The sequence below is a fragment of the Eretmochelys imbricata genome, chromosome 25 (assembly GCF_965152235.1).
Source record: "Eretmochelys imbricata isolate rEreImb1 chromosome 25, rEreImb1.hap1, whole genome shotgun sequence".
Classification (NCBI taxonomy): Eukaryota; Metazoa; Chordata; order Testudines; family Cheloniidae; genus Eretmochelys; species Eretmochelys imbricata.
The window spans coordinates 15,003,587-15,072,149 of record NC_135596.1 but is presented as its reverse complement, the minus strand read 5'-3'; the positions used below and the strand labels follow the sequence as shown (position 1 = coordinate 15,072,149).

At 54.2% G+C, this 68,563-nt stretch overlaps 3 protein-coding genes across 17 annotated transcripts in view; 1 reads left to right on the top strand and 2 right to left on the bottom strand.

Annotated features, from left to right (window-relative positions):
• BORCS8 (BLOC-1 related complex subunit 8) overlaps window positions 1-11,405 on the bottom strand; it is a 14,838-nt gene extending 3,433 nt beyond the window's left edge. The window contains exons 1-5 of one of the 2 annotated variants that reach the window (XM_077842117.1): window positions 11,296-11,405; window positions 7,866-7,978; window positions 3,120-3,184; window positions 1,945-2,052; window positions 763-840 (exon numbers count right to left, since the gene is read on the bottom strand). In XM_077842117.1, the coding sequence (XP_077698243.1) occupies window positions 798-840; window positions 1,945-2,052; window positions 3,120-3,184; window positions 7,866-7,978; window positions 11,296-11,332 (366 nt within the window). In that variant the 5' untranslated portion in view covers window positions 11,333-11,405 and the 3' untranslated portion in view covers window positions 763-797. The remainder of the gene's footprint in view (window positions 1-762; window positions 841-1,944; window positions 2,053-3,119; window positions 3,185-7,865; window positions 7,979-11,295) is intronic. The other variant, XM_077842116.1, reaches the window with a different exon arrangement.
• Window positions 11,406-14,000: 2,595 nt separating this feature from the next.
• Window positions 14,001-29,041, top strand: RFXANK (regulatory factor X associated ankyrin containing protein). Of its 10 annotated transcripts, none has more exons than XM_077842173.1 (11): window positions 14,001-14,161; window positions 14,893-14,937; window positions 15,760-16,027; window positions 17,009-17,092; window positions 18,957-19,037; window positions 20,503-20,568; window positions 21,714-21,814; window positions 24,218-24,343; window positions 25,161-25,227; window positions 25,702-25,782; window positions 26,194-26,905. In XM_077842173.1, exons 3-11 carry the CDS (start codon window positions 15,886-15,888, stop codon window positions 26,250-26,252), a joined length of 807 nt encoding a protein of 268 aa, XP_077698299.1. In that variant the 5' UTR covers window positions 14,001-14,161; window positions 14,893-14,937; window positions 15,760-15,885; the 3' UTR covers window positions 26,253-26,905. The 10 variants fall into 10 exon arrangements, 8 of the variants coding, with proteins under 8 accessions (XP_077698299.1, XP_077698294.1, XP_077698296.1 ...); XM_077842168.1 differs by having other exon boundaries at window positions 14,893-14,984; XM_077842170.1 differs by having other exon boundaries at window positions 14,879-14,984.
• A 650-nt stretch (window positions 29,042-29,691) lies between these two features.
• Window positions 29,692-35,377, bottom strand: NR2C2AP (nuclear receptor 2C2 associated protein). Of its 5 annotated transcripts, none has more exons than XM_077842239.1 (6): window positions 35,275-35,377; window positions 33,077-33,313; window positions 32,225-32,315; window positions 31,690-31,795; window positions 30,871-30,938; window positions 29,692-30,282 (listed from the first exon to the last, which is right to left on the bottom strand). In XM_077842239.1, exons 2-6 carry the CDS (start codon window positions 33,115-33,117, stop codon window positions 30,166-30,168), a joined length of 423 nt encoding a protein of 140 aa, XP_077698365.1. In that variant the 5' UTR covers window positions 33,118-33,313; window positions 35,275-35,377; the 3' UTR covers window positions 29,692-30,165. The 5 variants fall into 5 exon arrangements, with proteins under 5 accessions (XP_077698365.1, XP_077698362.1, XP_077698363.1 ...); XM_077842236.1 differs by having other exon boundaries at window positions 33,077-33,494; window positions 35,275-35,361; XM_077842237.1 differs by having other exon boundaries at window positions 33,077-33,549; window positions 35,275-35,333.
• Window positions 35,378-68,563: the final 33,186 nt, after the last annotated feature.

Below are 68,563 nucleotides of genomic sequence, written 5' to 3'. Positions count from 1 at the left end.
CGGGTTTTTTTAAAGCCATGTTTCCTGCCCTGCCAACTGCAAGGTTCATTCCAGGTTGCCCAAAGCAGCAGCGCAATTTATTTATTCTGATTCCTGGTCTCATTATTCGGGTGCTAGCTTTAGGACAGCAATGAGTGCAGCCTTGCAAGGAGCGAGTGGAGACAGAGGCCACATTTCTGGATTAACAAACCTTGTGCATCACGCTATTAAAACACAGCTGTGTTCCTGAGCACACAGCAATGGCTAAAATACAGAGTTTATCTCTTTGAAGTGGGGTGTGATTGTTTGGGGTCATTCACCACTCTCAGGAAATGCCAGGCTAAAACCTTTTTTCTGATCTCAAACCCCCTTATGCCCCTTTCTTCCCAGCCCTGGAAAAATGACCTGCTTGTTAAATTCCTTTCCACTGAAAAGAAACATGGAGTTGTCGGCGCCAACGAAAAAACAAAACTTAAGCAACACCCCTTTCCAACTGCCAAGCTGTGTGCAGGCCTTTTTCCCATCCCACTTCTTTATGGTGTCTAAAGAAGATCTTTGGGGTGCCTAACTACCTTTGAGGATCTGGGATGTGTGCATTCCAAAATTAACCACCACTTCCCACTGACGTAGGAAGGACTACATCTAGCCAATATCACTGCCCTTTGCTGCAGTGCCTTTCAGTTTGAAGGGGAATAGTCTTCTAAGAAACCTCACACAGACCGGCCAGAAAGTTTAAGGGTGGAAGATTTTTCACCCTTCCAGCTGGCCAAAGAGATCACTGACCTGGGCTGGATGAAAAAGGCCAGTCTGGTCTGAAATCAGGAACTGGCTGGCGGATTCGGGGCTTGCAGGGCAGCAGCGCTGTAAGAAAACAATCACATCCACCAGGAGATAAGGACAGCAGTATACATGGGAGCGTGCAGCACCAGGGCTTCCTCATCTACAGCCTCTAAGCCTGGAGCCCTCCATCTGCAGCGTAGGGGCAAGTGTGGCTCATGGAATTCTAACTGTAGCCATTGGACATGCCCATCTTTAATACAGGGGGGTAGCCAATGGAGGCTACATGGCCCCCATACCTGTCTCCTGGGATGTCAAGACCCACAGTCTCTGTGGCCTCACTTCTAACTGCTGTTGGAATTTGCTCCACTGTGTGTAAATTAGGCATGGCCCCAGGAAAGTTGGAAACATGGCAAAATACGAGAGGTCGTAGCCACAAACATCTAGCACAGAAAGTCACTTGGCACAGAACCGGGCATTCTGCATGCTTTAGCCATGTGCTTGCAACAGAAAATTCAAAGCTGTTAGGTATATGGAGCAGCATTTGTGAGTTTCACTTCCACAAAGCCCCTGACACTCATGCCATTAAGGCTCTTGGGGCGATGGACTGAACATACTAGACTCAGCCCATCTACTGGCAGATGCTGGAGTAGCTTTCCTTTTGCTGCAAACAGCAAAATGCATCCTCCAGCTACACTGACCAGTGGCAAATCCCATCCACAGACAGAGCCCCGCAAACGACCTAATGAACAGTATCCCATCCGGGTGGGGACCCTGCTTCGCCATACACTCCTTTCTTCAGCGCTAAAACATTCATTTATTATTATGGCCCTCACCATGCTACAAATATATTTAACACTGCACAAAAATGCTACATATTAGCCAAAGAGCCATCCCCCCCTCCCCCGACTCCCTTCTTTAAATGTATGGAAATAAGTTATTTTGCAGGAAACATGTTGTAAACAAGAGGGTTTTCTTCCTAAAGTAAAGTGAACCAGAGTTTCACTGCAAGGCAAGGAGCTTATTCTTTTAAATAATAGCACAGAGTCACATTACGGGTGTAACTGCTTGGCTTGTCTGTAGTTTGCAGAGTTACAGCTAGTGAAGCCTTCAGCAGTCACAGAACAGTCATTCCTATAAAGCGGTAGGGCAGTTATCAGAATTCAGGGTGTCAGACTCCCGAGCTACCTGCGGCCCTGAGCAGAATTCAGCTGATCCTTCACAGTGATGGCATGCTTGAGCAGCCTGTCGATGCTCTCGAAATACACGCTGCTGTCCATCATGTTCTTTATGGCGCTGAAACAGACCAGGTGGAACAGGGGATGCAGTTAATACCTTCGAGAGCTTCACGGGTTTAGAATATACATGCACGCCGGTGAGAGGATGGCTAAGAAGGAGTTACAGCTACATATGGAATTTTGCATCTTCAAACACTAGCTAAGGGGTGGATTTCTTGGGAGAGACCGGCAGGTTTGTATTGCCCTCAACAAAGGGTGCATCAGACTCAATGGAAAGAACGAGAGCTAACAGTAACATTTCAGAGAGCTGTGCCTGCTGTCAGCGTGCCTCAGGCCTGACTCTCTGCTGAGATGGGGCCACTTAGTGCCAGCTGTGGGCTCAGTTCATCACTGCCCTGCACCTACACCAGTGCCAAGCGAGTGCAAACTGCCACCATTCTGATTTCTGCTGCTTGACACTTACTTTGCAGTGGTGTGAATGGCTCGGCTGGGAAGGATGAACTGGGTCTTGTGCTGGTGGAATGGGCGGGCAGGAAGCTCTTACAGAATCTTGTGTGTGAGAGCAGCCAAGCAACACCCATAAATGGAAGGGTTTGGGATTGATTGGGTTTTAAATCAGAGGCCAAAATGTCCAAGTCAAAGTGCCTAGAGTGAATCCATAATAAGGCTCCTAAACACAAGTGGCTGGATTACTCCCATTACACCAGGAAGAGTTGAGGGAGCTCAGCCTTTCTGGAAGGCAGGCCCCCTTTATTGAAGGACCCATGTGTGCAGGTGCCTGGCTTTGACCTGCCGGGTTTGAAAATAGGAGTTACGTTTAGTTCTTAAAATATTTCCCCTTCCCCCAAAGCAACTGACCCCCAAAATAACCAACACAGCTTCTCATCACTAGCCATCAGGAGCAGGGAAAACCTTGGGCACGACACAGTGAGCTGAACGGTGCTTTCAATGGGAGTGAAAATACACCTGTACTGTGAAATCACCAGGATGGGAGTGGAGAGGGGGAGGGGGAGAACAAACTGAGCCTCCTCACCAGCTCCTTTGATTTACCATAGGTTTGAAAAAGGAAGGGCTGCTGCCCCAGAGAAGTGCAAACTTCAAAGCTCTCCCAGCACCCTGCTGTACCTGCAGGCATACTCCACGGTATAGATGGCTCCTTGACTCTGCTCCTCCCAGCTCTGCATGTCAGCCTGAAAGGCAGATCACAGGGAACGCAGAATGAAACTTCTTGTCAGGAAAAGTGAAGGCGCCCCTATGTACTAGACAGACATACCACCCACATCACACACACAACTAGCACCAATGCAGCCCATTCACCGACACACTACATAAGCATAGGGAACACCTGAAGAAAAGGCCACCTGTGGTCTAGCAGGGAGACATTGCAGTTCAGTGGTTAGAGTAGCAGGTTGGCAGTTCTGCTCCTGGCTGTCTTACTGACACGCTGAGTGATCTTGGGCAAGTCATTTTACCTCTCTAGGCCTCAGTTTCCCTATATGTAAAATGCTGTTTTCCTTCCTTTGTAAAGCGCTATAGCGCTGGTAAGATCACATATCATGGCTTGACTGGAAATGCACTACTCAGCCAATGATAAATACCACACATAGGTCTTAAATTCTGTGTAACATTTAATTCACTGCCATCCACTGCAACATCCGACAGCCAGATGTCGCCTTCCTTGTAGGTTCCCATGTCCCCCTGTCTCACACAGCCTTGAGGTCTCATTGTTTATAGCTGGGAACTGACAGGAGGCAGGCCGAATTCAAAGCTGAGGTTACGGTACACGTTGTGCACATTAAGAAAATGAATCCCACATCACTTCAACCTTTGCCTTCTGCTGCTTTTTGCTGGGAATCACATTCTGAGTCCCTCTCCCATTTTACAGGTTAGCATCGCTGCTGGGGCTTTTTCCGAGAGCTATACTCAGACTAAGAGTGCACTGGTTTTGTTTTTAAAAGGAGCTGCTGCCTGGAGCTAAATACTTTGCACAATCTGGCAAAATTTCTCTTGGCTGTGAATGCGTCCATGACACAGCTGAGAGCCAAGGTGAGGCAGATGAACCAACGAGCTGCTAAAGCGAATGCTACCGATCATCTGGAAGTTCCAAAGCATTCCACGCAGGTAGCACGTCCATTCCAGCTGGTGCGGCTACCATCCGAGCTGACCCAGTCCCCATCAATTCCAACCCAGAGCCCCAAGAGAAAAGCAGACAATCAGCGTCTTTCACAATTCAGGAATCTCACAGGAACTGCTCTGGTGAACATTTTTACAGCCTGCTTGCAAACAGACTTTTCCATCCTCCAGTCTGCTAAGAAATCCCAGTGCGCTCGGAGCCAGAGCATAAGTAAAGACTTATACTATTAATAATAATAATGCACATTCCTATAGTTCCTTTCATCTCAAGGGCTCAGTAAGTGCTACACAAACTATGCATAGGATCACTTCATGCAAATCTGATAAGCAGCAACTCTGGTGTGGGACATAACAGCACACAGCAACACTATGGTACAGCTAAGAACAGAAAGTGAAAAAAGCAAAGCACAATGAAAAGACAGATGAATTTAGTGAGGGGGGAAGATAGGAATTATCCATGCTTAAATTTGGCCAGAACTTGTAGGCTTAATAGGTAAAATTTACAGAACTAGCTAAGTCATTTAGACACCATTGAAAATTTTACCCAGCAACCTCTTGTCTTTGCAAAAAGTGCCAGGGGATCGTTAATGATCACTAGTGGTCACAATGGCTCTTACCCCAAACCGGCAGCACCGTGTTGCTTAGCACCACTCTGGTACACAGGCTCACTATGGACTCTAAGGGAAAAGTACCCCAGTATATGAATCCCCAACACGGGGAGAAGGCAAAGCTCCAAACCCCTTTGACACTTCTAGCCTATCAGCAGATACATTAAAGCAAAATCAAGCTAAGCACTTATTTCTGTTCAGAACCTTTCCCCCCAGACTCACAGCACAGCAGGAGGGTTTACCATACCCTCTGGGGCTCTGGAATCTGCTGGCTAAAATGCCCCAGAGTCTGTTCAAAGATGTTACTGATTCCAGAAAAGCCAGTGGTCTTACAGGACTGCAGGTGACCTCCCTGAATGATCTATGGCTAGCAAACCTGGAAGATTTTCAGTGCAAGTACTAACCAGGCTCCACACTGCTCTGCTTAGCTCTGCTCTAGTTACTTGTGAAGCCAACAGAGTAAGAGTAAAAGGTGACAGAGCTGGGCTGGGCTGACACAGTGGCTGAGGTAGAGGGTTAGGGGGATGAACAGAGGAAATTACAAAGCTACAACCCTCCAGAGAGCGGCTTTGCTTTGGCCCCAACATCCCCTAGCACTAGTAGGTTTCCAAGGTTGCCTTGTATCTGAGGCCAGGCCACGTCTGTTCCTAGCATTCTCACTACTTCCTGGGGCTTTCATGTTCTTAATTAGGAAAAAGAGCCTTTCCGACGTGCTCCTGTCTTTTTAATCTTTTCACAACGTCCTCTCTCAGAATTCCCAGGACATCTCCTTGCATGGGGTTTAACAGCTAAAGCCAGCTAATGATATGCGATAGCACTAATGATGAATTGTGGTCGCTCAGCAGTAAATTAACGAGGAGTTCTACACCCCTGAAAGATCAGGGGAAATCCAAAAAGGCGGCTTTGTGCAGCACAAGAGCAGAGCTTAGCAATGCAGCTCAGACACAGCGAGGCACCCTGGGCCCTGCATCTTGCTGTATCTTATCAGCGAGGTGTTAAGTCTGCCTGGAGAGCTTGAGATGGATGAAGGTTTAAGCTTATTTTTAATCAAATCACTGAAAGTCACAGAGGTGACCTTCTCCCTGCACCAACCTTTCCTCCTAAATCACCCCCAACAGTTTATTCCTATTTAAACTCTCTGGGAATCTCTAAGGCCGTATCTCCAGAGAACCATATGACCTGGAACTAGACGAGACCTATTAAATCCCATCTATACTGGCCAGCAGAGGACAAGGAAGAGCAATCTGACATTCATCTGCTGCCTTCACAGAGGTACTAGGTAAATTATTTTCCTCCCTTTTCAGGCAAAAGTCACTCCTGAGTCAGGACTGGTGGCCAACACAGGAGAGGGATCAAGCAGAGCATCAAGGCCTCAATTCCTGCTTGTGAATACTTATAGCTGTGACACTAGCATGGGCAGAAATAGGGACAAGGCCCTCTGGGTCACTGAAATCTGGCTAGATGACAGTCTTCTTTCTGTGGGAGGAAAGTGAAAAAAGACAGCTATCTTGGCTAAAAATAGGAGGGACGGCAAGTAGCTACAAACGTGAACTCAAGCAACCTCCAGAAAGGTCACTCAGTTTTGAGGATAATCATGAAGATGACCCCAGCTAGCTGAGGAAGTCAGTAAATTAAAGATTGAGAAGGCTCCCCTCAACGCCCCCCGCTCCCACTGCCTAACAACATTCTGTGTGTCTCGAGCATTCACCCTGCTGTCTTTTCCAGTAGGGTTTCAGTGCCCCCCTACCTTTTTTGGCACAAACTGTTCAATGCTGGCACCCAAGCTCTTCCCTCTGCATAGCTTGTCATACAATCTGCTCAGTTTTCTTTTGTTCAGGACACACTCCCTGAAATTGGGCCTATTCTGATTAAATCAAGGTGAGTGACAACTCGGGAATTGTATTACAAACGTGTCCCGCACACCCTGGTGATGTGACCAGATCAATGTTGCACTACACATATGTACATATCTCTATATACCTCTGCACACAGAAACATACATAAATAGTTAATAAATAAGTGAATAATAAAGTGCCACAATCCGGGTTAATTTGGAAACTAAGATTGTAAAGCAAAGGTGAGAAATGAGGACTGACAGTGCATTAGCATACACATGGAGCAGTAATCTATTCACGAGGCATCACTCCTAATGAATCATGACTGGCAGAAAAGGGAGAAGGACACCAGGGCTAGCATTAAAGTGTCAGCACTCCGTGCTTTGGAGGAAAGGGGAAGCGCAGCTGTGGGCTGCGATTCATTAGTGTCCTTTGCCTCTGGTGGGCTCTTTTTACTTGTTTCTCTCCCCATATTTTATGCAGGAAATAAAAACACCTTGCAGCACAGCCAGGGGAAATGAGATTTAAGATCTCCCCTCTCTCCAAACAAGGCAGGTAGCTCATTTTATTTTGTCTCCATGTATGGAATGGAGGGGCTGTCACCCAGTGGTTAGAGCCAAGGGATGGCAGTCAGATTCCTGGGTTCTTCTCTTGGCTCTGCTACTGTCTCAGGGCGTGAACTTGGAAAGGCATGTCACCTCTCCTAGATTCAAGCTGACGCGGGGGAAACACATCGCTCCTAGACAACCCCCAGCCTTCACTGGTCCAGGAAGTAAGGAATCGAAACCCAACACAGTACTCTAGGCTCCCCCCTGGCAGTGCAAAATGCAGTCACTAGAGGGCCAAGGGGTTCTGGTCACTTTGGGTCTACTACTGCCAGCAACTATCTGAAGCAGCTTATTATGTTACACGACTTTGCCCTTCTGAGGATCCTTTCATCCGAAGTTCTCAAAGTGCTGTACAAACATTAATTAGATAAGTCTCACAGCAGCCCTGGAAGTCCAGTCATACCATTTCAATTTTACAGATGTGGAAACTGAGGCACGGAGCAGCAAAGCGACTCTCCCAAGCCACAGAACAATTCAGTAGCAGATCTGATAGAACCCAGGAGCTCTGGCTCCCAACCCCTTTCCTCTAACCATTACACCGTACTCCCATCTTGACTTGATTATCCTGTTCTCTCCCACCTCACAGAGTCAGGAAAAAATGGCCAGGGGTGCTAGTGTCATGGGAAGAAAGGCAGCTTGCACCCTGTTCCTGCCAGCCCTGGACTCCTGACCCAGACTGGCTCTCACCTTGTGCTGGGCGAGTTCCGGAAGTGAGCGCCTGACATGCTCCTGCAGCCGGTACAGTGCCACAGACGGCTCGTTGGCCAGGATGTACATGCTTTCCGTGAATTTGTCTGTAACTAAAATAAGCAAAACAGCCGCATTATTTAAAATGGGAATAAAACGGGGAGAAGGCAGAGCTCCAAACCCCTTTGACACTTCTAGCCTATCAGCAGGTACGCTAAAGCAAAATCAAACTAAGCACTTATTTCTGTTCAGAACCTTTCCCCCCAGACTCACAGCACAGCAGCAGGGTTTACCATACCCTCTGGGGCTCTGGAATCTGCTGGCTCTTCCAGGTTTGCTAGCCACAGATCATTCAGGGAGGTCACCGGCAGTCCTGTAAGACCACTGGCTTTTCTGGGATCAGTAACATCTTTGAACAGACTCTGGGGCATTTTAGCCAAACCAGCAGATTAGCAGAGCCTTAAATTAATCTTAAAGGGGAAAGTTAGCTCTGGTTCCTGTGTGGAGTGCCCAAGCAGCCTGGGAGCAAATCGGGGTACTGACATCACAGAAATCTAGACTGACCTCGGGTTTGAGGTTCCCTTCCGGCTGCTCACCCAGTTCCATGCATCATGCTTCTTACATCTCAACAGCCCCCATGGGGATCCTAACGGAGTATGCCATGAACACACAGTAGCATGCAGTCAGTGTGACAAACCCATTGTATGGACATGGCTCTGGACCACAGACTGCCCTGCCAGAAAAAGCCCTAGACAGCTAGGGCACAATGGCTTTAAAACCCAGCAAACTGCTTTGAGGCAGGAGGTAAACAAATTCCCTTCCAGCCCAGCTGATGTCTCCATGACCAGCTTTTAAAGCCACTAAATGCTGTTTCTTGAAAGTGCTGCATCACTTTCAAGCTCTCAATCCTGAAGGCTGTGCGTCACACTGTCCCACCACCTCTGAGATCTCCCCCATCCTTCTCCCAATCCTCCTCTCCTTCCATTCCTAGCATTGCACCATCTTTCTCACCACCCCCTGTGCTTGGGGCAAACTGACACCACCCTCTTCCTCATAATAGCAATACCTTTAGGAAACCTTCCCCTATGGATATCCCCACAATGTTCTTTAGAGAGGCAGTATGGTCTAGTGAGTAGAGCACTGGACCAGGGCTCAGGAGACCTGAAGTCTATTCCCAGCTCTTGACCTACTGTGGGACCCTGGGAAAGTCACATCCCCTCTCTGCATCCACCCCTTTCCCTTCTCACCCTGAATCTGTCTCTTTCTGGAGCACGCTCTCACTATGTGTTTGTACAGCATCTGGCACAATGGGGCCCTGGTCTTGGCGCTAAACACGACCGCAATACAAATAATTGACAACACCTTTCTTGTGATTTAAAAGGTTTTATTTATGAGCACAGACAGTGTGCCTGACTCCATACAGAAAGGGGAGACGTGAACCCTGCCTTCTGGCTCACAAGCTCCATATCCTGTGAATTAGATTGCAAGCTTTTGCGGGGAAGAGAGTGCCTCCTCTTTGTGGGTTTGCAATGCCCTGTATCCACCTACAGCCCCTTATAAATCATAGTTATCTGAAACAGAAAGATCAGAGAGGGTTTTCAGGAGTAACCTTTCAATAGTGGATGTAGATTTTTTATTTTATTTTTTTTTAATCACAGCAAAAGTAAGTAGTGGGTATTTTTTGCCATATTTAAATACACTGGTTTATGGCTCAACTAGTCCTGAGCCCACGCATAGCGTGAGCTGGCTGATCTTTTGGAACTGAATACATTTTTTAAAAAGAAAAACAAGTTCCTTTTAAGGCAAATAGCTTTGCTTCCCCTGCTCTCAGCTTTTGTTTCATTTGTAAGTGTTCAGTTATTGCAGTGTTTTCTGTTAGCCAACTTTCCAAACTGCTTGAATACAGATGTAGATAAATTCTAAGCTTTGCAAAACACGTTGTAGCCACGTGCCAACTACACGTTCCAAAAAGGACACAGACACCCACTACTCATCTGACGTGCAGATGTGAGGCCATGTTTGTGTTGGGACTCTCACAATGTGCTGTGGCAAGGAGGGGAGAGAAAGAGGAAGTAGCATCTATGTGACTGTTATTAAGCACAGATGAACAGACCCTTGGATGGTAGGGCACTGGAATGTGAGATTCAAAAGGGGATTGGACAGTTGTCTGGACAGCAAGAATATCCACGGTTATAATAGTTAATGCTAATAAAAATTTTGGAAGAGATATTAAACCTCAAGCCTCCGATTTAAGCCAATTTCTAATTATTAGAAATCAAGATAAGATATAAGGCAGGCCCGCATCTGCTACTGGGAGGTTCTTATATCTTTCTCTGAAGCATCAGACACTGGCCACTGTCACAGACAGGATACCGAACTAGATGGATGCTGGGTCTGATCCAGTCTGGCATTTCCTATGAAATCCCTTTTACTTCCAGACTCACACGTTTGGGGATCTCTGTGGCAAGATGCTTTTACAGACACATTCAATCTCTGGCCTAGAGCTTTTGTTGCACATCCTGCCGCTTCATTTCAGCTGCCTTTGTATATTTCCAAATGCACACAAAACACCAAAGCCCAGAAGTGTTACTTTTTCAGGCCTTGTCAACACTGGGGTTTTAGTCACCAGTGCAAACCAACAACATAGACATGGTTTATACCAGTGCAAAAAAAGTTGCACTAGTGCATCTTATCCCAATTTCCAGGTGTCTGCTTCAAACTGGGCTGCAGCAACATAAGTCATATCTGCACTGGTGCAGCTAAATCAGTAGCCAAAAAACCCCAGGGAGATTCTTTTAACCAAATCCTTCCTCTTGTTTTAATTCACATGCGAAGGCTCTGCCTGCTAACCACAGCCCTGCAGCAAGTCAGACAGCCATGGATTTAATACACTGCAAGAGGTCAAGGCAGTCTACTGAAATAAAAAGTCAAAAACATTTTAAAATGTATCTTTTAAAAAAAAAAAAGCTCTTTAAATGAGCCACAGGAGCAGTCTGTGGAACTCCTCGCTGCAGGAAGGTCAGCTTAGGACGGGTCAAAAAAAATAATCAAGATTTATCTGGAGAAGAGACACAAAGTAGCCGTGGTCGGGGGGCAGTTAGGCGATAACTGTCAGCCCCGCACCACCCACCCACGGGGGCCACACAGAAACCCTACAAGTGCACGAACCACGGGGCTGACCTGGAGCTCCATAACTGCCCTGCCCCATTACGGAGAAGGCCCTATGGCCACCCAGGAGGGCAAGCTGGGGCCCTATACCCCCCAGGGGGCTGCCCTGGGGCTCTGGAAATACCCTCCCCCATCCCACCTATGGGAGGCCCTACAAGGGCCTTATCCCCCCCCATCGCCGGGCATTTCCTGGGGCCCTCTGACCCGCCCCGTGCCCCGCCCATCACGGCCCCCGCCCGGAAGCCGTGGCGCCGCCATTTACCTTTTTTCACCTTGAGCTGCATCTCGGTCTCCTCCATCGCGGGCGGGGGGTAGCAGACGCCGAAGCCAGCCCGGAACCCCAGCCAGGGGCAACTTCCGGCTCCGCGGTGCAGCGCTCTAAACGGCCCCTCCGGAACCCGCGCGACGCCGCGGAGGTTCCGCCTCTTCTCTTGCTCCCTCGCCCGCCCCTGTGTATTGCACATTCCCTAGGCCGCTACCATCTGGGGCCAGTGAGCGACCCCTTCCTTGTGGGACCCTCCCCTCCCAGCTGTGTGGCCCCATAGGGTGTGACTTCCCCACCCCAGCAACCCCCAGCTGCCAGCCCTGCTTCTGTCTGCCAGCCCCAAGAGGTAGGGGTTTTCTGTGGCAGGCATAATGGGACAGTGTCTCTGCCCCCGAATGCGCTAGAATTAAATGTGCAGGGTTATCACGACGGCTGTTGTAAATTCCGCCCCTGCTTACCCCTTGGGGGCCCCCACCTGGAAGGAACGCAGATGCTGGGGCAAGCCTACAGCGTTTCCAGGTCCCCTGATTTCATCCGGAGCCTCCTAGTGCTGCTAATGCCAAGTGGTCAGAACTCATGAGTCACGTTCCAAAAAATCATGAGATTGGTGCAACGGTGCCCTCAGAGCGTGACCCCCTTCCCCATTGCCATGGACCAGGGCCAAGTGGAAAGGCCCAGGCTGCTACCCCTGGCGATAATAGTATGGGGGTGGAGGGGTTCTTCCCATCGCCCCTGCCCCTACCACTGTCCCCCTTATATGCGGGGACTTAGTGACTCCCCTGTGCACTGAGGCAGGAGGGGGCAACTGGCGTCACCAGCATTGTACAGAGGGGCGAGTAGGCACCAGTGCTCCACATGACCTTGCTTGTTTGACGGCACTTTACACTGCTGTGACCTGGCTGGCCTGACAAGGTCAAGACTCTTTCAGTCTAAGGAGAGCAGCTGATATGTCTTGCCTCAAGGTGCTTCAATGGCAGACATATGCCCAGGGGCACCATAGGTCACTCGCTGTATATGCACTAAGCAATTCTGCATGGCCCCGGCCTCTAGGGAGCATTGCATTGTGATCCTGCACCTTGTACAGAGTGCGCCAAACTATCTCAGCCTCATAAAGGATTTCTTTGGCCTGTGTTATTTGGTCAGTTGGCTGTACATATGATCCACGGGTGAGAATCCGGACCAGATGGAGTCTTTACAGAGGGGGAAATTGCTTACGAGTAGTTCTGTTTCTCTGGAGATACTGTCTGGCAGGATTCTCATCCCCCCCCAGCATTCCCCCCACCTCTGCCATTTGGATTTTCTTTGAGGAGGGGGTGATGTGTGTGGGGTTCACAGTCTAGGCAATCACGTAATAGCTACTCATTGCCTGATCTGCAGTGCTGGTCGCTAGAGAGAGAAAGGGGGTTGTTTATATTCTTGTGGAGTGAGATGCTTGCATGTCTCACACTGGAGGCACGAGACCCAGCAGTGAGAATCCGATGAGATGATCCAAGAAGCAGAATAGCAGAGAAGTAATCTGCCATTACCCACCTTCATTCAATAAGTACATAAAGCGCTGAGATCCCAGGACAGAAAGAAGGGCAACATACCATTATTCCGATTCCCCAGACAGAACGCACATGGATTATGACGTGGGGGAGAGGAGGGATTTTCAGTGGAGATTTTAATTAGCAATTGGTAAAGAGATTTTTAACTCAAATGTAGTTTCAGTGCTAACATACAGCTGCAAGAGCAGAACATCTACCAAAACGTTAGACAGAAAACTATACACCTTTGAAAATAAGTGCCTATGAAATATACTGGGCATTGTATGGGAAGATTTCATCACCCACAGAGAGAGCCAAGGAATCACCAATCAGCAGCTCGTCTCCACTAGAATCAGAAGGAAGTGCTCGACATACGTAGGGCATGTACTCTGGAGACCAACACAGACTCCCCAGGAAGCTGTTCACCAACTGGTGTGAGGAAAGGAGGGTGCCCAAAAGAAAGCTTAAGAAGACCCCCTAGCAGGGAGGGCAGAACAGTTGTTCTTAACATCACAGAGCAGCTGGAAGCAGCAGCAAATGACAGAGAGGACTGCCAGGGAGTGGGACTAGTTTTCGCCCTGTGCAGGATGCAATACTAATAAACAAGATCTGGAATCCAGGCACCTTGGCATCTAAACTAGAACCACACCCGCCCTGTCTCCTGCCCATGCCGCCCTCCCATGCTAGCTGAAGGCCTGGCTTCCTCCAGCACCTGCCGCAATGGGAACCAACAACTGGCACCTCCGGGCAAGAGTGTGTTACAAACAGCAATAATCCAGGTGACAGATTTTAGTGGATCCAGGGAGCCCAGAGAGCGAGGGTTTCAAAGCTAAATTCTGGGTTTGTATCAATCTGGTTTGAGCTCTCCGGGCAGTTTGCACAGACCGCACCAGTTCGAGCATTAATAAGGGCCCATCATCAGTCCAGATTTAGTACTATTTCTACCCCAGGGAGTCCACAGACCTATCCTGCAAGAACGGGGAAAGCGAGTCTGGCTACTGTCAGTATAAACACCACACACACACACACACCCTTGACATCTGTGCATCTCCAGCCGGATGGCAACCCCGCTGTCACCCCTTGCTACGGGGCTGCACGACAAGGTCCGAAAGAGAGGGACTGGCCCTTTAAAGCCAGGCTGCGTGCGAAGCCCTTCCCACACCGGGTCAGCTGATAGGGGTGCCAAGCCGGTGCAGAGCAGCCTTCTCCCCCGCACCCCGGTTTGGCAATGCACGCGCCCCGCTCAGAGCTGCTCTCCCCATTGCAGCCCCAGCGGAACTCTTAAAGGGCCAGGCGGGCTCCGGCTCTGCACCAGCAGCCGCCGCCGCGGGGCTCAGGTGCATTGTGGGACAACAAAAGTTACTTTCAGTTCGGAGTGAGGAAGGGGAAAGAGGGGGGCCCGGGGGAGCTGCGCTGCGCTGGCCCGGCCGGGTGCAAGGAGGCGGTGGGTGCCCTCCAGCCGAGGGGGCAGCGCGGGGCTCGGTCTGGGCGCGAGAAGCGGGTAGACAGTGCAGCAGGCGGGGAAGGGTCGCTGGGGGGCGTGGGAAGCGGATGCAAAAAGAGAAGTTGGTGCAGCTCGCCAGGTTGTGGCTTGGGGGCAGGAAGGGGGCGATGCCCATGCTGCCTTCAGCCCCGCTAGGCCCTGCCTTCCCCCTTGCAGTGGGAGGTGCCAACAGGTGCCCACATGCCCAAGGGGACCATACCCATTAGCGGAGTCCTCGCCCTCTGGCAGATGGATTGGCTGCGTGGCCAGGCTTTGCAAGTTACTGCAATGGAGGGTCTGGAGCCAGCAGCTCCCCATGGCCCCAGCCAGCAAGCACTGAGCCAATCTGGGCTGGGAGTCGCCTCCCCAAGGGGCTGGGACCCGCTGACTAGTGTCCTCTGCATGCCTGATGTGGGCCTAAGATGCAGCCTGGGGCTGGCCCAGGGGAGGGGTTAGGATTGGGGTCCAGGCTTTGCACAACTTGGGCGCTTTGCTAGTGAAGTGCCGTTAAACTCAACTGTTGCCACTGGAAGGTTTTTCCTTCCCTTGGCGATTTCTTGTGTTGACCTAGAAGCATTTCTACAGGGGCCTGGGGACGTTAACGTAAACTCTTCCGTGCAAGAGGCCAAAGTGAGTCTGATGGTTGGAGCTGGAAATCCTGAGAGTCCAATTTTTGGGTACTAACTCCTGGGACTTGGGAGCCCCAGGTTCAATTCCTAGTTCTGTCAAAGACTTCCTGCGTGGCAATGGGCAAGTCACTTGGCTTCTCTGTGCCTCAGTTTTCCCATCTGTATAATGGGATGAATTGCATGCCTTTACAGAAGGGGGAGGGCGGACAAACTGCATTTAAAGATGGTGAGGTGCTCACATACTGTAGTAATGGGCGCCATATAAGTATCTCGGAGAGTAACTAGAGAGCCAGGGTGGGTGAGGTCATATCTTTAATTGGACCAACTATAAGATAAGATATGGCCTCCCCCACCTTGTCTCTCTAATATCCTGGGAGCCACACAGCTACCACTACGTGTAGTTAGTAATTGGCATAATAGGACTTCACAGATGAACTCCTGAGTTTCTGAACTACACTGACTTGCTCAAGACTCAGCGCTGAGAGCAAGTGATTTGGCCTGGAGAAGGGCACCAGCGGGTGTGCGGACACAAATCTCTGATTTTTCCCAACCCTAATCCCCTTTAACCCAGTGCCAGAACTCCTCTTGGTTTCAACTGGCTCCGGATTATGCCCACAGACAGGCTCTGCAGAACAGATCCACTTTTAACTGTATTTGCAGCACATACCCTGCAATCTCCAGCTGGGCTCCTGCTTTAATAAGTTATTAGTTACACGGGGAGTTTCACTCTGGTCAAGCTCTTCGGAAGCCCGTTCCCTGGTAGGAGTGTGCATACATAGGCCTACGTCCATCTCTGTAAAAGATATTTTGTCTGTTACATAAGGAAATATTAAGGACTGGAAAGTAACAGCAGCTGTATCTGGGGAAGGCGAAAAAACCGTCACCAACCCCTCTGTGGAGGGCTCTGTAAGCAGCAGAAGCACTGCTAAGTGCCTGAAGGAACATAACGATGGAAGATATCCCACCAAGAGATCTGGACAAGGCTGCTGGTGTGGATGAGAACAGCTCAGCGACAGTGCATCTACATTTGTATCCAGGCACTCAGGATGATTCCAATCCAGATCTTGACCAAGGCCTTGCTGCACAAACTGGTTAGTTCCTTGGGGTTGGTAGGGTGGGAATTGGCTGGGAGGAATGAATCCAGAAGCTGGTAGTCACTGGGCACCATGAGTGGGAGATAAACCCAGCAGCGGAGGAAAATCCCTCACTGTGTTCTTAGGAGAGAAGAAGAGGGAGTGAAGGAAGAATTTTGTCTGGAAATCTCCATGCCACTTTATTAACCCATCCCTTTACATACTTCCTGGGCTTATAAAGCCCACCCCAGGGGGACTCTGGCCAGCAGCTGTGAACTAAACCCACTTCTAGAATTCAAATAACAGAGGAACAAATTGATAGTAAGTGGTGCCTTCGTACAAGCAGTGCACAAATAACACCCAAAGGACCCTCCGCCTCTGGGACAGCTGTTCCACAAAGGTACAAGTGAGAAGCGGCAGCAAAGTCTACCATGGTTGGAGCAGGAGTGTGGGGGTCAGGACATCTGGGTTATGTTATTAGAGGAGTGAACATAGGACTGGGAACTCGAAGCTTCTGAATTCTAATCGTAGCTCTGTGCAGCCTTGACCAAGTCACTCAGGTCAAAGGTAGCAAAAGTGGTCATGGATTTGTGAATGTCACAGTTTGTGGGTTTTTGTTTGAGACCCCTCAGGCCTGGCATTTACCGGTGCAGCCTTCATTGACTTCTAAGGGAGTGGCACTGATGGAAAACACAGGCCCCAGTATCTCAAGCTGGACACCCAAAAGCCAACAGCTACTTTTGAAGATTTGGGCCTTAAACTCCAGTCTGGTTCCTCTCTGTAAAACAGGGAGGAAGATGTGTTTATTCCCTAAGGGCTAGCTAGTAAACATGTAGTGCTTGGAAGATGGGTGCTGTGTAATCTTGGTCATTGCATTATGTTATATACTATCAGTCCCTTTTTGGGAAACATCACTAGCCCAGATTCTGTTCTTCAACAAGAAAACTCTCCCTCCCATTCTCAACCAGTGTTTAACTTTTTTTTTTCTTTTAAACAAAGCAGGTGTTTCCCTGAAGCACTCGACCACCCTGACAAACAGACAGAGAGGCAACGAGGTCTCTGCCCTCCCAGCAACCCTCGACAGTGAGTATTGCAGGTCTTCAAGATCTCAAACTCAGAGGCACAACGTCTGCTGTGAAAGGCAGTGATCCAAGACTCCGTAGTCTTGGCATTTCTTTGGTGTTCAGCAAATAACTGTGAATCCCACTAGCAAAAGGTGTGTCTTGTCCTCCTCTAGGGGCAGGGCCACATAGAAGATAATAGCTTTCTAGTGCTGCCAGTTACTCCATTAGCTCACAGAGTAGAGGACAGTGCTGTGAATCCAAAGATCATGGATTTTTTTGGGTGGTATGTTTATTTTTCCAAGTTTTCCTTTTTTAAAGACCTTAGGAAATTGCATTAAAATATGGTAAATAAACATTCAGGTTAGAAATTCAAGCTTTCAGAAGTTAGGAAGGGCCTGCTGTGTGCATGTGCATTATGACACAGTATTTAATTACGTGATCACGTGCTATTTTTAACATAGAAACCCTGCCTCATGCAGTGCTCAGGATGGCTGTTGCTAAGCAAATGAGCAGCTATTCAATATTCTGCTTTCTTCTCGCTGTTCGGTGTGTGGCCCCAGGCCTTATTTACTGCACACTATTCTAACCTGCTCTGAGTACAGAATAATAATTTCCTCATGGGCTTTTCTGCAATATTACCTGCAGTTCTGTTCACTATGGTATCGGAGTGTTTTACAAACCTTAATGAATTGGGCTTCATAACACCCCTGTGAGCTGAGGGGTTTGTTGTTACCGTATTACAGGCGGGGAACTGAAGCAGAGAGAGAATAAGATCCAATAATTGTGGGTGCCCAATCTGAAATGGCTAGGGCTGATTTTTCAGAGTCCTTAGCATTAAAGAACATTTCAGACATTCAAAGAACTGCACCCATTGACTTCAATTGCAGCTGTGAGGGTTCCGCTCTTCGGTGTGACAGACCCCAGGGGCTCAGAGTGCGCTCCCAGGAAACGAGGCGGGCATAATCAGTGGCCACCTGTGTAAAGTCTGATGTAAGTGACTTATCCAGCATCACACGGGAACTCTGTGGCAGAGGCGGTGGTAGAATCCAGTTCTCCAGGGCTGCATTCAACCGCCTGAACCATGAGACCCTGCACGCTCTTCCTGCAGTCCCCTGCCTCCTTCACTGCCCATTGCCAGCTTCTGCAACAAATGAGACAGGGGCCTTGCAGACAACAGCCTCCTCTGCACAACCCAAGTACATCCAGCCTATGCAGTGAATAAGGCCGGGGGCCTGTGGAAAAAATACCCCGGGAATCACAGCTGTTTGCTAACAGCAAAGGAACATTGAGAGCCAGGGAACTTCCACGGTCTAGAGGGAATGTGCTGTAATGGACACAAAGCCTTCTGCCTCTGTCCCGTCCAGCTTGTCCTGTCCCCTCTTCGCCCACCCCTGCAGTCCAGTCTCCTCGTCTAGCCAGTGTAGTCTTCCCCCTTGGACTCCTCGTGCCTCCCTGCCCTCTCAACACCTGCATCCATCTCTCAGGCTAGGTGGCTGCCTCACAAAATGGTTACCTCTGATATCACAATGGTCTAGGACTCCTGCTTTGGCATGGACACATGCTTTACTGTGGCTGAACACCCGTGCTGCCCCCAGTGTCTTCTGTAAAGTCAGAATGGCTGAGAACTTCCTGGGTGATAACAAACCGCGAGCCCCACGGACGATTGACCCTGCGATATTCCGAACACAGAGTCCTCCGTCACGCTTGTAGCTGCTTCCCTCGCTTCACGCTGAGTAGGCCTCACAGTGACCATCCCAGAATCCTGCGGGATAGATTTTTGTGCTATCTGCCCCTTGTTGGTGAAATCTCCCCCAGGTGGAGCTAACCCCGGTTCTGCTCTGCAACATGTCACCACTTCAACTCTTTTTTTTGAAATGAGGCAGGTACATCGCTGAAGCACTCGACCACCCTGACAAACAGACAGAGAGGCAACGAGATTTCTGCCCTCCCAGCAACCCTCGACAGTGAGTATCCCAGGGCTGCAAGATCACACACTCAGAGGTGCCGCTTCCAACGGGAAAGACGCTTGTGTGCTAGGGCCACTGTCTCTCAACCTTTTTTGATACCAGGGACCAGCTTGCTGCCTTCCTAAACTGTGTCAGGGAGATCTCGGGGACCGGCACCGGTCCAAAGACCGGTCACTGAGAAGCACCGCGCTAGGCTGTCCCCTCAGCCCTGTGTGGGAGCTTTGAGTTTTTCAGCCAGGGCAGAGGAGAGAGAAGCTTTGGCGGCTAAGATACCAGTAGATGTCCACTCTTCCTCCTTGTTCTCCTGCAAGTCACATGGGGAACTACCAGTGTTTCCACAATGGGGTATTAATCAGGGCATCCAGCAGAACACTGTCCTTGCATTTCCTTCTTACAGTGAAATTGTTCCCAGAGCATTTTTACTGTGTCCCATTTGTTTTAATTATATGTCAGCGCTCCTCGCCTGCACTAGTTAACAATTAGCAAGGTAGTTTGTTTTAAAACAACTAGCCTGGTAAGTGATGGTAGGAAAAAAGAGCCATTTCCCCATGTTTTTATAGCTCCCCAGTAGCTGTGAACGTCGTTGTAAATCTTTCAGACAAGATCGGGTCTGATATTTTATTGTATTTGTGTTGTTTGTATTTGCCTCTTATTAATGGGCCACTCCGCTAGTTAAAGATTAGGTTGAACAGATAAATTTTTAAAAACAACATGTTTATAAAACTGAAATGTCAACATAGAAATGTTTGTATGAAACTAAAAAACAAAAATCCATGATTGTTTTTGTTCAGAGGTGAACATCCCTACGGTTTCTGCACCCCAGCCATTGCAGGGTAGAGCTAGTACAGAGGGACGTGAATGCAAAACTAGCTAAAGACAATCAGTTTGGGGCAAATTGTGCAAATTGATGCCAAGCAGCAGCACTGGTGGTAAAAGGCCAGGCCTCAGTCCTGCGGACATTTAGACACGTGTGTAACTAATATGCATGAATAGTTGCAGTGACTCAGTGGGAAGTTACACATGGGGGCATTGGCATCTGCAGCACGTGGCCCTACAATGGGATCTCAGAATTATTTTTGTTGTGATGGCCGGGAGTACAGCTATTAATAAGTAAAGGGTTTTTTGTTGTTGTTGTTGTTTGTTTGTTTGTTTTGAAAGATGTGATCTTTATCCCAATAATGTTTATTATAAGATCCCCTGTTTCAGTGAGAGCAAGTTTTCTGAGCAGGATTAGTGAGGAGAAAAAAAACCCCAACTCCTAATTCATCCATTTTGGCTCAGTTGATTCTACCTCACACTCCCACCAGAGCACAGAATGTGAAGCCATAATGCAACATCCTGCTTAGGACAGCTATGATCTTGCATAGGCTGTACCACGTACTTACCTGTATCTCCAGACAGCAAATACTAAGCAGTCAGGGGAACATGTAATTCTAAGATTTTGTTTCCTTTCCAACACTAGCTTTGTCCATCCACCAGTTGGCGGCTCAGGGTGAACTCAGTCAGCTGAAAGAGTATCTCAGAAAAGGTGTGTGCATCGAACTGCAAGTCTGTCTCTCAGTCTCCTTCCCCCACTTTATCCTGGTTTTTAGGGACAATTTAAGTTTTTGATGTAGAACTTTAATGGCTGCACAGAGTCCTAAGCACGTACCTGGCTGGCTCTCCCCCATTGCTTCAAGAGGCCTCTCCTGGAGTAGTGAAGCGTGAGACACGCTATAGCACATCAATCACAAGGGAGCTGCCTTGTGAAGTTTGACTCTGAGTGAGAGGCTAGAGACATGGCAAATGGTCAGACTGTCAAAGGAGGCCACAGCGGGAGCTGCAAGGTCAGAGCCTCTCCCCAGCTCCAGCCCTCCCTTTGCGTTTATTGCACTGAATATCTGGTGTGAGAATTTAGCAGGAACAAACCCCAGGTGCCATCACAGGTTTTCCTCAAGGGAGGCTCGTTCTAACTGGAAGCCAAGCCCAGTTCACAGAACCCCGGACTCCTCTGGTTGGAGCATCAGCGGGGTAGTATTCTTCTCCCCCACTGATAACAACCCATCTTCCAAGTAGCCAGTAGATAGCCTTGCACAGAGGCAGGCTAAGGGAAGGCTGAGATTAACCCCTTCTTCCCCAGGGATCAGGTAGTGCTCCCATACTTTGTAGCACCAATTCTTCTCTAAAATTCATTTTGTATTTTCCCTTCATTATCTTCTTGCTTCTCAATTTGTTTTCCTTCCCCCATATCCCTCCTGGAGCCTTGTTGTTCTCTTCCTTCCTGGGGCCAGGCTCTGAGCCAGTGTTCCAGGCCCAAGAGAGCAATAGACAGAGTGGTACATGATCGAACTGGGAAACGCCTCTCTCTTTGGAAGCACTGAATTTTTTTAAGGACACAAATGCTTCCCGGGGAGCAGTGGGGGACAGGTGACATGTGGCCTGAGCATAGGAGTGGCAGCCAGGAACCCCTCTGACCTCTTCTCCTGCTCTGTGACCTTGAGCAAGTCACTCTGCTGGTCCGTGCCTCAGTTTCCCCATGTGCGAAATGCAGCTAATGCTACTGAACCACATCCAGGGGGTGGAGAGGAATATTCTTATGACTGCAAAGCCCTCTGGAAGGCCGAGTTCTTGTAACCACGGGAGCAAACGGTGGATGGTACATATGTACAAGGCTCTGTGTTCTTGTCTGTTCAGGGGAGAACTTGGTGAACAAGCCTGACGAGAGAGGCTTCACTCCTCTGATCTGGGCCTCTGCCTTCGGGGAGATTGAAACAGTCCGTCATCTGCTAGACCGGGTAAGAGCCCAGTGCCAGCCTGGGGGGTTGTATTGGCCGGTGGTTGGGCGAAGATACCCCTCTGGATTTCTCCCAAAATTGAGTGCCCTGCGCTGACGTCTCCTGGCCACAAAGCACAGCGTGTAGATGCTCCTGGCAACCGCTGGGCGTAGTCAGCCATGTTTTGATGGAACAAAGCAAAGTGCTTTCCCTTGCTCTCCCCCACCCGCTCTGGGTGGAAGGGGCCACCTCTGTTGTACTTAACCCTGGAAAGCTGGTAACAAAACTTGCTCCTACACTTTGAGCACCCATCTCTTCCCCCCCGCCCCCAACACCTCTTCCCGTTGCGCTAGTTATGGTATCAATCTGACAGCAAGATCATTGTAGCTGAAAAGCCTCTGCCGACCCCAGGGCAATTCAGACAGACAGACGGCCGGCCAGCCAGCCGGCCATGCCATCTCCCTCTCAGGTCTTCACAGAAGAGTGGTTTTTACTGATGGATTTATCAGCTGATTTTTTTCCAGGGGAACAAAACGGATAGAAAAACAATTTTGCCAGGTTAACGTAACCTCTGTTATCTGAGAGTTCTGCTCAGGCCATCTGTGGGCTAAGTCAGGAGCGTAAAGAGCCTTATCTTGTGACTCGCAATAGCTGTTTGTAATTAAAGATCTGCATATTGGTAATTTGAGATCCGCCTTATCACTGGGCTGCATAATCCACCAGTATTTTTACGTTTAATAAACTCCGTGCTGTATTGTCCTTGGGCTGCACCCCCATGTGATTGGGGCGTTTAGAAATTTGTCAGTTACGTTTCTGAAGCAGTGGAGGGTTTATTGTTAGCTTTTGGATAAAGCAAAATTCCTTGCTGCATGGGGTATTTAATCCAGGGGGAAACTGCCACCCCAGAAGTTGGTTGATAAATTGGAGAGGGTTCAGAGAAGAACCACAAGAATGGTTAAAGGATTAGAAAACCTGCCTGATAGTGACAGACTCCAGGAGCTCAATGTATTTATTTTAACAAAAAGAAGGTTAAGAAGTGACTTGATCACAGTCTAAGTATCAACCCCGGATACAAATACAGTAAAAGCTGTTTTATTCAGCATGTTGGGGGAATGGGCGGTGCTGATAAGTGAAAAGTCCCGGTTAACTAAGAGGGAGGGAGTTTGGGTGTGGGGCAGTGGGTTGGGGCATGGGAGGGGGTGGGAATTTGGGTGAGGGATAGGGCTTGGGGTAGGGGGTTGGGGCACAGGAGGGGTCTCAGGGTGCTGGATCCACGGGGCACTCACCTTGGGCGGCTCCCTGCAAGCGGCGACCTGTCCCGGCTGCTCCTAGGCGGAGGTGCGGCAGGCAGGTCTGCACACTGCCTCCACCCGCAGGCGCCACCCCCGCAGCTCCCATTGGCCGCAGTTCCTGGCCAATGGGAGCTGCTGAGCCAGCACTTGGGGCAGAGCCGCCTGCCACACCTCCGCCTAGCGGCAGCCGGGACACATCACTACTTGCGGGGAGCTGCCCAAGGTAAGCGCACCCCGGATCCAACACCCCAACCCCGCGCCTCCTCCTGCACTCCAAACCCCTCATGGCCGTTCCTCTGCCTAGGAGCAGCAGGGACATGTCGCTGTTTCCAGGGAGTCATGTGGAGCCAGGCAGGGAGCCTGTCGGCTCCGCACCAACCGGGACTATAAACCAGACTTTCTATGGAGATTAGAAATGCCGGTTTATAGAGCTTTCCGGTTGGTACAGGGCTGGATAACACCGCTTTTATTGTATTTCATAATGGGCTCTTTAATGGAGCAGAGAAAGGTCAAACACCATCCAGTGGCTGGAAGTAGAAGCTAGACAAATTCAGACTGGAAATCAGGCATACATTTTTGACAGGGAGGGTAATTAACCATTGGAACAACTTACTGAGGTCGTGATGGGTTCTCTGGTACGGACATGTTTTCAGTCAAGATTGGGTGTTTTTCTAAAAGATCTGCTCTCAGAATTATTTTGGAGACATTCTCTGACCCATGCTGTCCAGGAGCTCAGACTAGGTGATCATGGTGGTCCTTCGGGCCTTGGAATTTATGAATCTACGAATGACCTATACTATAGGGAGAAGGTCTCGGTAGCTGCGTGGGGCTTTTCCAATATCCAGTTTCTTTAAGTGGGATGGGAAGCCCTCGTCGTTTCTGCCCTACAGAAAAGAATCCGGCATGCTGGGAAGCAATGCCCAGACGGTTCAGTCTGATCTCAGAGTTCAGACAACACACCTGTGAATTGGAGCCGCCCAGGTGAGCGGATAAGCCTGGGCATGCGCGTGCTGGCGAAGTGGCACATCACGCAGTGGAAACCATGAGCAAACAGAGTGTTGACCATCCCAGTGCCCTTGTGTGTGACCTGCTTTCTTCTGCATTGCTGGTTTACCCCTTGTCCTGTTCCCAGGGCGCTGACCCCCATGTACTGGCAAAGGAGCGGGAGAGCGCTTTGTCGCTGGCCAGCACCGGAGGATACACTGACATCGTGATCATGCTGCTGGAAAGAGACGTAGATATCAATATATATGACTGGGTAAATGCACTGTTGCTTATTGCCAGTATCACTCTCTGTAACAGCCATCCTGGGCTTTTGCTGTTGCTAAAGGTTGGCTTTAAAAAAATATCTATATACTGCTTATGACTGAGGTTAAAGAAATTAATTTTAAAAAGAAACACCATTGCCAAGCTGGGGAGAAATTCTTTGGCCCCTATCAAGCCTGTTGGTCTGTTTTCAGTTAAGATTCCACACAGGACAGTAGTGTCTTGAATGCCCCCTGCAGGGACCAGCCAAAATCATTTGTCTGGTGGAGAGAGTTCTTTAAAGACATGAACTGCCCGTCCTGGGGAACTTAGGGAGACTTTAAAGTGGCCTCTTCAGACAGGCAATTGCTCATTCTCTGGGGAGGTTTTACAAACTACAAGCCAAAGCATTTAGAAATAAAATGACTTTTAAAGTAAACTTCTAATCCACCTAAAGCTCCAGAGAATGCAGAGCCTTGAAAAATCAAAACCAAAGCTCCAGCCAGCCCAGCGAGTCACAACCAAGAGACGTGGCCCAATGGCAGGCCTGGTATGCCTCTGAGATCTCACCCCCTCAGACAGAGCTCCCCGCTCAGCCTGAAGAGCAGCAGAATCGAGTGCTTCGTTTACACAGTTCTTCTGGTGCGACTTGCTCGGGGCGCTGGTATGGTGGGTGGGTGGTGGGAGCTGGCTGGCCAGCTGAGCCCACCCCACAGCTGCTGCCGCATGACACCCTGTGAAACTTCGTGTTCTGAAGGTATCTGAGTGTTTGGCGTCCAGGTGAAATTCGGGGCGCGCGCTCAGGGCTGCCTTCTCCTGTCTCCCTGCAGAACGGAGGCACCCCGTTGCTGTATGCTGTGCGTGGCAACCATGTGAAGTGTGTCGAGGCTTTACTAGGTAATGAGACAGACTTTCACGTGCTGGTTTTTAAGTAACTGTTCACTGTTAACTCTGCCTGGAAGTGCTAACCTGGGGCAGCTGACGTGGGGAGAGGCATGGAGTTATCTGGGTATCAGAAGGTGATGTGGATCCCTGGACAAATAGTAACACATGACAGATGGGCCAAAGCCAGAGCTCCTGAGATCCAAAGCTGCAGCAGCTTTCCATTGCTTGCTCCTTGTCCTGGGTCTCTGCATGGAATGGCCAAGATAGGCAAAGCCTGGGTGTCACTCGCCAAGTCATTCAGCCCTGGCATCTAAACTCCAAGCATATACAATGGTCCTGCTGTTTCCCCGGAGTGGTCGCCCAGCCCCATCCGGGGCAGATCAAAGCATCCAGGCCAGCCCTAGAGCCCGTTGCCCACTAGAGTTAGTTGAGTTGTCTGTGTAGAGAGGGATCAACCCCTGAGCACGTGCTCCTGTCTGCTTTCAGCTCGCGGTGCTGATCTGACAACGGAAGCGGACTCTGGCTACACCCCCATGGATCTGGCTGTGGCATTGGGACACAAGAAAGGCAAGTGTCCTGCCCTTCGGACTGTCTAGAATGGGGGGGTTGGAACCGAACCCCGCTCTGCTCCAGTGCGGTTCCTCAGTGCTGAGTGCCACCCGGGTCGTGATGGCGTTCCCTAATCTGCACGGACACAGGCTCGTCCCACTTTGCTGCTTGCTGAATTCGGCCCAGAAAATCAGATTCTCTAGAGAGGGCGTTAACGGGACACAGCTCACACCCAGCTGCTCACAGGGGCCAAGCCAGGGAGGGGTTGGGTGCTGTAAGTGGTCAGCCAAACAGAAACAAGTCTAAATTGCCAACTTCCAAGGGGATACTGGAAACCGAACCCCAGTGGTTGCTGCCATATAAGCTGGCCGCACTCCAGCCGTGCCTGTTTGAAACTTTACTGGTGTCTCTTCTCTTTGTGCCCATTAGTTCAACAGGTTATTGAGAACCACATCCTCAAGCTGTTTCAGACCAAGAAACCGGAGTGACGCTGGCTAGCGCTCCCTGGCTGAAGGAACCAGGGCTTTGCTCTCTCAGTCAGCTCTCCGGATGCTGCATGGGAACAAGGTGGCCAGACGCGCTGTCTCTTTCCAAGGGCTGACGCTCCTGCAGCAGATCTGGCCGAGCCGGCGTGGAGGGAGCTTTAGAAGCCGGGCTGGGAGGAAATCCCTGATGAGGAGCTATTTACTCTCCAGGCCGGGCGTAAAGGAGAAGCATCCCACACACAGTGAGACACTGAATTGTCCAGGTAGCTGCATTTCTGCTGCAAACAAGACTGCAAGCCGCCTCCCTCTGCCCCCTCTGTGTGTGTAGTAAATGTTGCCTAAAGCAGCCCTGCCTGAATGCGGTAGCCGCGGGGTGGGGGTTGTGCTGGGAACTGGGGCTTGCCCAGCGAAATGCTCTCGGGGATGCTGCCTGTTCCTCAGATGGGGCGAGGATGAACCATGCCGCCTTCGAAAGGGAGGCCACAAAGTCTGCCCTGCTGGAGCAGCCCTCTTCCCCTGGCCCACGCCCCAGCCAGTGACCATGCTTCTTGCAGTGACTTAGGGAGAGTTCAGGTCAGGGCACAGCATGCTGATCACACTGCATCCAGCTCTGGTGGAAGCAGGTTGTGGGGGAGACTGCTCAACAATTCCCTACCTCCCTGGGCGAAACTCTGTTAGCTGCTCTAACCAGAGCCCCCCTCCCCTCCCACCTTGCTGTTCATACCAGCCTTGTAGGGCTCGAAAACAACTCCCTGCTGCACTTACCATCACGCCCAGCGTGGACAGAACAGGCAGCAGCCCTGGGAGTCCTGTCCCACTAGCAGCCCCGGTGGGCTAGGGACTTCCCTCTCCCACGGTGCTTGGGGAGAAATACAGCCACACCCAGCAACTGTTCTTCACGCAGGTTCCTCCCTGGCAGCTGTTGTATCTTTGGAGGAGAGAAACATGCTGCTTGTATCTTCAGACCTTGCAGCATCAGCTGGGAGGCAGCTAATTAGTTACAAGTGGGGCTGCAAATCCCCTTAAAGGGCCAGTCCCCCCCCCCCCATGACACTGATTGAGGTTTATGCCCTTGACATGTTAGTAGATGGTTAGATCACACACACACCCCCAGCCCTCGCCAAGGCTGCATGTGTGTCAAATCTCACCTCTTTGAAGGGCCAGTTATCCGCTCTAGTTCAACTGTGATTAAAACAAGGCGTCCCTGTGTGATCCCAGGGAAGCCCTGAGCCGCTGTTCTGTCCTGGCCTGCATGGCAGCCCCGGTGAGCAAGCCACCATCTCTCCTTCCGGCAGCTGCTGCGTCGGACCGCTGGGACCAGTGCACGCGCTGCTGGACCGTTGGCCACCCCATGCACGTTGCAGGAAGCGTTAGCCGCGGTTTCGGCCTGCCCCCTCCAGCGACCAAGCTGCATCTTCGCAGCGTTGTTCAGAGCTTCCCCAGGGAGCAGACTTCCTTCCCCCCGCAGCTTCTTCCCGGACACGATCAACACATGCTCCCAGCCCCCCACACTGAGGGTCCTTTCCTGTTCATCACCTACAACCCCCCCACCTGTCCCTGCCACCACCACCCCCCAGTTCCACCCCTTTCTGCATTCCTGTTTTAGCTTCCCCCATCAAACACCATCCTCTTGACTCTTCCCCACTAGCTGTCTCCCTTTTTCCATTCGTCCCTTTCAGTGCTGGGGTCAGAGGTACCTCCCTCTTTAGTTCTCAGTGCAGGCCCTCTAGGGCTCCCTCTGCAGACAGCTCCATGCCGCCTCCATCCGTCCAGTTGGCTCATCTCTGCGCACAGCTCTGTCTGCTCATCGACAGCATCCGGCCACCAGCGTTGAAGTCCACATGGTCCAAGCTGAGCTCCCGCATTTTCTCCTTCAGTGTCCATTGCTGCGAGGAAACCTCCCCCAGCCCATCTGCCTTCTCCCAGGCCCAGAACCAGGGCACCATCTGCACCAGCCCCTGCATCACATAAGTGGCATGAGACCGTTGAAGGTGCTGTAGACGCGTCAATAGGTAGCCATGGCCTGGTCCATGCTTGTGTGCAATGCCACCCTCTGCCAGCTGCAGTCGAAGCCAGGACTTCAGTTAGAAGAAAAACCACCTGACTTATATGCAAAGCCATTAGCTTTGAACCCAAAGAAACCTAACTTGTATTAGACAGGAAAGCTTCTTGCACATAACTAGCACGCTGCCTCACTTAACCAAGGGACTACAGTGTTGAATAACGGCAAAACCAAACGAACCAGAACCCGGCTAATCTACCTGGTTGTGGTGGCTTGTTTATCGCTTTTCCTGCGAGTGCTGAAGTTACACGATGAGGCTTTGGGGAGAGCAGCTTTAGAGAAATGGGATTGTCGTCGTGTTTAAAAACAAAAAACAGAAACGACCCATTTCAGAGAGAGAACCGGAGAGTGTCCTAAGTGGGAATGGGTTGGCTTAGGGTGATTGGTATAAATGGGTTTCGATTAGAAACGAGCTCTAAGGGAATCTGGCCTCTGTGATGGGGGCTGGGCTCAGTACCAGAATCAGGACCCTCCCCCCCGCCCAAAAGAAAAAAAAAACCCAACGGGGGAATCTTCTGCTACTTACACTCATTGTTGCTCGGGCCCTTTACCAAACAGCACAGAGGCTGCATGCAGATGAGCTGGGGTACTGCAGGCATTCAGCAGATCGTGCATTGCCCCAATGCTGACACAGGACGCTCTGGGGCAGGCAGCCTTGATCGTTGGGCTCAGTGGCATTGTTTCCCCCATATGCCATTCCCCACGAGTAAAAGGCCTGGAGAGAGTTGAATGGTGGCTGATTGTGTTTTTATGGAGGTACTCATGATATTTTGGACAACTGGGCACAGGCCCTCTGGTAAATTTACTGCTAGTCTTATCTCGCCCCCTGCAGAGACGAGGGCAGCTAGCCCCATTCTCCATCACAGCTGAGTGTTAGAGGCTTGAGGCGAGCCATGACAGGTGCCATTAGTCCTACCATGTAGGAAGCAGCCCCGTGATATTTCTTAGTTCTCTTTCCTATAGGAGCAGGATTATCCCCACTCTCTCTGAAAGCCCTTGAGTACATGATCCCAGCTGTCCCCTGGCACCTGCCACCCTCCCCACCTGGGCCGAAGGCTGATCAGTTTGCTGGAGCAGCTGAGCCCTCACCCTACCGGGAAAGAGCAGAGTGGAATTCTCACGCCTGACGAGGGTCTGAAACTCACCAGGCTGCATGGGCTGCACCCTGAGAGCAGGAACCCTGAGGAAGCAGGTGTTCCTGGGGGAACATCCACTTCCCAGCTCTTCAACACCACTTCCTGAGCAAAGCCTGGAGCTGCCACCTCTGTGACCCCACTGGACGGGCAGAGTGGGCCCGAGCTGGGGGGAAGGAGGCAGTTTCCAAATTCAGTATGTGATTAGTTTAATCTCTACAGAACAGAACCACTCACTTGCCCCAAATCCAGTGTGGTCCGGGAGGCGGGAAGCATTTATTCAGCCATTAAACATGAGCTTCATCACGTGATAAGCCACTAGATTACAGCATGTGGATTGTCATGCACTGGTCTGCACTATTCTGGCAGCCCATGAGCACCACGATGTGCGCCCAAGGGCTTTAGATCCCGCTGAGAGGCCGCAGCTGGGTGGGGAGGGGGCAGAATCTCAGCCTTGTTCTGTTAATGCCCAGCGCTGTTTTCTGTCTGAGCGTTCCCTGGTTTACTTCCAAGTGGCTACATTTCAATTGCAGAACAAGTCTGGCATCTCTCCTCCCTCATAAGAGGCGCTGTCTGCCAAGGCAAATATGCCACCTCGTGCCAGTTCATGCCACTGGGCCCTATTGGACGGGGTGGGAAGGCAGAGTGCCGGTTGATCAAACACCAGGGGAACAAATCCATTCGGGGTGATGGGCTGCAGTTCTGCCATTCCTGTCCCAAGTTAGAGCTTTTCCCCGAGGACGCTGAGGTGGTACACTATGATTCTCCCAAAGAAATCCGTGCTGTTCTCAAAGGTGATTTTCAATTTATCCAGCATTGTTTCTTCTGTCCTGAAGCTGTGGATGGAGCAGTAAAGGAAGAAACAAGGGCAATGGGGTACATCACACACACACAACTTCCAGTACAGCAAGAGAGTCACTCACCCAGCACAACCCAAACAATGCAGGTAGGGAGCTAGGGCAGGTGCTATATTCTCACCAAAACTGAGGTTCACTTCACATCCCCCAGCTTCCCTGCTACCCTCCCGCACACTGCACAGAGTGCAAGGATTCCATCCAGCAACTGCTCCAACAGATTTAAGGCCACCTGCCTCTCGCCAGGCCCATGTTAGACAGACCCTGCCCTATTGACGTTGTGCAGCATTGAAATAACTCCCGCAGGGCTGCGGTGGATTCTCCAAGTCTTGTGGCCTGTGCCACACAGGAAGTCAGACCAAGTGATGAGAGTGGTGCTTTATTCTATGGAAGAGCCATTCTAACCTAGCCCCCAGGGGTTCCCAGGGATCAGGATTCACATTGCCCTAGCCAGGGACGCTAACGATCCGACTAACAGACCAAATCTGGTGACGAATCCTGGTCACATGCCACCTGTGACACGTGGTGCATACGCTTAGAAGACCTAGCCCCCAGTGAGAATGAAAGGATATCTGCAGGGCATTGATGTCTTCAGGGTAGAAGTCTGATATCTTCACAAGTTCTTCACCTTTTCTGCCACCTAAGAAGCAAGAGGAGAGGATGGAAATGTCTGTGCTGGTTGCAGAGTTAGATTAGCATGATCACTGGATCTACGCTGGGAACTGGATGTCCAAGTGTCTTTGGTGCTTCTGAAAAATCCCACCCCTATAGCTTTAGTTCAGGACTGGGGGTCAGGCCAAGAACTGGGTTTCAGTCCTCGTTCTGCCACTTAATCTCTCCAGTGCTATCTGTCCAGGTACCCGTATAGCCCTCATTACTCTTGCCTAGACAAGTTGCTTCTGTTTTCCTGGTTATAAAATGCGACCAGCCTAGGCCCTGTGAATTCAAAAATTGGACCAAAGTTCTCCCACACACCAGCACTGGGGAAAGACATTCCACACAGAGATGTACGCTGAATTAAATACAGTCGATACTGTAACATCTAGTTCAATGCAATCCTCTGCATCTGGATATACTGCCAGGAACTGAGCTGCAGAAGTGAACACGCCGTGCTGTGGATTTGCGATCCAGTGTGTCGCAGACTCTTTGGGAAGGTGCTTTCACAACTGAAAATAATTACAGTGCATCGGCCACAGATCTTTCTCTGGATTAGTTGTTGTTCAGTTCATCTGGCATGACCGCAGCATCAGTAGAACATTGTCTGAGCCCCAGTCTGCCTCTATCCCGTAATTAGAGCCCTTCCAATTCCTGAAAGATGAGTGACCCTGCAATCGACATGATGAATGGCACAGAATGCCACACGTTGTTCCCCAGCGGGGGAGGCTCTTTACCTTCCAGTGTACACAGCTGGCTCGCAAATCCACCCTGGAACTGAATCTGGAGTTGGGACACCTTGACAGTCTGTGGAAATTCCAGCATCACCCACTGGGAGGAGCCCTGGAGCCAGGAATGAAATGGGAGCACAGGTTACAGTCAGCTTCCATAGGGGCCACCCCGTTACACCCAGCGCGGGCGGATTCCGCAGGGAGCCCTGTAAGGCCCATAAAGGTGGGAGTGAGCACCGGTTAAAGTGCCCCCCGCCATGGTTAGCCCCCGGGGCAGAGCTAGGGCACAGCAGAGCACAGTACAGCATGTACCCAGCGCAGTGGAGTGCTTAACACAGCAATGCCACAGCGGCAAGGCCCAGGGAGGCAAGCCTGGCAGCCATTCCGTGCTCAGCAATAGCCCCCACGTAAGCTGGGCCGGTAGAACTCCCTTCCCTGATTCTCAGACGGGACGTCTGCTCCAGCGGGGGGACGTGCCGTCACTCCATTTCCCATGGTTGCCCCGACAGAGCAAGCACAGGGGGTCATCCGTGCAGCTCACCTGGTCCGAGTTCCAGCAGGTCTCCTCGCTCGCGTCGAACATGTGCTTCTTCCCGAACTGCTTGGCGTCCCGGTTGAGCACGGAGCTCACTCTGCAGGGACAGAAACCAGACTCGCGAGGGGTGATGCTAGGGGCCGGGGCTCTGATGCCCAGTACAGAGAGCGCCCCACTCCCACGGTGAGCCCTGGTATCCGCAGACACAAGGCCAGGCTTCTCAGGAGACCGTCTATAACAACGGGCTCTGCACCAACGAGACCAGGCAGAACAAACCCCTCTGGGATGGAGCCAGGTGTTTGGGAAAGGTGCCAACTACGCAGCCCCAGAGCCTGAATCCCACAGAGCAGGTGCAACGCTGACAGCAGAACAAGCTGCCCCGGACCCCCGTCCCCCACAACACGGACCCTTCAGAGCCCCTCCGAGGGCGGGAAGGGGAGTTCAGGAGCCACCCATCTCTGCCGACCCCGATAACAAGCGGCTTCGGGAGCATTCGCTGAGCAGGAACGAGGCTGAGAGCCATCAAGCTTGGTTCACTCAGAGCAGCAGAGAGCCACCAGGTGGTAACAACAAGAGCCTCTCCAAGTCCTTTAGCTCCTCTGGGCTTCAGATCTGCGTGTGGAGAGCGTAGCCAGCTGCTGGCATTAACAAATAAGCCATAATCCGTGAGTGGTCTGACCCAGGGCTGACAGGTACACCAGGGGAAACCAGCCCCCGAGAGTTCACTTTCTCAGAGGCTGGCGGGATTTACCTTCCCGCGCCCCACCCCACTCTGACTCGTCCACCAAGGACAAGCTCACTACAGCATGGAAAAATTCAGGGCAGCGGGTTCTTCGGGCGGCAGAGAGGAAAACTCACCTGCTCACAGTCTCACTGCAGATCAAGGGTGCCGTGGGCATGGCGCTGCTGGAAGTATTGCTCCTCTCCAGCGCACGCCACTGATGAGGTTCGGTGCCAAAGCACCTAGGTGCAGCCTGCGATGGAGGGGCGCCTGGTAATGGGGCCGCAGCAGAGTTGCGGAGTTCAGAGGGGCAAGAGAATCCGTTCTCTGCCCTGCTCTGTTTGCTGCTCCGTTAACGTCACAGAACCCGGGTCCTGAAATGAAGGAACACTCCCCAGAAGCAGCTGCAGAGTCTCCAGGAGACAGGTAGCACTATGCACACAGTAGCCTTAGCCAGCCAGCCGTGCCTTGGCTGGGGGGTCGGGAATGATGTGCGGTACCGTGCGGGTCACTGCAGAGGCTGCCCCACCCTGGGTCAGTACCACGACCCCAGTCCTGCACAGGGCAGAAGCTGAAGTCAGTGGGGCTGCAAGCAGGTACAGGAGCCCACCTGCAGAGATTGGGGCCCACGTGAAGCACTTGCCTAGATCCTATTTTGATCCAACCCACCATCTGCAACCCCCAAACAGAAACAAGATTAAAACATCACCCAAACAAAACAGTTAATCACGGACTGCGTGCAAACAAGAGGAGGCAGCACGAAAACAAACAGAGGCTGAAAACCCGGCACCTCTCGGGCAAAGAAATCACCCCGAGAACGTTAACACTCCATGCACAAAACACCGCCCAGCTATTTCCGCCAAGCAGAGAACTGGAGGATTTCCATCCAGGTGTTCATTTAACTCAATGAACTCAATAAAATGCTGGAACGATCTTTTCCATACCTACCTCCCCCCACCCCCACGCTCTCTCTTAGTTGGCACCTCTGGGCACCAATGTAATGTACCCTAATAATCCCCCCCCCCCCCCAAAAAAATCCACTTTCAGGCTCAGACCAAAACTGGAAAATACCAGCTCCTAGCGCAGTCATGCTGAGAGCGTCCCCAGGGGTTTAGCATCACGGACTTGGGTTTTATCCACCGCAGCCTCTGAGCCCTTCTGCGTAAAATCAATAACAAGCCTAAGGGGGAGGGTGGGGGGAGTCTATCCCAGGAAGCAAGGATGCTGAAAAAGATCTGAGGGTCATGGTGAATAATCAGCTGAACACGGATTCCTGCCCTGCCACTGTGGGTATAAGAGCGAATGCGATCCTGGGATACACAAACAGGGGACTCTGGAGTAGGAGGAGAGAGGATATTTTTGTCTCTGTATTTGGTGCTGGTGCAACCACGGCTGGAATCCTGTGTCCCGTTCCGGTGCCCACAAATTCAGGAAGGATGGTGACACATTGGAGAGGGCTCAGAGAAGAGTCACAAGAGAGATTAAAGGGTTAGAAAACCTGCCTTAGAGCGCTAGACTCCACTGGAGCTCAGTCTATTTAGCTTAACAGAGAAGGTGAAGGGGGGTGTTGGTCCCAGTGTGTCATTATTTACCTGAGGAACAAACATTTAATAACGGGCTCTTCAGTCTAGCAGGGAAAGATCTAACACAGGAAAAAACGGCTGGAAGTTGAAGCAAGATATGTCTCCACTACAGACCTTACAGCTCCATCGCTGTGAGATCTCCCATGTAGCCGCTCCCTGGCGGTGGGAGAGGGCTCTATTTACATTAAACCACCCCAATGAGCGGCCCCGGCTACATCCACAGGAGAGCGTCTCCCGCCTACATTGCGCTGTCCACTCGAAACGTACGTCCCTCGGGGGTGTTTATTCACACCCCGATTGACAAAAGTGATAGTGTAGACATAGCCGCAGGCGGCTAAGGGGGCGGGCAGTAAATTAACCAGTGGAATTTACCAAGGGCGGGGGGCTGCATTCTCCATCACAGCCAATGCTTAAATCGCACTGGATGTTTTCCTAAAAGATCAGCTCGGGGTAGGGTGACCAGATGTCCCGATTTTACAGGGACAGTCCCGATTTTAGAGTCTTTTTCTTATATAGGCTTCTATTACCCCCCACCCCCTGTCCCGATTTTTCACATTTGCTGTCTCCTCAGCCTAGCTCTGGGGGAAAGGCTAGGGCCCCAGGAGGAGCTGACCCCAGTGGTCTCTGGCCTCAGACGCTGTGCGCCCCCGTCCCAGCTCAGCGCTCAGGGGGTCACCAAAGCCCCCCGCCCAGCTCCGAGGCAGAACCCGGGATTAGGGAAGGAAGCGCCCCCTGGCCTCCCGCGGACCTACCCCGGCTCCCGAGCGCGCTGCAGGCTGCGCCCTCGCCGTGCGCCCCGGGGAGATGGGCCGGCTACCGGAGGGAGGCGCACGCCGGCCGGGGCGGGGCTGCTCAGGAAGCCCTGAACTGCTTCCTGGGGCTGCCGGGGACTCTTAAAGAGACACAGCCCCGTGGGGAGCGCTGCGCCGGTTCGGGCCCCTCTGTCCCCGCCTCCGGATGGGGGGCTCCAACCCTGCCTTCCCGCTGGGAGGGGCGGACGGTGACTCCGCCACGGTCACGCAGCTAGTTTGGAGCACACAGGACTCCAAGCCCCCTCCGGGCCGTCCCAGTGCCCACTCCCCTGTCAAAGCTAGCAAAGGAACCCAGGCGTCCTGGCTCTCAGTCCTCCTACCCCTGCCAAAAGGGCCACGCTGTCAGAGGTGGGACGAGAACCCGAGACTCCCGGGTCACCGCCCCCGCTTTAGGCATTAGACCACTCACAGCTCACCTAGTACCAGTCTGTCCCTAGCACAGCCGGAGCAAGCCGGGACCCAGCTGACTTTGTAACGAAAGAGGTGCTGGGCCACGGAATTTTTTTGCTTTCATAACATGCAACAAACCCAGAGGTGCCGGGGGGCCCCGAACCGCCAAGCCCAAAGGTGCCGGGGCTCAGCCCTGGCAGGCCCTGGCACAAACTAAGCCCTGCAGGGGACCCTCAATGTCATACGCGAATCCTCCAGGACCATTTCATTGCCTCCAGGACGCCACTGTGAGAAAGCTATTAAAGGGCGTGGGGGGGGGGGGGGGGGGGCTTGGTGCCAGGACTCCTGGGTTCTGTGCCTGCCTTTGGGATGGAGTGTGGACTAGTGCTTAGAGCAGCAAAGGATGGTCTTCCGCAGTCCCGACTTCCCACTCCTGGCTTGAACCAGCCTGTGTCCCTGACTTAAATGGGGATAATGCTGCTACCCCGGCACGCAGAAGAAGGTGACAAGACGCTGCCAAATAGAGCCACGCCTGGAAAGCTTACAGAACTGGACCAGGGCCAGAGCAGACTGGATGCAACAGGAGGACGCGAGTGTCGTGAGAAAGCGCCCTCAGCAGTCTCTGGGTAAAGGCTGCAAACGTTGCCCTGGAAGTGTTTCACCATCAGCCCCAAGCTGCGCAACTCCCTGCCCACCAGAAAGCGCCTTGCAAAATGCAGATACCAAAAAGCCTCTCCGCCTGTGAGTGGAGGGGCCCTGGTGCACGTGCCCGCCACGCGCTGGAAAGTGTCTGAGCACAGCTCGCTGCGTGTGCATGACTGAGACTCCAGGCGTGCGGTGTGTGCGGGTGGATGCAAACCTACAGAAGGTGAACAAGAAGGGAGAAATCCCGGGGAAGCCGGTGCATTTCTTCCTGTGCCCTGAGCAGCCAATCCCAACCTGGCTGACCAGACACATGGGACATTTTGGAGGAACAAAGTGGGGAAAAATGGAAACATTTTTGCTCAGCATTAAACAGGCACCGGGGCAGTTTTTCCTAAACATGTTTGTGATCATGACGGCAGGTGTCAGACAGAGCCAGGGCGGGTGGTACATGAGCAGCTAGATTGTCTTTCCAGTGCTTTGGCCCATCACTTTAAGTCGAAGTCAAATTTAATTTTACAACCCCTTAATGGTCTCTAGTGCTTACAGCTGCAAAGAAAGGGCTCCAAATGTGGCTCATGGCAGAGCCCTCTTCCTCTATCTGCAGAGCTCAGGAAAGTTTATGATTACTATTGCACAGCTTTGGGGGTTCCTGGTGCTGCGCCGGGTGAGAATGCACACAGGGCTCATCTCACTGGCTGCTTTCTGACTTCTGGGGCCAGCTCCCGCAGTGTAATCCTGTTCCACGCAGCCACCCAGTGATTGTGGAAGTGTACACCAGCCTCCTGGGGAAGGCTCTGTAATGGCCCATTACATGCAGCATGATGGCAGGGGAATTACTCAGAGCAGAACAATCAGGGAAGGAATTAAACAAATTGAAATGATGATCTGGAAATTGCTTGAACATAATGACCCCAGCCAATCAAGGAATGTCCCAGTTCCTTCAGTTCCCAGGTTAGACATTTGTCGGGTGTCACTTAATGTTGCAAATACAACCTGTTATTTTGCAGCATCCCTCATCCTGCCACTCTAAGCACTGTCACTGTCTAAGCACTCCCACCCTCCACACCAGGGTCCCCCTCACCACTCCAGGACGGTTGGAGTGAGGAGAACAGGAGGGGAGGGGAGGAAATATCCTTCCTAGAGCTGATCAAAAGGGGTCTGTGCGGCCAGCATTCCCGACAGATCCCTCAGGCACTGAGGACTCGGTTGCACGGGAATGAATGACCAGAGAGCCAAAGACAGAAGCAGAACTGAGAGGCAGAGATTGATCCTGGAGGATGTTTCCATTCCAGCGCTCCCCAAACTCTGTCCCACCAGATCGTCCTGCAGGGGACAGATTTAATTTATGCCACGGATAAAGGGTTCCCCCCCCCGCCACACCCCCCCTCCTCCCTATGGGGGTTCCAGCAGAGCCACTTCTACCAGAATTTCCCAATGGCAACTGCCAGCCAGTGCAGGTTCACTCAGCAGACTGGGGAACCCAGCCCCTGATGTCTGGGACGAAGGAAGGATTATTATCCCGTTTCACACCTGGAGCAAGGCCGAGTGACTTGACCAAGGGTTCTGTGGCAGAGCCAGAAACCGACCCCAGCTCTCCTGATTCCCAGCCCAACCACAGGGGAATTCCTCTTCCTCAGCAGAAGGTTCCCAAGTGGTGCTGCCAGCGAGGGACAATGTGGAGTTCTACCAACACCTGCCACTTGCACGCGAGGGCTGGCCAACGAGATGAGGCCGGAGTGGTCTCCACTGGGGGAGGCGCTGCCAGGGCCTGGGCCAGCTGGTCAAATTGCCTGTTAGCCAATGGGAAATCCAAGCTGGAGGCACAAGTTGATTGAGCACCGGGGAAGCTGAGCATCAACAATCCAGGAGGTGGAGCTGCGTCCCGACACGCAAACGAGCACACTGGATTGCTGTGAGCCAAGGGCTGGGGGAGAACCTGGGGGGAAATGGCACCCATTGAGCTTTTGTTACACTGGGAATTACATGGCCAAGACCCCGCTAAGTTCTCGCTGCAACCCAGTCACCGGAGACTGAGACGGGCTCAGAACCGATCCACATCAGTCTTGCCTGGATGGTGCGGGAGGCGCGGCACTCCTTGGAAATAGGTGGCTGCATGTCACTTCCTTTAAACCACGTGGTGGGGCCAGTGACTGACAGTGGCTTGAGGAGTGTGCACCAGGGTAAGTGTGTGTGTGTGTGTCCTCCTGTGTACACTTGCTAAAGGGAGAGCTTGTATGTTAGCCTGATCCAACACCCACTGAAATCAGAAAGGATCCCCACTGGCTCCAAAGAGCACTGAGTGGAGCCCTTAGAGGTGAGCCTGTGTGTGTACGAGCGTGCAAGTGTGTGTGTGTGTGTGTGTTTGTGTACTGCCATGCGGGGGGGTAGAGGGAGGGTGTGTGTATATGTTTGTGAATGGGAGTTTGCACGTATATTGGTGATGTGTGCCCATGACAATCAGCACTACCTCAAGCCTTTACAACTCACCTCATCCCACGCCATCTTTGCCATCACATCTGGGGCATGTGCCCTGCCGGCTGCTGGTGCAATCTGAGCAGGAAATGCTCCGGCTCTGCCCTCCGAGGCCCCGGGAGCCCAGACAGAGAGGGGAGTTCGAAGGTTTTCCCTTTCCTAAGCTGTGAGCTGCCCTCATCACCGGTGCATAGATCTCACCGTCCGGCCCCACCAACCTCAGCCAGCCAGCTCAGGTTTGCAGGACTGCCAGGTCAGGGGCAGCAGGAACGGCAACCACTGGATTCAAATGTCAGGGCTGAACGGAGGGAGGGGTCCCCAATACCTTGCCATGGGGAGGGGTCAGGCTAAATGTCTGGTCCCACAGGAACCCAGCAAAGAGCCCCCAGCACCTCCCTGAAGAGCAATCAGACCGCATCAAATACCCCCCACCCTGCGCCAACCCTTATCCAGAGAAAGGCAAAGCCAGTGTAACCCACTGGTTCTATGCTCATTGCCGGTCACCCCTTAGAGGCTGGTCCTCCTATGAGGATTACAGCCTACTACTGGGAGCGGCTAATAGAGTCTCTCCTTCTGCTAAAGTGCTGGAGGCCCTGTTTTTAGCACCGGTTCAGTCCCTGCCAAGAACTCGTGGTTGTGGGGCATTGCATGGGACCCCTCCTCTTTATTCAAATATTCTAGATACAGAAACTTCTCGAGAGCCCTCGGGACCGACACCTGCCTCCCCTCACTCTCAAGCAGGAGCACTGCAGGCTCTCACCTGGCTCGAAGTATTCACCAAACAGAGGCACCATGCCTCTGCTATTCCCCCCGAGCCCGCATTCATCCACTGACTTCAGTGGGATCACACCAGCACAGATCTGAACCTGGGGAGGCAGGAATTTGGCCTTTGAACCGCAGGGCCTGCTAGGGACGGGTTGGCCACAGGCTGGGCCTGGGCAGTAGGTGGCACTGGTGGCCCACAGCAGAGAAAAGCCAGCAGGCCAGGTAATTGCCCGGCCCCTTTTCTTCCTCTGTCTGGCTGCATCTCAGCCAACAAAAGCGCAGCCACATCTGGAGGCAACACCTGGATTTGCCCCAGTTCGCTGCTGCACATTATTAAACTGGGACCTGCCGGGGCAGAGCAGCCAGCGGTGGCGGAGAAGCAGGGAACAACTGCGAAAGAGAGAAATAATCACCCCCCACACACGCTTACACACAGGCACCAGCAGCAGCTGTCTAAAATTAACCTTCCCTGGCATATGGTGCATTCTCACTTCTCCAATTTACCTGCAGCTTTGCAGAGGCGCCCTTGGAATACAATGAGTCAGCTCCAGGCACTTGATCGCCAGTCCCCAGAACCCCCCTGCCTTAGGCAATCTTCCCAGCCGACGCGCTGCAAGAGGAAATCAAAACCAAACCCAAACGCATTATCTGCAGCACTCCCGAGCCTCCAGGTTTTCCCCCCGTCGCTGTGTCTGGATGAGTCACGCTCTGAGTGCACGCAGCCTGCCTGGGCTTGCTGAAAAGCAAAAAGCAAATCGACCCCCACCCCAAAGCTTTCCTCCTCGTGTGATCAGCACGAATGGACCCAGGCCAAGGCTGAGACCCGGGCTTGGGGTCTGGGGCAATCACCCTTGAGTCCCCGGTGACCACAACTGGAGTCCCCCCACACACGTGTGTGTACACGCACACACACACAGTGCCTCAGAAAAATCAGACAGCTCACGCTGGGCTCTGAGAAACTGGAGGCCTCCCTACTCAGGGTCCGCTCTTGAAAATCACAAGTGCTTGAGCTCTGCCCAATCCAAATCCCGGTCACCGTCCCCATTCTGCAACAGGACTCAGTGGCTGGCTGACGTGGGAGCTGGGTGTGGTCCGTGGTATGTCACACGTGGCCTAGGGCCTGCAGGGCTGCAATGGGGAGCCAGGGGGCAAGTGGGCTCCTAGCAGGCTCAGCCTGCTCCCCAGCTCCCAGCCACCTCTGACTCCCACAGCTCACTTCCATCGTGTCCCATCTCAGGGCTCCAGCACTGAATTGTCCTGACACAACGCGTCTGGAAGGGCCCAGCCTCTGACACAAGTCAGGGGCTGTGCATCTCCAGCGTTGGCGGCCCTCGGTGGGGGACAACGGCTGGTCAGGGCCTTTTCTGCACCGAGCCAGCATGGGGCCTAAGTCTGACTGAAGTCTTGCTTCCCAGGCTGGTGCATCGGCCCTGTGCTTTGGACCACGCCCCCATGGTGTTTGGCAAGCTGGCCTGTGCCCTCTCCAGCCAGCCCTGGGGCACTGCAGGGAGATGGCTCTAGCTCGCTGAGCCAGGGAGCACAGACACTAGGCAGTGCCCTGCACAGGGGGAAGAGGTGGGGATGACGACAACACAGCACAGGGCACTAAATGGACATCATCTGGTGGCCAATGTGCCATGCACCTAGTCACTGGCAGTGAGCAAATTAACAAAGCAAGAAAGCCGCACAGTTAATGAGCGGTGGAATAATTAACCAGACTGCAGGAGCAGCACCAGTCCATGAGGATCGCTGACCCTCGGCCACAGACTTGCTGCTAATTGGAGAGGATAACCGCCCCCCCAGCAACTTCACAGCCGTAAGGTAGGGAGGGGATCTCTTACAGGCCTAGCTGGGATTCTCAGCTCTGCTCAGCATTGACCATGACCTGGTAACAGCTGGGGCAATGGAATCTCCTGCCCAAGGAGCCAGCCAGGCCCAAGACATCACAGCTGCCTTGGTACTTCCCGCTCAGCTTTGATCCTGGGGTGCTGCCTGCCCACAGCCACTGAGAACTGCTGGCACACGTATTACAGTAGCACCCAGAGGCCCTGCTGTGCCCGGTGCTGCTCAGACCCAGAACGGACAATTTAAATAGAGGCTGGGAGGGGGCGACAGACTTGCCCGAGGTCCTCCTGCAGCAGAGAGGGGATTAGACCTCAGTTCTCCGGAGCCCCCAGCCCACGCCCTGCCCATTGGGCTATGCTGCCTCTCAGTTGGAGCCAGGGGAATGCAGCCGTGGAGACATCATTCCCCAGAGCGTAGCACTGACAGACACACAGACCGACAGTCTTATGCTTCCACAGCACCTCTCAGGAGGCCAAACCCACAGCAATGCTGAGCCTTCGGTGTTAGTGGCGGATACAGGTGCCCAGCTCAAGAGACACACAGGGCACGTCTGTGTCCGGGAGCCCCCTGTCTGCCCCCGGCACTTAGCGCTCACTCCGCCCCCCCTTCCCCGGCAGCCCTGTCCTGCCTGCTCCTTTCTTCCAGGTCACTGACGTGTGGAATGAGCTAAATCAGACCCAAGCCCAACCCCTGTGGAGCTGCCCACTGCCTGCCATGGCTGGGCCAGGCACATCCTTGCCAGAGCTGCTCACCCATGACTGGCCTCCCTCGTGAGCCTCTTGTGCAGCACTGCGTCGAATGCAGCAGTAACCGATACCCCAGATCCCCTGTCAGCCCCTGGTGCTGCGTCCATGCTTGGTTTGTTAGGCATCATCTTCCCACTGCTTACAGGAGCCAGATGAGCCACCCGGGGACCATCAGACAGTGCAGCAGGGCGTGGGTGGTGCAGGCTTGTACACACACACATGCATACACGCACAGACCCACATACAAATGTACACAGGTGCACACACACACAGGCGCCCATTCACACCACTGCTCAACCAACGGGCTTCAAGTCCGAAGCACGGCGAGCCAGCCTCTGGTCCATGGACTGAGGCTGCTAATGAGGAAGGTGGTCACAGCCAATTTGTCAGGGGCGTTGGGAACTGAAGTGGGCCCAGCCCCCCCATTTCACGAAGGCCACCCAACAGCACCAGCTGATAATGGAGCCAGTCCCCAGCCACCTGGGCTGGAGTTGGGGGGAACGGTTTTACATACCCCCAAATCCAGTGATGAATACTGCTGCCCACTCAGGGTGCTCTGATGGCCCCTCCCCGGCGGGAGCAGACAGCTGGTCTGGAGAGCTGAGGCCACAGATGCTGGACTGGGGGTGTCTTCTGGGGGAAGCAGAGTTCACAGTGCAGGGTGATGGCAAAATGCATCGGTCAAGCCAGGCCTGTGGCATCGATTCAAGCAGCTGTGGGAGTGCTGCGGCCCAGGGGAGCTGCAAGATGGCAGCTGGGATGCCCAGGGGAGGCCGATGTGCCCCTGCCCATGAGGAGAGAGGCAATGCTGGCTTACAGGGTTATAATGTCTTTCATCCCCAAAGATCCCAAAGTGTTTATCGATTGCATATACCTGCATGCAAGGTACCCATAGCCACCTCGGGGTGCGGCCTGCCTGGGCTTAACAAAACAGCCGCTTAGGGCTGAAAAAGAGGAGAATTGCATCCGCTTGACACTGCAGCAGGGAGCTGGAGTGCGGGTGGGGAAGGACACCAAGGTTAACATCCCGGAGATCATTAAAGACTGTGAGTCCTTGGGCCTCAGTTCCTTTCCCCTCCCTGAGCCAGGCTGCGGAGGAGTGGCCGGCAGTGGAGAATGGACAGAGCATCTGGAGGAATTTTGAAGGTGGCCCCAGCAGGGGAGAGCTGAGGGCTGAGAATGAGATTCATGTCAGATCAAGGAGAAAAAAGAAAAAAACATGCTTGATGAGAGGGAAGCAGCAATCAAGTTTATTCAGCTTAACGATCTCTGAGTTAGCAAAGTTCGGCAGCCAGGCCAAGGGCTTGTCAAGCAATGTGCAGCACTGCCGACATCTGAGACAAGCAAGGATGGGCGCTCTGCACCGGCCTGCTAGGGGTCTTATTGGGATGGACAGGAGCATGTCCCAGGGGGTTAACCCAGCTGGTTTTGCCAGGGTGGGGGGGGGGATGGATTTCTGTGCTAGGTGAATTATTAACCCTGGAATGTGCCACTTTGTTCCAATCTGCGAAGCAAAATTTTAAATTCAGATGAATTTAATGAACGAACAGCAATACTGAGCACGGGCTCCCAAGCCCCTGACTCGGCCCCAGCCTTGCCGAGCAGGAGGAAAGCTGCTCCCTGTTTCGCAGATGGGGATCCGACACCCTACGCACCGTGTTCTCCCATGGGCCACAGCTTTACCGCCGCTCTGTTGCTGTGCCAGCCAGCTCCAAGCTTGCAAATATCAGAAGTCCCCCCAAAATCAAATCATGAGACTTTAACCATACTAAACGCTGGGTCTTTTTCGTTTGCCTTTGGGGTGTAGAGTCTTTAGGGGATCCATTTTCAAGCTTTTCTCCACGATTACGAGAACTTGATCCCACTGGGGCTCTGGCTCTCTGGCGCGTGCGGGAGGCAAAAGTGCCTGGGGCAGTGTCCAGGCCAAGAGAAAGGGCTCTTCCAGGGAGGCCTGGCTGAGCAAGAAGGGGGCCCGGGCACGTTCTGAGCCACGGGGGAGTCGGTGGCAGAGCCAGGCTTCGGGCTCAGGAGCGCCCAGTCCTTCGATCGGACCCCCAGCTCAGGCATCACCCCTCTGCCAGAGCACACGCGCCTCCCGGACACTCTGCTGCCAGAGCGGGGATCAGCCCTTCCAGCCCAGCTCTCCCCATGCTCACCTAGGGCGGGGTTTACTTCCCCTAAAGCTGGTGTAACCCCCCACTCGCACACACACATACACACAGCAGAGCCGGGGCCCCTTCCCGGCCGCTTAAGGGAAACCGCCACAGCGTGCCGCTCCCGAGCCCGTGCCCGTGTCCCTCAGCAGAGGCTAATGGGGAGAGACGGTTGCTCGGGGCAGCGTCTGTCGGCTCAGATTAGAGGGCGCTCGCTGGCTGTGGGATTCCTGCCCCCTGAGCCAGGACGGGGAAGGTGAGAAACCTGCTGCCTGAGCCATCGGCAGCCAGTCCCTGGCGCGGCCAATCCCAGCTCCCACGGGGCCTCGCTGGGGAGACGCGCATGCAGTGGCAGGAGGGGAAGCTTCATGGGGCTACGGACCAGATTCCAGCTGGGGTGGGGTGGGGGGGGCTGATTCTCTGTTCCCTTGTCCCTGGGCTTGGAGTGGGACTTTGTGCTGCCCACGTTCTGGGGCACTGCAGGGCCCTGCCTGGCTTCTGGTATCAGTTAGAGCCACCTCAGGGCTACTCTGCCTTACACTCCGCTCCCCATGGCTGCTGAGATGCAGAGAATAGCCAGAGTGCAGTGCCCTCTGGCCATGCCCAGGGCCCTGCTTGGCCAGGGACTGGGAGCAGAGCGCTGCGCAGGGGGGATTCTCCCCTTTATGCTGCCAGAGTGTAGTAAAGGGGCTTTAGCCAGGTGCTGGAGCAATTTCCTTAAATTTCCCAGGATCTGTTATAAACCTTCCCCCTAATTTTACTACCTTCTTTCCTTCTTTCCTGCTGCCCATCCCCCACTGAGAGACATTGTCCCTTCTCCCTGGTGATTCACACACCCCCCTCCGCCCAATCCCCAGCGCCAAGCGAGCGGAATTTGCATAGTAATGAAGGCCTGGGAGTTGCAAAATATCTGGCAATCATGTTTGAAATCTGTTCAATTAGCAACTTTTCAGGACTATTTATCCATCATGTCAGCAGCTTGGAGTGCAGCGGAGGAAAAAAACCCCACCCAGCTCCTAGAGATTGCTAATTGAGCCACTTCTGATGTGTGTTTTGTCCTCGTTTTTTCTATGACAACTGTGCAGAATGGAAGGTTGCCTTTTTATTCTCTTCCTCCTTTAGGAGGCAGCTCTTAATATGCTGGTAATTAAGGGCTCATTTGGCTCAGGTTCCTTTTAAAAGAAAACATTCTTGCAGAAGCAAAAAGAAGTCTTTAACAATAACAGTGCCTTTATGGCAAACGTATTGGCACCGAGCAGTGGTCAGGTCTTCTGACTGGCAAGCTCAATTGCTGTGAGCCAGCCCCAGGACCCCTCTTATCGCTGTGGCATGGTAGCACCTCCAGACTCTGACAGAGATCAGAGCCTCATTGTGCTGGGCTCTGCACAGACACACGGCGAGAGACAGTCCCTACCCTGACCCAGATCAGAGTCCCATTGTGCTGGGTACTGCAGATACACATCAAGGGACAGGCCTGCCCTCCAAAAGCTCACAAACAAAACAGACAAAAAGCATTATTGAGGCTCAGAGAAACTAACGAACAGTGAGTCTGTGCAGCACCAGGACTCCAGCCCAGGGCTCCAAAGCCCCAGACCATCTTCCCTGCCTCTCAAGTGGTGGGTGAACAGCTCCAGATTCCTGGTTTAAGTTTAGACCCGAGACTCTATTCCAATTCAGCTAGGGTCAGTAATGGCTGGAAATCGCTCACTGCCATTTCATGGCCAACTTGAACTGGGTTTGGTGGCTCTCAGCCCAGCTCCTGGTGTTCTGGGGTTCACGTGGCAGACCCACCGAGGTCTGAATGGACCATCCAGGGGGTGCGCCCTTGTGGCCCATAGAGGCTGAGGCACCTAACGGACAATGCTTGCGGGACGCTTGCCCTGGCTCTGCCCAGACTGTACTCATCCTGTGCATAGAGCACAGCTCCCACTTAGAGCTTAGGAGTGGGTGCATCCTTACAGCCCCTTAGACGGTCTGCTCTGGTGTATTTGCCCGTTCTGGCCCTGACCCTGCTGTGGGGCTCAGTCCATTAGCACAGCCCCTAGTCTGCATCCAGGACTTGCTGCTTACATAGCTAGCCCATTGCTTTCACCAGAACGCTGCATGGGACGGCCATGGGCCGTAGGCTCCAGCTGCCCAGCACAGCCTGCCTGGGGGTGAACTGGAAGGAGCAGCAATGGGCTGGGCTGGGCGTCATCTCCCGCAGGGCTGAGCTGGTCGTTACCTACCCTGGGCCAAGCCACTCTGGGCAGTGTCGCTCCCCCAGGGTGAGCTGGTCTCAGCGGTAGACGATGCTCCTTGTAACTCTTCATCCACCCTCCCCCTTATTTTGCTTTGGAAGCTGGGTCAAAGGGAAAGCATCTTAACTGTAGCTCGGCTAATCACACATTGGGGCTGGGTCTGCTACCTCTGGAGCCCCATCCTTGGCCCTATCTGAGTGGCAGCCCGCGGTTCCTCCCACCGATATCTCTGCTGGGAAAGGCAGGTGAAATTAACTTTTTAAATAGCCAGCAGCCCCTTCACAGACAGTCCGTCTGATCTATTGTGTCTTTGCTGCAGCCCCGGCATTTTAACTTCTGCTCTGGGTTTTCTGGGGGCTCCCTGTCATTTTTCTGATCCAGCGTGAGCTTCACTTAAACACTGAGGCAAAAGGGGAAGGAAAAAAAGAACCAAGGTCTTCCATCACCCTGGTGCCTTTCACCCGCCAGTAATTTCCTCTCCAAAGCCTTCTCAGCAAATTATCTGTTATTCTGACCAGTTTACAGAGCGCTCACGATAAATAGACATCTCCCAACCTGGCATCTGGAAACTGGGGATGGCCAGTGCCTGTGATGGCAAATTCAAAGCTGTGCACAAAAAATATCACATTCAATGCTTATTATCTGGAGCTGCCAAGCTAGAGACAAACAATCCAGTGATGAGTGGCTGCCGCATTGCTCCAGACACCCACCGTTTACGTTATTTTTTTACAATGCTTTGCCGGCACAAAAAGCAAAGACATCAAGGAAAACCCGAAACCAGGGTCTGGATCCTAGAGCCTTCCTCAAAGCCACTTGAAAATGACACAGGACTTTTCCTTGCCTTCAGTGGGCGCTGGGTTGGGCCCTTAATAAAAGGAGGGCAAAGTTCCTAGTCAATTTCACACCTACATCCCATGTTACTGTTTCCCCTGCTATAAACTAAAGAGGATAACGGAACCCAACACCCTGCGCCCAATAAAAGCCGGAGAGAGCAGCCAGAAAGCAGCTCTGCTTCCCAGGGACTATTTTTTATGGACAACACAGCATTTTATGATGGACATTTACAGGCAGATGGCTATTCCCCCAGTGTTTTACGGGCTGTCTGTATGCAGACACAGAGCTGTCAGCCCCAGGATTGCCATGCAAATCAAACCCTTCTCGCTATTTTTTGCCTGCAGGAGAAAATTACCCCTCTGATGCTGATTGCAGGGAAAGCAACGTCCCACCATGACTGCTGCAAGGCCCCGTGGGTGGGGGTGGGGTGCATCTCCTTTTGCAGGGAGAAAACTCCCCCACGTGGGGAGCGGTGGATCATCTGGATGAAAGTTGTTACTGTCACAGAGTCTGAGTTTAAGGGCAGAAGGGACCAGCAGATCATCTCACCTGTGTATCACCAGCCACCGCCACACCCAGCATCCCTGCCCCAAGCCAACAACCAGAATAGGGCCAAAGAATTACAGCCCTCAGGAGACCCACACCACAGGCAAAGAACTGGAGGGACCACGGTGCTGCCAATGCCTGAGGGCCCTGCCACAGCACATGGCAGGGAACTGCTTAGGTGAGATATGCCCAGGTGACCACAGCAGGCAATACCCACCCCATGCTAAAAAGAAAGGTGAAAACACCCCACGGTTCCTGCCAACCTGACCTGGGGGCAAATTCCTTCCGGGCCCCGCATCAGGTGATCAGTTAGCCCCTGAGTGAGCAAGCAGCAGCCAGCCAAGCAGCTGAGAGAGAGAATTCTCAGTCCTGCCAGTGGCTGTATCAGTGGCCTGGGTGAGATGAGTTTGCTAGGTCTCTGTTCTGCCACTATTGAAGCTGGCACTGATTGACAGAGGGGATGTCTACACTGCACACTAAGTGCAGGCTCTGACTCTGGTTTGAGTCCGCACCCCCATTCCGTGCACATACCAATCCGTCTGACTCGAGTCACTAAGCGGTCAGTACCCAGGTCCTAGACCCCTGCTAGAGGGGTGGGTCAGAGTCTAAGTCCTGCCGTGACTCGGGTCCAAGCCCTGTCATTGTGTAGTGTGGATGCAGGTCTAGCCGCAGGCCCAAGCCAGAAGGTCTGCCTAATGCAGTGCAGACATGTTAGCGCAGTTCTGAGACCCGGGTCCAGCATTGTAAACCCAGGACACCCAAGCATGGGCTTGGAAACACCAAGCCCACAAGCCCGGGTCCCACAGGCCCAGGCTTAGTAAGCAGTGTAGGCATACCCAGAGAGACCAAGGATTGAATGGGCCCAAAACACTGAATTCCACGTAGCCAATTCCCTGTCACCAGAGAACCCAGGGCACCATCACCCTGTGCCAGATCAGAATGGCAACAACTGGCACCCACGTTACCATGGGCTGCATCGTTTTACGTTGTGCGGGGCACCCGTGAATTAGATTTTTGCTCTCTTTGTGCTCCTGGCAGGCGTGGAGCTAAGAATTCTGCAGCTCTTGTCCCAGTTCCACCCCTGAGTCCTTTTGTGACTTTGGCCAAGCCACTTCTCCACTCCAGGCCTCCCTGTCCCCACCTGTAAAACCAGGAAGACAATAGGGTTGCCAACCCTCCAGGTTTGGGCTGGAGTCTCCCGGAATCGGCATCCATCTCCCAGCGACTATTGAAAGCAACCAGGAGATTTTAATAGGATATTTTAAGAAAACAGCTTTACGTCAGTTTTCGGGGGGGAAAATCTCCTGGAATAGCTTCAGGCAGAGTTGGCAACCCCAGAAGATGATACTGAGGCCCCACCCCGCCCCGCCTCGTTCAGAGTGGCTGGGGAGGGCTAAGTCATGTTTGCAAACAGCTATTTTCTCTGTGCTAATCATCCCCATTTCCAGGAAGTCTCGCTCCAGCTCGGTGCTCTCTAGGAACAATGCGGACAGTAAATGCAGCTGCTTAGTTTTCTCCTCCAGCGAGAGCCGCTCAAAAGGCGGTTGAAAGTGAACAGAGAGGCTCCTGTGGCAGGGATTCCAGGCTGCGTTCCAGCCCGGCACTTAGCAGCCCGTCGGGGGGTAGTTTTCATTTTATAAAACAGCTAATAGAAAAGCTGGTGTTTAACAAGGAGCTGGCTGGGGTTCTGTTGCTAGGTCCGTGGGGCCCGGGTGCACCTGCAAGATCGGTGCTTAGCATCTCCATCCTGGTAAGGACACTGAAACCATTCTGGAAGGACCTAATCCTTCAAGGCCGCAAGAGCTCTCAGCTCTCATTGAAGTCAGTGGGAGGGTGCCCAGCACCTGGCAGGATCCAGTCCATATGTGAGGAACAATAGTGCTGATAACACAAAAAGCCCCACCCCCCCAGCCCCAGGAATCCGCTTTGCTTAGGGGCGGCTGTGCCGGCAGCTCAAGAGGCTTTTCTTTGCTGGAAGGGAGCTGATGGGGGCTAACTATTGACCGGGAAGCCGAGTGCCCAGGAAGCCAGCACCGGTGTCTTCTGTGTGCCGGGGTCTCAATGCCTGAGCTTTGCTGGGCAACCCCCGGGCTGGCGCAGCGAGCGGTTTCCGAACCAGACGTGGGTGTTGTGCCCTTTTCGATTAATTAGCTGTAAACACTGAAGGGGAGAGCTGACCGCAGCACAGGGGCTGTTCAGAACCTCCTCCCGCAAAGGGACAGGGCCTCTGCAAACTGGCCCTTCGCCTTGATTTTCTGGGCCGCACTGGCAGACTGAGGAAGCAGCTGACCTGTGGCGGGGGCTGCAGTGCATTGTGGGGGACGTGGTCAAACCGTGCCCAGGGATGTGATTCATGACGGAAGAGACAGCGCATGCCCTGGGGGCGGAGGGCAGGGCATGGGCAGGGCGTGGGCAGGGGGGAAGTGATGCTGTGTCAGGGGAGAGGTGGCCAGATGCTGCACTGGACTCACTCAGTTAACCCAGTCGCCAGCCACAAGAAAATGAGCCTTCAGCCTCACAGCCGGGATTTCAGGGAGGGTTAAACTGGAGTCTCCCCACCCCAGTAAACTCAGATCTGGGCCAGAGCTTCCTCTCCCTGGTCCTGCACCTGCTCCCTTCAGCTCTATTCCACAGTGTCACTGTCAGAGTCATGGAGCGGATGGGACTGCAGGGGAGGCCATGTGCCCGGTGCTGCCCTGGGCCAGTGACAGCAACTGGTGGCTCCACGGTCAGAAACCCCCCCACGGTTTCTGGTGTTCAAGCCCCCTGACACAAGGGGTCTCCTGGCTCCCACCAAAGCAGACATGGCTCAGCCACCCTGAGGGGATCAGGGGAATCCTGGAGCCCATTCTAATGGCCAGAGCACAGGGCTGGGAGCCAGGAGCCCCTGTGTTCTAATCCCGTTCCCTCCACTGCCTCCCCAGGAGACCCTAGGCAAGGCACTTAACAATTGCCAGGAGCTGGGACTGGACACCAGAGGATGGGTCACTCAATAATTGCCCTGTTCTCTTCATTCCCTCCAAAGCACCTGGCACCAGCCATTGTCAGAAGATAGTATACTGGGTCAGATGGACCTTTGGTCTGACCCAGTGTGGCCGTTCTTATGGTCATTATGTGCCTCAATTTCCCCATCTGTAGCAATACTTAGAGGACGGTCGGTAACGTGCTTTCTGGGGCAGGCGCTGTCTCTCATCCTGTCGGTGCAGCCCCCAGAGCAGCCAGGCCCCAATCTCAGTCAGGGCCTTGAGGCAGCCCTGTGATGGAGAGATTGATGACAGCAAGACCCCCACACCCAGGGAAACGGGGAGAATTATTCAGCTTCTGTTTGCAAAGCACCATGCAGACAAGTGCTGCTCAACGGGGGCGGACTGGCACTGCCCAGAGCAGTCGCATCACAGCAGTGCTGGCATCCTCCGACCCCATGCCCTGCCCCGACCCCCTTGCTCCTTTCTCCCCGCAATTATCCCAGCAGGACTGTCCCTCTGCCATTGCCACACTTGGGGCATCAATCTTGGGGACAAGATGCTTTGGGGGGCGCAGACCGGGCAGGATTCACTGCCTTCTGTGCCCGCTGACCAGTCATCATGGAGCCGCTAGGGAACGCAGCTCCGTAATTAATGCTCTTTGCTAAATAGGATGATCATAGTAATAATGCGGCGGCATTTCACAAGCAGCTCTCTGTGCTGGGAAGGAGCTCTCTAGAGCAGAGACTAATATCTCCCCCTGGAAAGAGACAGATTAGGGGATATCATTATAATTATCTTATTAATCTGAGGAGGTTCAACAAGGCCAAGTGCAGAGTCCTGCACTTAGGACGGAAGAATCCCATGCACCGCTACAGACTAGGGACCGAATGGCTCGGCAGCAGTTCTGCAGAAAAGGACCTAGGGGTTACAGTGGACGAGAAGCTGGATATGAGTCAACAGTGTGCCCTTGTTGCCAAGAAGGCCAATGGCATTTTGGGCTGTATAAGTAGGGGCATTGCCAGCAGATCGAGGGACGTGATCGTTCCCCTCTATTCAACATTGGTGAGGCCTCATCTGGAGTACTGTGTCCAGTTTTGGGCCCCACACTACAAGAAGGATGTGGAAAAATTGGAAAGAGTCCAGCAGAGGGCAACAAAAATGGTTAGGGGACTGGAACACATGACTTATGAGGAGAGGCTGAGGGAACTGGGATTGTTTAGTCTGCAGAAGAGAAGAATGAGGGGGGATTTGATAGCTGCTTTCAACTATCTGAAAGGGGGTTCCAAAGAGGATGGATCTAGACTGTTCTCAGTGGTAGCAGATGACAGAACGAGGAGTAATGGTCTCAAGTTGCAGTGGGGGAGGTCTAGGTTGGATATTGGGAAAAACTTTTTCACTAGGAGGGCGGTGAAGCACTGGAATGCGTTACCTAGGGAGGTGGGGGAATCTCCTTCCTTAGAAGTTTTTAAGGTCAGGCTTGACAAAGCCCTGGCTGGGATGATTTAGTTGGGGATTGGTCCTGCTTTGAGCAGGGGGTTGGACTAGATGGCCTCCTGAGGTCCCTTCCAACCCTGATATTCTATGATTCTATGATTAGAACCGTGCAACTAAGGCCACAAACCAGTCTCTTCTAGTGGGGTGAGGCAGAGAATGGGCTCACTCTTGCCAGTCGGATTGCTCCAGCCCAGACACAGCTGAGCTGGGAAGGATGTTCCCTTCAGCCCGTGATGGCTGGATCTCACCACAGGGCGCAAAATGGGGAGTGTAATAAGACGGACAGGTGGCTAATTTCAAACCGATGTAGGGATGTTCTTTTTCAGCACAGTGCACAGTTGGCCTGTGGAACTCACTGTCACAAGGTAGCGCTGAGGCCAAGGGGATTCGCTCAGCAGGATTCGCCAAAGAGTTCCAACATTTACATAGTGTGACCATGCAGAGTCAGAACTCAGTGTAACACCCCCCAGGGTGAAATCCTGGCCCCAGAGAAATTAAGGGCAAGAATCCCATGGGCTTCCTGGGGCCAGGAGTTTCCCCCCACAAGGGATATGAAGCCTCCTACTTCAGTCTCTGATTGAGGGATCAGGAGAGGTCTTCCCCCAGGGGCAGGTTGTCCCATCATGGCAGGGCCCCTTGCACCATCCCCTGGAACAGCTGGTGCCAGCCACTGTTAGAGACAGAATACTGGGCTGGCCTGGGTTGGACCCTGTTGCTGATCCCATCTGGCAAGTCCCATGTTCCTATTTAATGTGCGGGAGAAGGGAGCCTGGGAAAGCTGAGACCTGGCTGTAGAGCCAGACTGTGCAGCACAGGCCCGTGTCTCTATCACGCAGCGGGCCCCATGGGCAGTGAATGGCTAGTTCCCCTAGCAGGCCCGTGTCTCTATCACGCAGCGGGCCCCATGGGCAGTGAATGGCTAGTTCCCCTAGCAGGCCCGTGTCTCTATCACGCAGCGGGCCCCATCGACAGTGGGTGGCTAGTTCCCCTAGCAAGCCCGTATCTCTGTCATGCAGCGTGTCCCATCGGCAGCGAATGGCTAGTTCCCCTAGCAGGCTCGTGTCTCTATCACTCAGCGGGCCCCATGGGCAGCGGGTGACTGGTTCCCCTAGCAGGCCCGTGTCTCTATCACGCAGCGGGCCCCATCGACAGTGGGTGGCTAGTTCCCCTAGCAAGCCCGTATCTCTGTCATGCAGCGGGTCCCATTGGCAGCGAATGGCTAGTTCCCCTAGCAGGCTCGTGTCTCTATCACTCAGCGGGCCCCATGGGCAGCGGGTGACTGGTTCCCCTAGCAGGCCCGTGTCTCTATCACGCAGCGGGCCCCATCGGCAGTGGGTGGCTGGTTCCCCGAGCAGGATGGTGTTCCTTGGCACTAGCCTAAGTTGCCGGCAGTCTGGGGATACTTGGAGCACAGCACGGCAATGAAGGACAAAAGCTCCAATTCTGAGCAGATGTCAGTGTATCCTTGACCATTAATGACCGCTTGCTTTGCTAACTGGAGATGCTATTCTGCCTACGGGCACCGGCAGAGCCAACAGCGCAATTAACGAGCCTGGGATGGATAATGGGATCTCGGTGAGTGTGCATTTCGCCAGCACGCTGCCCCATCCCTGGGCTGATCATCCCCGGTTCTTGGCAGGGCTCTTTCCTACTGGGACCACAAGTTACAATCTAGACTAGCACATCCGCACAGGGCAGATGCTCCTGGGATCCTAGAGGCTGGGGGAGAACTGTCCTGATCATGTGTCTCTGGGTCCCCTGGGGTCAGTCCCATCACCTCTCTGTGCCTCAGTTTCCCCATCTGTGAGGTGGGGAAATTCACTCTGAGCTTCTGGTAGCCTCATGCGGTATCCAGTCTGCTGATGGAGGGCACCCGAGGTGCACAAAGGTGGGCTCTGTACTAGGCAGCGGAGCAGGAGGGGGATCCCAGCGACCAGGCACAGCAGCAGCAGATAGTCATGCAGAGACGGCCCCAGGGTTATTCCCACGCCTTTCGTGTCCTCTGCACCATGTAAAAGAGACCAAGAGATTGAGGGTGCGATCCCCTCGGAGGACCCCTGATATTAGAACCCCTCCCGCCATGCGCTCTCTGGAGCCTGGGGAATTGGAGCCAAGAAAAACAAGGGCTGGGCCAGTCCTGCTCCCCTAGCAAACCTGCTCAGTGACATCTGTGCAGGGGGACCTGGCCTGGAGCAGCTTTGGATCAGCTGCAGCATGTGTGTGTGTGTGTTATCCTGGGGTCCAGGCCCCCTGCCCCATACCATGCGGCTGCACTGCTCGTGTCCCTGCCTGCGACCCCCAGCGTGCTGGCAACTGCCCACTCGGCTCCTTTCCAGGGCGCATTTTGCCTCTGCTGCAGATTTCCCGACACCATGAAAAATCCCCATTCCAGCTCGGCGAGGAGCTGCTCCCCCTTTAAATCCCTGCCCTGCTTCCTTGCTTTGCAGCCGCAGTGAACAGCTGCTGCAGCAGGAGTGGGGCCTTCCCCGGTGTCCTCATGGAAATGAAGGAGAGGCTGAGGGAACTGGGGTTATTTAGTCTGCAGAAGAAAAGAGTGAGGGGGGATTTGACAGCTGCTTTCAACTTCCTGAAAGGGGGTTCCAAAGAGGATGGATCTAGACTGTTCACCGGCCAGGGGCTTGTCCTTGTCCGTTACTTCAGCTGGCTCCCTGGCAGCACCAAGGAATGGAGCCGGGCGGGGAGGCTCAGCCCCAACGCACCAGAGAAGGGCTTGGACAGAGCCCCTGAGGAGCAGGACCAAAGAGAGGGGCCCTCATCCAGGGTCGGTTCTAGGGTCCCATTACTGGGGGGCAAGGGGTTATTTGGGGGCCCCTGGGTGTTGCTATTTCAAACACAACCAACCTGCCAGGAGGCCAGGCTGCAGCATGGCCAGGCCAGAGCAAGGGGTTGGGGGGCCAAGGTGAGGAAAGGGAGCCAGGGCAGAGTGAGATGAGGGGGCTGGTGGCCACTGGGGCAGAGCAGGATGATGACTAGGTGGTGGGGGGGGGCACAGCTGAGGATCCTGGCAGCTGGGCCCCCCAGCAGAGGGAGAATTCCTGACTAGCCATTCTAAGGCCTTTCCCTCTCCAGCTCTCCCAGCCTCGCCAAGGATCTTTGCCCCCTCCCACCCCCCCCAGGGCCTGGCTTTGACCCCGAGGCAGCCCCATGCTCTTCCATCTCCTTTATGAAGAGACACTGCCGCCCCCTGTGGGCTGGAGCCCCCCACTTCCCCAGCGTCCTCTCCCTGGGAATGTAATTCTGATTGCAAATTAAACAAGGGGCTGGGCACTTCATTTTTCACATGCGATCTCACTGCCAGGAGCATAATGAGACTCAGGGACGTAGCAAAGCAAAACAAATAGACGGCTAATGGCATTTCAGCTGGCAGCGGGGAACGGATTGCAGCGGCACAGCGGGATCCCCCCCACCCCACTCTCAGTGGGGAGAACTTTGACAGATGTTGGCCCAGCTTATTTCCTCAGTCGGGCAGAAGGGGGTTCCTAAGGAGGGGGACGGGTTGGTTTTCTCTTCCGGTCCCTGTTAATAACAGCAGGGACCGACATGCAGCCAGTCCTGCAGGAAACAGCGCAGGGTCTGAGTCTACTCCTGCTCCCGTGTGGCCTGCCCCTCAGGGTGCTCGGATCAATTGTCCTTTGCAGTTTCATTACCGGCACCGTGTGGATGGGGACCTGGGTCCAATGGATCCTCCGTCACGAGGCTTAGACCAGGAGGAGCTGCACAGAGGATTTTTCTCAAGGCAGCTGAGCTGGTGGCAGCTGCCGGGAGCTGGGTATTGCCCCCTAGTGCAGGTCCTCGGGGAGTCATGCTGGGCCAGTCTCCATGCTGCCACGCCCTGAGCTGAGCCGCAGGATTGCCAGCCCCCAATGATCAAAAATCCGGAGTCAGGCTCCCCAGAAATCAGGAGATTGTATAAAAGCAATAGATCTGTATTTGCTTTTTGAGCCTGTGGGGTGCACTGGGGTCGCATTTAGAAACTTTCTTGAGGAACAAAGGCTGAAATCAGCACATCGCCAAGTGACTCCAGGAGCTGGGGCTTCAAGGAAAATCGTAATTATCATGAGGAAACCATGAGAGTTGGCAAGACTGGAGGCGGTCGGAGCTGCACTAGGCTTGCTCCCTCTGGATGCCATTGCTGACTTGCTGTCCAAGGCAGAACTTGCCCAGCGGGGCCGGAGAGGTTTGGCCAGAGCCTTTGCTAGCCCCCCTGTAGCTGGGGGCAAAGCAGCTGGAATGTCTATGCCTTCGACTGCGGTTCTGGGCAAAGCCAGCAGGGAACTTGCAGCAAAGCAGGGGCCAGAGACCCTTGGCTAGATAAGCCCTGGCTGAGCCACCAGCCCAGGGAAGGGTGGAGCAGAAGCCTGAAGGGAGAGAGATGAAAATCCTCCGGGCTGCTCCTGCAGGGCCTCACCCTCCGCAGACAGACAGGAAGGCAGGACAGACAGACAGTGCCACACTCCCTTGGCCATTTTGCAGACAGCCCAGGTCAGGGCTTGGGGGAGGGAGAGATGCCCCGGAAACCCCTTACGGTCTGGGGTGGGGGAATGGCTGGAGGGACAGGAGAGAAATGATCCGTTTGCTCCCAGTGAATCAAGAAGGATGGACAAACAGACCCAGTCCCCCGGCCTCCATCCCTGTGGCCCCAATCCTCCATCCCCACTGATTTCCAAGGTCTGAAGAAAATCTGCCCTTAATTGCTCTCTGCCTCAGTTTCCCCATCTGGGAAACTGGGGTAATGAGCCTTCTTTGCACCCACCCCATGTCTTTCTTGTTTATTTATATTGCAGGGTCTTTGGGTGGGGAGGGGGTGTCACGGTGTCTATGCAGCGCCTGGCGCCATGCAGCCCTGGTCTCGATCGGGGTCTCTAGCACTGACCACTGTAATACACATAAGAATAATCTCAGCTCCCAGCAGGGTTTGGAGGGGGGCGGGAGGAGCCCCCCAGGAACGAAGTGGGTCCATGTATCTGACCAGCTGCTGTCATGTATCACCAAACAATAGGAGCCAGAATTAACCCAGGGGTCCCGACCGCCGGATCAGGGGCTGCTCTGCACACACCAGCACCTCCGTGCTGACACGGGGTTGAGGGATGATGGAGTATTTGAAAGGCAGGGGTCAGGCCAGGGGTCAGGCTGCTCTGTCACCCGGGGTAAGCGTCACCTTGGGGGGAATTTATGGGCCACTGGGGCTGCATTTATGCGGCAGTCGCAAGGCATCGCCAGCTCCGTGATTAGCTCTGGCAGATACGCGGGAGCAGGACGGGAGAGAATCAGATGCAATTAATCTGAAGTCGCCCAGCGTCCGCTGAAAGGGGAGCTGGGACCTGGGCTGGGTCGGGTTAAATTATTGCTCTTATTATAGCATAATGGAGCATGAGATGCACCGGGCTGCGCTCTCATCCGGCACCCCGACATCAAAGCGTTTTGCAAGGAGGGGGAGGGGAAGAACATGCATTGGCCTCCCTTTTTACCAGGTCGGGAAGCAGAGGCGGCCAGAGCGGTGGGGGGGGATGGGACTGCAAAGGCAGCTTCGGCCACCTCAGATATTTGCCACTGAAGGACATGGGGAGACAAATGTCCTGTCCCCTTGGAGTCACAAGTGATCATGCTAAGCTGGGACCCAGACAAACTCTGCACTGGATAAACCCAGCTTGCCTCCCTGATTCCTAGCTGCATCCAACTGGCTGGGCCATTCCTCTTTGCTGCTGTGCACTGTCAGCTCCACCCCAGAGGCAGCTGCACTTCAGGCTGTAGGAAGTGATTCCTCGGTGGTGTTTGTCGGTCTTGGATGTAAGGCAAGGCTCTTGCAGACTGAGTGCCTGGATCAGGGTCGAAGGGGAAGAGGGAAACGAGGGGATGTGGCATCCCCAAGACTAATTCGGGCCCCGATCCTGCAATATGTGGATGGGCCACAGGCCACAACCACAGCGGGATGGGGGGAAAGGAGTGCCGTCTGGGAGTCTCTGCCAGCTGGAGTGACGACCGGCGCAGCACACGGATTATTGCCTCGCCAGGCTGGCTCAGCGCGTGATTAGCATCTTCCAGCCTCTCGGGTGATGGATGCTGCTGAGCAGGATTCAGCCAGCAGAGGCTTGGAGTGATGACAGCCCCTTGGCCCTTCTCCAGCACCTTCCAGGGGGGATCTCAACCCCGTCACCTGCCTCAACGCACCAATCACACTTCAGATCCCATTACGGGCTTATTGCCTTATTGCTGCAACTGTGGAAACTGAGGCACCGGGAGGGGAAGCATCAGGTCACACAAATGAGTCCATGGTAGAATGAGGAATAGAGCTCAGGAGTCCTGGCTCCCATCCCCTGCCTTCACCACTAGCCAAAGCTCCAGTACACAGGGCGCACGGTCCTGGCTGAGGCTGATGGACAGCATGATGCATGGCAAGTGGGCGCAAGTGGGGACTGGGAGGAAAGTGAGGGTCAGTTTTCCACAAGGAAATAGTTGTACAGAGGAGGAAGCCTTTGAAGGGGTGGGAGTGGGCCCCAGGGGGGTGAGCAGAGTCCGGGGTTCTAGCCCCAGCTCTGGCAGGAGGCGGTGGCCCTGGTTTCAGGGTGTCATGGATGCGTCCAGGTACCCGCACTGCCGTTGGCACAGTTACCGCAAGCCGGGGGTGTTGCCACATCCGTTCAGAGCAGAGGGAACCCGCTCCGCTTCCCGCCGAGAAGAACCCTCCCATTCCGGAGCAGGTAGCTCCTGAGTAACTCTGCACTCAGTGCAAGGGGCTGTGCACATGCGCGACTGCACATGGGGGAGGGCGCGCCTATGCTCGCTGGGTGACGTCGGCAAAGTTCCCCCCCCACCTGTGCCTCGGTTTCCCCATCTGTCCAACAGGGGATCTACGTGCCTTTGCAAAAAGCTTGGCGCTCCCAAGCAGGAGGATCGCCGTCCGTCCGGGCGAAGGGGTGCAAGGTCGGGGCATCCACCCCATTTCCTAATAGCTGGATAAAAATCTGACACACAGGGTGGGGGAGGGAATCTCTTTTATTGAACAGTGTGTGTTGGTAAGAGACAAGCTGTCGAGCCACCGAGCTCTTCTCCTGGCATCCTGTCTGGGCGGGACCGCCCCGGGGCTTCTCAGTTGCCAGCCCTGCTATCTGGGGGGGAAGCTGGGAGGTGAGCGGCTCCTCCTGTGCTGGGGCCATCTCAGGGGGAGAGCCTGGGGGCTTCGGGGCTGGGCCATGGCTTCTGTAAACCCCCGTCTGCCCCTCCCTGTGCGCCGGCCAGACAGAAGTTCCCCACCACGGGCAGGACCAGGCCCAAACAGCACTCTGTCCTCTCCCACCTCTGGGGCCGGTGGGGCGCCTCTTGCCCCCTTCCTGGTGCAGCGAGATACCAGGGGGGAGGTGTCCGTCTGTCTTTCCATCCTGGAGGCGCCTCTCTTCCCTTTCGCTCGCACCCCGGGCACTGGCCCCAGCTGCAGTGGCCTCATTAATAAGCCAGTCTCCGAATGAATGTGGCCGTTCTCCTGGAACAGGCTTCATTAGCAGCCGGGGAACACGAGCAGAATAACAAGCGTCTCCACGGGATGGCGGGGGGGAGGGCCGGGAAGCCCCGTGCTCAGCCCTCCAGGGGGTCAGCACCACCGTGAGAGTGCGGGCACCCTGGCCTGGCGAGTGTGGCCCAAGCAGCCACCTGGGACACTACTCACGGACTTTCTGTGTCCATTCCACCCCTTCCTGTCCCTGCCCCCCACCAGGACTCCCCCATGTCTCAGACAACAGGGCGACTTTTTAGGATATAGTGGCACAAGGGCCCCTGCCAATCGCCCCCACCCTGTTCTCACATGCCAACCCCCACTCCCCCCAGCCCCAAACTCTCATCATCTTCATCGTACGGGGGTGGGGACTGAGGCAGAGAAGGGGCAGGGCCTTCCCATGGCCACAGAGGGGGCTGGGAATAGGCCCGAGAGTCCTGACTCTTTGGCCTTGTCTAGGCAGGTCTCTGCTTTGGCATGTGTGTAGCCACTTCAGTGCAAACTTCTAGCACAGATCCCCGTCCTCCGCGCCCTGTTCTCCCCGCCGGGCCCGCTCCCTCCCAGATGCAAGCCCAGCTGGGGCTGGCGGCTTTCCAGGGAAGGGGGTTGCACTCCAGGCAACGCTGAATTAAACATTAAAGCCTGGCGCTGGCTCAGTCTGTAACAGGGTCTACTTGCGGCTGGTGCTGAGATCCGCCCAGCCGCAGAGGTCCTCCCGCTGGACCCCGGGGCGGTCGCTGAGCACAACTGCACCCAGAGCCAGCCAGCCCCCGCTGCCAACCACTAGCCAGGGAGGCACCGGCTGTGCGGGACGCCCCTGCTGGGCCTGCGGCACATGCTGCAAGGCTGGGCTGCTGGGACAGGTCATCCTGCGGGGGGCAGAAACCCCCCCCGTCTGTCTGGTTTTCCCCTCTTCCCCTGTGCCCTGGGCCTAGCATCACACCGCTGGGTCTCCTGCAGAGGACGGTGCTTTCACCTGCTGCCCTTTGTTTGCCAAATCAGCCTCCTGGCTTATCTACAGCGTGTCAGAGAGTCCAGCCACGGCAGCCCCTGGGGTAGGACAGGCCGATTCCTGCCAGGGCAGCCTCTTACCCTGCGTGCTTCCCGCTCTGGGCACTTCCGAGCCAGGGGGCTGCTGAGGAGTCCGTTCACGGAGCGCAGACCGGAGCCAGCGGGGGTGCCGGACCAGGCCTTTGCAGGCCAAAGCGGCTCCCGGGCCAGGGAATGGGACACAGACCCTGCCAGGCTGCCACCAGGAGGAGATGAGTTGGGTGGGTCACAGCGGTTCCGAGGGGGCAGGTATCCATGGCACCAAACTCCAACAGAGCTGAGGGCACTAACCAGCCTCTGTGCTGGCCAAGGACTGAATGGGCCACAAAGACCGAACTCCCCTCCTGGCGTCTCCCCGGGGTGGGACGGCGGGGGGGGGAGGGCTGGGAGATGAGAGGGAAGCTGCCTGGCTGCTGGGCTGGGGCTAGTAGTCTCGGGTCTCACCAGCAGGAGTCAGTCTTGCCTCCCTCAAGCATTGCCAGGACCCTTCCTTCTCTTCCCTGTTGCTGACCCTAATGCACGAAGCATGCTCTCCAGCAACCTCGGTGAGGCCATCCTGAGTCACAGTGGGTGACATCATCTCCATTGCCATGACAATAGACCGAGGATGTCACACGGCCTCCCTGTGGGGATCCAGCAATCGGGGACGAGACCGCTCCGGGAGGGGGACACGTGTCCGCACACAAACATCATCCGTGCAAACAAGGGCACACGGGGAACTGCTGTGGGGGTAAAGGGATCAGGTACCTCTTCCTGTAGGAGCCTGGCTGCCTCCACCCTTCCACAGAGCAAGAGCACGTGTGAGTCGGCAGACACCGGCCATGCAAACTGCATTATCTGTCTAGATCCTAGTGTGTCCATCTATCAACCCCCCACAGATCCCAGTAAACCTGCCTATCCAACCATCCCCACACAGCCCCCTCCGTCCATCTATGTCCCTCACTTCCAGTGTCTGTCCACTCCTCCCTCCATCCCCGTACACACGCCCTCTAGCTAGCTAGGACTCCTGGATCCTGTAGCCTTGCTCCTGGGGGCAATTTGCCCCAGGTTACAAACTACTCTATTCCCTGCTCCATTCAAAAGCCAGCCCCAGGGACACTGATGTGGCCAGACCAAGATGTTCCCTTTCACTCCCTAGTGGCAGCTGGGCGGGAGGCGCGGACTCTGCCAGCTGGGCTTGGGTGCTCGAACTGCTCCATGGGGGGGAGAGGCCCATTGATCCTGGGCAGTCAGTTCCCCAGTACCTATCCGGACCCAGCTCCCTGCCTGCCATTCACAAAGGTGCCCGCCTTGCCAGGGCGCGGGGACCAGGGTTTCCATGGGAGATGTCAGCAGCATCCCTGATTCGCTTCTCTAGAAATCTAGAAAGATTGGAACCGGTTCGCTTGGTGTTTGTTGTCTAACGTGAATTGACTGCTGGTGGACGGGGCCGGGTGCACACAGCCCCAGCCGACAGGCCTAGCTAGAGAGCAGCTATGGCTGTAGCACAAGAAAGCTCATGCTCAAATAAATGGGTTAGTCTCTAAGGTGCCACAAGTCCTCCTGTTCTTTTTGTCCGGATAACGGCTGCCTGGGCCCCTCCACCTTTGCCCCCAAACCCACTGGCTCGTCTACCTAACCGGTCCTGATTTCCATAGAGTGCTTCACACACTTGAACCTATTTATCCTCACCGCTCCCCGCAGTGCTATTACCCCCACTTTACAGATGGGGAACTGAGGCACCGAGTGGCTAAGTGATGAGCCCAAGGTCATACAGGGAATCTGCAGCACAGTCGGGACACGGACCCAGCTCTCCAAGTCCTAGATTAGCATCCTGTCCACTGGACCATCCTTCCTTCTCTCAGCAGTGAGGACGGGAGGTGAATTCCAGCTCCAGGACCCATTCAGCCCTTAAGCGTCCGGGCTGAGTCAGCTACTAGGGGCGGTGGTGGTGTTTAGGAACCAGGCTGAGACCCACCAAACTCATTGCACACCTGGCTGCGAGATGGCTCTGACTCCTGGCAACTCTGCATCTCTCTAGCCCCTTTTGTCTGAGGATCCCTGCCATGGATTCAACCCGGGAAAACGCTCAGGGTCCTCTGACCCGCCTCTGAGCTGTCACGTTGCGGCCGACATAGGATGGCTGGGCCCTGATGGTTCAAAGCTCTTGTGTGAGCAGGGAGCGCGCTGGCCCCAGGGCAAGGAATCTCCTGTTAAAGGGCCCAACTTTGAGGGGTTAATTGTCTTCCCCCAAATGCCCAGCCCTCTTCTCTCTCTGTCACAACAAAGGGAAATCATCTGTACCAGGAGCTGCAGGAGGGTCACCAAGGCAACGCCGCGGCTGGTTTCCAGAGCGAGGTGGGTTGTCTCCAGCTTTCAGACACTCTCCGATGCCCATTCTCCTCTCACACAAACCGGTGCAACACCAGCCACTGCTCCACAGGAGTTCCCCTTGATTCACACCATGGAAGCGGGATCTGAATGCGGCTTCTCCTGCTCCAGGATTGCTGGTTCCTGGTGCTCCTGGCTGGGCAGGCAGCACCAGGCCCTCTGGCTGCCTAGCAGAATGGCTGTAGCTGGGCCCTGCTGGAAGTGCACAGATGGTGAAAAACCAGGGGCCAAGTTACCTAAACTTGTCAGCCCCTCAGTGGAATAGGAGGCGGAGGCTGGGTTTGTGGTTTGGGGAGAGGTGAGCGCTGGTTCCAGCGGCTGGAGCATTTCATCCCTCGATCCCACCAGGCAGGGGTCTGGTAACGGGCACGTGCGGATGAGTCTTCTTTCAAAGACAGGTGTCAGTTACTAGGAACTCCCCGGGGCGGAGCCAGATCGGCAGCATCACTTGGGCCTCACTGATTTCAAATGGGGAGGCTGAAGCTTAATGAGCCATGCCCCAGAGGAGCCTTGGCTGGGAGCTTCTGCCCAGTGGGGTGAATGGTTTCAGGGATCTGCCCGGCCACGTCCCAGCCTCCCATGTAGGGCTTTGGGAGCAGTGACAGGTGTAGCAGCTCTCATGAACGGTGCAGAGCTCACAGCCAGGAAGCCACGGTCTGGCTGCCAGGGGACGAGAGTCTGGGGCACAGAGAAGGGTAAATTTCTACCTGGCGGTGAGTTTGCAGGTGCTCCTGGTTTGACCCAGGGGAGCAGGAGGGATGTCTCCTGAGACGCCCCTGGCCTTATTCCGAAACGGCAGGATTCCCCATCGGACGGAATTTCCCCGGCACCAGTAGAAACGTTCTGAGCTGGGTCGTGTTGGGGCTGAAAGTCACTCAACGCCCTGTGCCAGCTGCAAAGGGAAGCATGAATCTCAGGCTCCAGGGCTGGATCCCAGCAGGGTCCAGGATCATGCCCCTCCCCAGGCACGGCTCACAGCATTGCTAGGGGTGACACGCTGGCTGGGGTGGCGCAGTGCGCTGAGAACCTGTCACGGGAAGGAGGGGGCCACACACTGAAGTTTTGCCTCTGGCAGGGGCTGGGCGGAGCGAGAGCTCGGAGTGGGGCGGGAGCAGGGGACTCCTGTGCCCGTTGTGATAGTTTTGGGTTGGTTAATAACACGGGCTTGTCTTCCCAGAACTCTGGGGAGCACCTGGGTTCACGTTGCCAGCCCCTCACCTGCTGCAGAAGCTCAGCCCCAGCTCAGGGCTTTGCCCCCTGTGGGAGAGGCACCTGCTAACCGGCTGTGAGGAGCTCGGGTGAGGAGCCAGCCCGGAGAATGCGTGGAAGGAACCAAGCAGTGTGAGGGGCTGGCAATGTCCTCCCTGCCTCCATGGCCTGCCCTCATTCGGAGCCAGCTCCCATCCACTGGCCATTTCCCTTAGCGTGGGGGAGCCTGGCACAGTGCAGCCGCTTCCCCAGAGCGCAGTACCCCTGCGGAACTCCATGCTGCAGGAGACAAACACCCTGGCTGGATGTAATAGCAAACCAGATCATTTGCAGCTACACCAGCTAATCCACCAGCAATCAGCACTCACACTTCAGGGCTACGGCTGGTGGCCCAGGTGGGGCAGGGTTGGAAAAGGAGCTGAACCCCCATCCCCATGGGTTGCAATTGCTGGTTACTGAGGTATGAGTGCAGAGCCTGGCCAGTGATTTGCACCTCGAGTTCATTAGAGGCTGCTGGTTTCCCCTTCCCTCCCGGGAACCTGTTAGCGGCAGCTGCTGCCGTGGGGAAGAGCTGTGAGCAAGGGGGCAGGGTGTCTATTATATCCCCATCTATAAGCCATGATGGCTGGTGCCTGTTATAACATTTATCATCACTCGAGAGAACAGCGCAGATAACTCACTGCCGGCGCCCTCACTCATGAAGACAAATGGCCACGGGCAGATTAGCCATAGAGGGTTTGCTGCTCATACAGCAGGGGCGGGCGGGGGGCCGACGGGGGCACTGGAGCAACAGGCAAGAGGAGAACGCAGCAGTGGGGTCGGGGGATGGGGAAAGGTCAGGCTGGAAGACAGCGTGCGAGCCAGGCCCAGGGAGCAGAGGGCATAGAGACAGGGCTCCGTTTGTGCAGCGATTGCCCACGTCACTGGGGTTTGCCAGGGGGATCGCTGGGAGCAGGCCGAGGCCCGCAGTGCAGATGCCGAGCTGGATGCCTGGTTGCTGCGATCCCAGCTAAGGGAGCCACTCCAGGCTGGCGTCTGGCTCCCGGCTAATGCTTTGCACCGAACCAGCTACCAGCTGATTTAACTGGGGATCGGTTCTGCTTTGAGCAGGGGGTTGGACTAGATGACCTCCTGAGGTCCCTTCCAACCCTGATATTCTATGATTCAATGTACGGCCGCAGCCCCTGGGTCTCAGACTCAGTGGAGAAAGGCTCAAATGCCACCTAGCTGCTTCCTACTCAGTCTGGTGGGGAGCAGAACGGGAGCCCCGTGGGAGATTGAGGCATTCCCCTCCCTCGGTCACTGGCCCCTGTCACCCGTCTGCTTACCGGGGTCGGGACACCCATTCAGATATTCTCGTCCCCATGCATCTCCCCCCTCCTCCCACAGGGAGCCCAAGTCTCCCTGGGTCGGGGAGTCCCCCGCCCCATTCACACAGTGCAGGAGCCGGTGCCCCCAGGAGCAGACCCCCCACCCTGCACTCCACTGATCAGGAACAGACTCCCCGGGCGCCGGGCAGCAGCACCGCTGGCCTGGCTGCCCCTCTGCCTGGAGGGCACTGAGACCCCGCTGGCCAGCTCACAGCACCGCTCACTGAGGTGTGGCTTGGCTGCCCCTCTGCCTGGACAGCAGCAGCCAGGTCACATGTCAGTGGCGTTGGGACCATGCAGCCAGAGCGATCTCCGGACACTGGCAGTGGCTGTACTAGGACCACTGCTTAGAAGTGGCCAGACCATGGCCCCCAGCTCTGCGGCCTATGGAACTTTGAGCAAGTACAAAACCAGGGCTGGGGCATTTGCTTCCTCCAGAAACCCCTCGTTGCCGCCTGCTGATGACCAGAAACGCTGCGAAGGGCTCTGGGCCAGCTGGGGGTGGCAGGGGATCCCGACCGTCGCACCCGGCTTAGCTGGCACCGGCCCTGAGGAGTGACCCACACACGAGTGACCCAGCCCTGCAGCAGCTTGGAAGGGAGGGAACATCGCACCCTGTACAGGGCAAAAAGCTGGTGTCTTACCTCGCTCTCCTCTTCCGAGTCCCTTCTCCGAGGGGTGCCCCAGGGCTTCCCCCGCCCACATGTTCCTTCAAAGGTCTGGGCTGCTCTAACCATTGGCCCCAAGCTCCCAAACAGAAACATTGGCCAGATGAGAGCTAACTGGAGCAAAGTAGGGTCCCCAGCTCCAGCCCTGGGACTCAGCAGGCTGCCTGCCCCGGGCCCCTGGAGGGAGCAGCCCGCAAGCAGCCACCACAGAGGATCCAGGGGGGTTTCCCTGCCCCCGGCAGTCCCCCGCGCGGGCCTGGGTCCTTCTGCTGCACTCCAGCCACTCCTGACTTTGAAGTGGAGATGGTCCCCCCGGCTGCTGAGTCTCCCTGCACCTTCACTTGTGCAGCCCTGGGTTCGAATAAACAAATCCAGGGGCGGTGGAGGAGAGGCAACAGACGGGGTGAGGTCAGAGGGGGCAGGCCTGGTTCTCCAGAGCCCCTTGTCCAGTCAGTTACATCCAGGCAAAGTGGGAGTTCAATGGTACCCAACCATAGAGCCATCGGTTGCATGGCTAGATGGGACCACGGCCATCATCTCGTTTAACCTCCGGCAGGAGCAGCTCCCCTCGCTTTTCCAGCCTGCAGCCCAGAATTTGCAGCTATCTTTTAGAACGGCATCTGGTCTGGGTGTAAAGACCCCGAGCGCTGGAGAACCCGCCACATCCCTGCGCGAGCTGTTCCAGTTCCTCTCCTTGTCCTAAAACACTGTGCCCTAGTTCTGGTCTGAATGGACCCATCTTCAGCACCGAGCCCTTGGATCCCGCTCTGCCTTTGCCTGCTGGATGAAAGAGCCCGCTGCTCTCAGAAGCCGTCCTTCCCTGTAGGTACCTCTCGCCTCTGATCAAGTCACCTCTTAACCTCCTCTTTGATAAGTGAAATAGATTGAGCTTCCCGAGCCTCTCTCTGTGCCAGGCCTCCTGGGAGCTCTGTTCTGAACTCTTTCCAGGTCATCCACATCCTTTCTGAAGTGCGGACCCTGGAACTGGGCACTGCCTCCAGGACAGGTCGCAACAATGCCGTACGCAGAACTCACGTTCCGCTGATTATCCTCCGTGACCCCCACAGTCCTTTGCAGGGCGACTGCCTTTCAGGATGCCGTCCCTCATCCTGTGTGACCGCCACGCGGGGGTTGGAGCAGTCTGACCTTGCATTTGGCTGCGTTAAAACACATTGATCAAGTGAGCCCAGCTCCCCAAGCGATCCACTTTGCCCTGCATAACTGGCACTTATAACTGGTCTTTATCATTATTAAACACACACACCGACCTCAGTGTCCCCTGCAAACCCTACCAGCAAGAATTTAATGTTTTCTTCTGGCTCACTGGACTCGAGACTGGGACCGATGGGCATTCTGCGCCAGTGTGACCAGCCACAGAAAGCGCATGGCCACGGAGAATTGGGCCCAGAGCATCTGGGCATGACAGCCACAGGGTCTGATTCTGCTCCCACTTACATTGGTGCAACCTTGCTCATGTTGACAGCGTTACTCCAACAAGTTTCAGGACTCCTGGGTCCGATTTCCTGCTCTACCACGGTGACCTTGGGAGACCCCTTGACCTCTTTGTGTTGCACTGATGGGCGCAATTCGCCCCAGAGCTGAGGGATTAAGGGGGCCCAGGGCTTGGAGCTGTCCATCGATGATGTTCACCCTGAGAGCCGCGGGGGTGGGAGACCAAGAGTCAGCCCTAGTGCCTCCAACAGCCAAACCAATATTGACACTGGCTAGGAGCGGGGTGAAACCTCGCTAGGGGCTGCCCTGAAACCCCATGGGAACGGGTGTGTGAACGCGCCCTTCGCTTCCGAGAGCTGCACAACACCGAAACCTCATGGGGCCTGCCCAGGAGTTCTGGTTCTGTGGGTGGAGGGTTTTCTGACGAGTATTGTTTTATTGTGGGGGGGAAGGGAGCAATGAGGGAAGGCAGGAGACAGAAAATGGGGAAAGACTGGGAGCGCCAGC

Excerpts from the sequence above, each read along its gene's own strand:
- NR2C2AP (XM_077842239.1), bottom strand. The coding sequence starts at position 33,117 with ATGCCCACGGCACCCTTGATCTGCAGTGAGACTGTGAGCAG. Across the intron at positions 31,796-32,224 it reads CCTGCTGGAACTCGGACCAG|GGCTCCTCCCAGTGGGTGAT; the intron begins GTGAGCTGCACG and ends TCCTGGCTCCAG. Across the intron at positions 30,939-31,689 it reads CCAGCTGTGTACACTGGAAG|GTGGCAGAAAAGGTGAAGAA; the intron begins GTAAAGAGCCTC and ends CTTGCTTCTTAG.
- RFXANK (XM_077842171.1), top strand. The coding sequence starts at position 15,886 with ATGGAAGATATCCCACCAAGAGATCTGGACAAGGCTGCTGGTGTGGAT. Across the intron at positions 17,093-18,956 it reads CCTCCCAGCAACCCTCGACA|GTACATCGCTGAAGCACTCG; the intron begins GTGAGTATTGCA and ends GAAATGAGGCAG. Across the intron at positions 24,344-25,160 it reads ATATCAATATATATGACTGG|AACGGAGGCACCCCGTTGCT; the intron begins GTAAATGCACTG and ends GTCTCCCTGCAG.